Below are 69,531 nucleotides of genomic sequence, written 5' to 3' on the forward strand. Positions count from 1 at the left end.
CAATCCCTGGCACCCGATATGGTCCCCCAAGCACCGCCAGGAGTGGTTCCTGAGTGCAGAGGCAGAATAACCCCTGGGCATTGCTGGGTGTGGCCCAAACACCCCCGAGAAGAAAGAGGATGGGAGATGCAGGGAGCTCTGTCAGCTGGGTCCAGCCAGGGCCTTCGGGGGCAGCACTATCCCAGGGACAGGCCCAGCTCCAGGGCACAGGCCACAGGCTGCCAGCCCTAGCCAGGCCCACTGCCCGCGTTCACAGGGAGGAGCTAGACTTGACACTGACCTTCTCGGGCTGGCTCAGCTCAGGAGGGGGTTTGGGCCCGTCCAGGCACAGCCACAGGGGGGCTGCCGATGTCCATGCACATGTGGCCAGGGTCTGAGTGCTTGTGTCACCCGGGAGGGTGCGGTCATGTGGGCGCCTGGGTGGCTGTGACACAGGATGAGGGGCGGGCCGGGGTGGGGGAGCGGGGACCAGGATCACCGCCTACCCTAGACTGGCTCACATGGACGGAAGGCAGGAGCTTGGGTGCAGCCAACAACACGGCATCCCCCAACAAAGCTGACTCCTTCTGAGACCAGAGACCAGGGGTCCCCCGACCCAGGTCCTCTCAGCAGAGAGAGAAGACTAGTCTACCATCCCTCCTTCCCCACCCCCACCCCCAGCAGAGGGAGGGAGGGAACTGGAGGCAGCTGGGCCCAACTGCCCGCCCCGTGACTGAGGCCAGCCTGGAGGTCACCCCTGCACCCCAGTCCCCGACAGAAAGGGGCTCTGGGCAGTCGGCTCTCAAATCCCGCCAACCATCTCCCCTGAGATAGAAGCTGCTTCTCCCCCCCCCGCTCCAATCTCCGCTGAGACGCGCCCTCCCACCCCGCACCCGCACCCGGGGCTGGGAGCTAAGGGGCAGCCCATCCCCTCAACCAGGCGGGCCTGGGGAGGGAGCCCCCACCCCCAGAGCCCCTCAGAGGTCAGAGCTGAGCAGATGCTCAGGGCAGACTGGCCCGGAACGGGATGGAAAAGGCAGGCAGGAGGGGGAGGGAGGGGAAATTCCACAGAAAGTCCCAAAGCTGACCTCATCCTGACCCAGGACCAGGGCCCATTCCAGAAGTTCCTCTGAGTACGGAAGCTCTGCCTGAGTGGGGCGCCGTGGGGAGTCACGCGGCCCGCACCCCACCTCACCCACCCTGAGCCGCAGCACCCCCGGCACAGCAGGGGGCACAGGGCGGCCCCTCAGTTCCCCGCGGGGAGGCCACCGCAGCCAGCCAGGCAGCCATGTCTTGGGGCGGACAGAGCCTCAACACCCCCTTTCCGAGACCCGGGGCGAGGAACTCCCAGTGGGCACAGCCCCCGTCCCACCCTCCCACCCCTCAGCCCCCAGCCCTGTCCTCCGAGAGCAGGGTGAGCCTGAACGGGGTGACCAGCCAGGTCCCCCTCTGCACAACCCCAAGGCCCCCAGGCCAACTGTGCGCCCCCAGAATCTCAGACCCTGAGGCCCCCAGCTTCAGGAAAGCCCCCCGCCCTCCTCCAAGACCCGGAGGCTCAGCCACGCGGCGCCGACTTCACTGTAAAACGTTTATGGGGAAGAGAAACTCAAGCAGCAGCGGCCAGGAACAGCCATGACCTCCCAGGGGCCCGTCCCCCCTACCCCAGCCTGCCGCTGGACCAGGCCCTGGACTGGAGTGGGTCCCATCTGTGCATATCGGGGACCCCTTGTTCACCACGAGCCTTGTGCATGGCCTTTGTCTGAATCTGTGTGTGACCCCACCTGGGCTGGCCTCAGTGTCTGCCTAGGGGGACAGGAGGTGGCCTGGCGTGTGAGCGTGTGCTCGGGGGATGCTATGGCCCCCGGCCCTGCAGCCCTGTGGCTGACCCACAGCCCTGGTCCGGCCAGGAGCTCCTGGCTCCACCCTCCCCCGTACCGGGCCCCACCTGGCGGGGTGGGGGGCTTCCCCAGGGGCAGTGGGCCCCCTGCAGAGCCCTGCTCAGCCGGGGTCTGTGCGGCGTGGTCAGAGGTTGTCGTACATGCGCAGCGTCTTCTCCAGCTGCTGCCCCACACGCTGGAAGAAGAAGATCTGCTGGCGCAGGTAGTTCTGCATCATGTGCTTGAAGTCGAGCTCGCGGCGCTGGTGGAAGTGGTTCATCTCGGCCTGCAGGGCAAAGCCCACGACCCGGCAGCGCCTGCGGATGCCGTCGGCCTCGTCCTGCGCCATGCGGCCCTCGTCACTCATGCGCTGGCTCTCCTTCACCTTGGCAAAGGCGCCTGGCAGCGGCAGAGGGCGGAGGGACAAGGCGTTAGGGCTCAGCCTCCCTCCCCGGGGCCGGCCACACCCCCGGCAGCTCCTCCCAGGCCTCCCTCCTCTGGGGACTCCAGACCGGGACGCAGCCTCCCGGGTGCCCGCACCAAACTCTCACCTTCGGGACATCCCAAACCGGATGCGCCACTTCCCTCTGGAGCTGGGGCTCGGCCAGCAGCCCCACCCAGACCAGTCTCAGGCCGGCAAACACTATCGACTTCCAGGACTGGCACACCCTGACATCCCTCAGCCCCGGTGCTAATTCAGCAGACAGCAGCTCCTCCCGGAAGCTGCCCCATGGCTCCGGGTGCTCCCGCTGCTCCGGGCCTCCCTGCACCCACGCTCTCTCCAGCTGGAGGTCTCTCTGGCGGCCTCCTCCAGGGCTGGCACTGCAGCTCCTGGGAGACGTCTGCTAAGCGGATCTGGCCAACGTCTCATCCCCGCCACCCCACCCCCACCCCATCCCACTCCACCTGGTCACAGCCTCTGAGAGTGTCCTAAGGAGCAACTGGGTACCCCACGCTCCCTGCCGCTAGCAAATAAAGGTCTGCACCCTTCCCACTCTGACCCCCCACACACCCAGCTCGCTCCTAGCCTCGGGGCAATGCCCCAGGCAGGGTGCACAGCCCCATCAGGTGCCACTACTACCCAGGAGACACCCCAGCGTCCCCAGAACACTCCTATCTCTCCCCTCCAGGGTCTCCCACAGGTCAAACAGCAGCACCTCAAAGGCCACCCAGTTTCCCTGTGTGAGCCTCCCCCCCCACACACACAGGCCCTGCCCCCCCCGCCCCCAGCATCTGTTCCTCCCAGCACTGCCAGGAGAGAGCCCCTGAGCACAGAGGCAGGAGTATCTCCTGAGCACTGCCAAGTGTGGTCCCCAAAACCGCAAAGCAAACAGTGTCGGGTCGGGGTTAAGGTTCAGCAGTACCCAGCATGCCTTGCACAGGGTTCAGCTTTGATCCCTGCCATCCCATATGATCGATCTCCTGGGAACTTCGAAGAATGATCCCTGAGCAGAGAGCTCGGGGTGAGCCCCAAGCACCGTGGCGTGGCCCAAAAACCAAAACTGAAAGCAAACGCATTGGGCTGGAGAGATAGTCCAGTTAAGGCTCTTGCCCTGCACACGGCAGATCCACATTCAATGGTCCCCTGAGCACCTCCGACGGCCAGGGGTAAGTGCTGAGGACACCTGGGTGTGGCCCAAATATCACTCCCCACTCCCCCAAAAAAGGGGTCACCTGGACAGGGGCACTGATGGGGGGGAAACGGAACGAATCCACAAGCAGGTGATTTCAGTTCTGAACTCCTGGACGGTGCTGCGGGAGGCTGATGGACTGTGGCCCGCACATGCCCCCAGGGGGAGAGGGAAGAGCTAGGGGAGGGCGGCCTGCCCCTGCACAGGAAGAAGTGTCTGTCCGTAAGTGTCTGTCCGTCTCCCTCACTGTACAGTCTCTCTCGCCCTGTGGGGGCCTCCGTGAGCCTTGGAGAGGGACCCTGTTTTCTTTCTTGTTGCTTTCTGGGCCAGACCCAGTGGTGCTGAGAGCCTCCTCCTGGTTCTGTGCTTAGGGATCACTCCTGGTACATTTGAGGGCCACGCGGGGTACTGGGGTCAAACCCCGGTTGGAGCCTTAACCACTGTACTACTCTCTGGCCCTGGAAATGAACTTCTGGGGATAAAATACACCATTTTTATAACATAGTTACACTGTTTTTATAATGACCACACTCAGAGGGGTGTGTGTGTGTGTGTGTGTGTGTGTGTGTGTGTGTGTGTGTGTAAGAGAGAGAGACAGAGAGAGAGAGAGAGTGTGTGTGTGTGTGTGTGTGTTGTGAGCTCAGGGGACCTGGGCCACTCCAGGCCACACTCTGTCCAGCTGTGGGTGACATGGGTCTGGTGACAGTGCTGCATGTTTCTGTGGGGCTGTTGTCGTTGCTGTCTGAGAGAAGCTCCCAAGTAGTGCTCAGTGGCCCAAGGGCCACTCTTGGCTTTTTTTTTTTTTTTGCAGGGGGTTGTGACACCTGGCAATGCACAGGGGTTACTCCTGGCTCATGCACTCAGGACTTACTCCTGGTGGTGCTCGGGGGACCATACAGGATGCTGAGAATCAAACTCGGGTCGGCCGCACGCAAGAAGGCAAACGCGTACCCATTGTGCTGTCGCTCCAGCCCCACTCCTGGCTCTTCTTGGACAGATGCTTCCATGCAGCTGGGCTTAGGTCCCGAGGTGCTGGGGACCGCCAGGGCCATGTCAGCAGTGCCCAGCAGCTGTCAGGGCTGCCCCTGCAGTGTGAGGGGCTCATGGGGAACCCAGGATCGACTCGGGTCGGCATTCACCGCAGCCCCCACAGGCCTTTAGAAGCAGCCAGATCCGCTGGCGAGGACACGCCTAGCTGACTAACGGTGACACTCACGAGAGGGTCAGATGCGCTCAAGTCTGGAGACTCCAGGGCCTCCCACACGGCACCCAGAAAGAAAAACGCCCATCCCTCCCCCGCTTCAGCCCCAGCTGCCCCGTCCTCCTGCCACTCCTGCCCCCAACAACATTGGCTGGACAGCAGGGCGGCCACTGCTCCCAGGCCCAGGACAGAGGCCCAGCTGGAGAGTCAGAGCAGAAGTCCTGCAGGCCGGCTGGCCCAGCTCCACCACTTGCCCTCCTGGACACCAGACAGAGGAGCCCGAGGCCTGAGGGACAGGGCCCTGCCAAGGGGCCCCCGGTCTCCTGCCTGTCCCAAACGGGGCATCTGTGACGCCCAGACAAGGGCACAGGGATCTGAGAAGTTCCCAAGGGGTAGGAAGGTCCGAGATGTGCCTGAACAATACTACAGCAGGTAGGGTGCTTGCCTTGCATGCGGCAGACCAGGGTTCAATTCCTGGCACCCCATCTAGCCTTAATACCAAAACAAACAGGGTTCACAGAGAGGCAGAAAGCTGGGGCAGGACAGTACAGTAAGTAGGGTGCTTGCCGTCTAAGTGGCTGACCTGGGTTTGATCCCCAGTGTGTAAACACAAAAGGACGGCAGCGGTCTATCTCTCCCACCGCCCGCGTTCAGTAGTCCCAGGCCATTTCCCCACTCCAGGGAGGTCGATGGCGATGGGCAGGCGAAGGAAGGAAAGGAGGGCTGGCAGGGACCCACCTGTCATTGCTCCTCCCTGTGACTCAGCCTGGACAAGCGACACCTGGGAGGCCACGCTCAGGCCTGTCCAGTGACCCCCTACAGTGCACGTAGGACTTGGCCGAAGAGCCTGGAGGCTGGGGGCAGGGACAGGGAGAGAACTGGAAGGACTCCAGGAATCCCCGAAGTTCCCCTAAGAGCCAGGCCATGCCATCTATTTTTTAATTTTTCTCTTCACTTTAGTTTTGGGGGCCACTCAGGATTACTCCTGGTGGGGCTCAGGGGAACACGCGGGATGACAAAAGATTCAGCCCAAACTGTGGTCAGCTGCACCGAAGCAAGCATTTTCCCTGCCATGTCCTATCTCTCTGGCCCTAATCCATCTGTCCTACCTCTTGGGGGTGGCTCCACCCTCCCGGGCTAGAACAGGAAGTCTGAGTCCAGCCCCACCTGCATTACCTCCAGCAGGCCCCAGCTCTGATCAGGGACCCAGGGGACGCTGCTGTCAGATGGACAGGCCGGATAAGAGGCTGCTGGCAGCTCTAAGTGCTAAGTGCCCAGGATGTCAGCATCCCCACGTCTGAGAAAAGGGGCAATAACACAGCCCAAGTGGAGGGTCCCAGCAGGGGCTGAGCTGGACTTTCTGTCCACAGCAACTGACACAGTCTTTGAATACAAGAGGCTGAGTGCAGAGACACAGAGGCAGCTAGGCGGGCCAAGTGCACGCTTTTGCATCAGGGGATTCCCGATCCGATGCCCAGGATCCATGTGCTCCCCCCAAGCACCACTAAGACTGAGCACTGAGCCAGAAGTAGCCTCGAGTACCACAGGTTTGGTCCAAAGAGACTCTGTGAGTATAACACACAGTCTTTTGGTCACAATAAGCAGTGGCTGGTGGTAGCTCCAAAAGATTCTTTTTTTTCTCTTTTTGGGTCACACCCAGCGATGGGAGATGCTGCACAGGGGTTACTCCTGGCTCTGCACTCAGGAATTACTCCTGGCGGTGCTCAGGGTACCATAGGAGATGCTGGGAATCAAACCCGGGTCGGCCGCGTGCAAGGCAAACGCCCTACCTGCTGTGCTATCGATCCAGCCCAAAGGTTCTCTTTTATATCTGCTTGTTTGGGGTCACATCCTACAGTGCTGAGGACATACTCCTAGCTCTGTGCTCAGTGATCACTCCTGGTGGTGTTCGGGGGTCCGTAGAGACAGTCGGGGATCAAACCCGGGTCAGCATCGTGCACGGCAAGCGCCCTGCCCACTGCACCACTGCTCAAGCCCCAGATTCCCTGTTTATGGGAGACAAGGAGGGGACGTGGGAGGAGGGTTAGAGAGGGGGCTCTGTATCCCAGGGCAGCTCCTAGGGTCTGCAGCGGCCACCTGTGCTGCCATGGCTTCTTCATGCCTGCTGTGGTCCCAGGCCCGCCTCCTCCTGCAGGGTGCCAGCTGCGTGAGCACCCGAGCCTCCTCCCCCTCCGTCCCAGTGCATCTCCCGGCACCCGTCCCTGGGGAGTGTTGTCTCCATCTGTCCGGCACAATGGACACAGTCTGGACTGCACAGCCAGAAGCGCCTGCTGTGCTTCTCCACCCCTCCCTGAGCCTCATCTGTGAACAAGGGGCCCACGCCCGTCTCCGGGACTTGGGACGAGCCTTAGCACAGGGCCCCGCCCTGAAGTCCCACCGGGGCTACGACAAAGGCCCCCTTTCACCCCCACAACTGCCCTGTCTGGGGCAGGGGAGATGGCACAAAAGACTGGGGGCGCCTGCAAAGCATGCCGAGCCCTTAATTCCATCTGGGCACCATGTGATTCCACAAGGACCCCCCCCAGTTAGCACTGCCTGGGCGGCCCCAATAAGCAAACCAGTAAATAAACAAAACTGCCCTGTTTGCGCCGTTAATTATCTGGCTGAGACCCAGGGGCTGGACCAGTGGGCACACAGGCTGGGATCCTCTGGGTGCACCCCACACCCCGTCAGACTGACGTGGAGAGGAGCTGTCTCGCAGTGACCTCAGAGAGGACAAGCATGTGTCCTGACCCCACCTAGGCCTCCCCTCTCCTTCCTGCTGAGGCCTCTACCACACTTGCCGTCTTCCAGTCTCCGGACAAGGGCCCAATGGGCTCCTTCTTCTTTTTCTTTTCTTTCTTTCTTTTTTTTTTTGGCTTTTTGGGTCACACCCAGCGATGCTCAGGGCTTACTCCTGGCTCTGCACTCAGGAATTAACCCTGGTGGTACTTGGGGTGACCCTATGGGGTGCCAAGGATCAAACCCAGGTCGGCCGTATGCAAGCCAAATGCCCTCTGCCGTCCTATCCCTCCCGCCCCAAGCTCCTTCTTCTGCTCACCGGACCCTCATGGGACCCCCACCCCAAAACCTGCCCAATGGTGTCTCATCCAGATTCCAGATCCTTCTCTCACAAGAGGGTCCCAGGCCTAGGAGCGGCAGTGCACAGCCCTGAGCTGGACTGGGCCCAGGGGGGAGGGATCCTTCAGCATGGGAAGGGGCATGGCCTTGGCCTGAGATCCGTACACCCCTGCAGAGAGTGGGGCGCCCCACTCCTCTGTACCCTCTGGTGGAAACCCAGTGGGGGTCCCCGTCAGGCCCACCCCTGGGGAGCGTCTCTGACTGGGCCTGGCCGTGGGATCTCCTTCCCTCCTGGCCCTACACAGGGTGAGGGTCCCTGGGCACAGCACGGGGCGCTGTCTCAACACTGCGCCCGCTGCTCCTCCTCCTCCTCAACCCACACAGCAGCACGCGCCATCGGGGAGCTGGTCGAACCAGCTTTCCCAGGCCTGGGTGCAGAAGCGCAAGGCCCCATTTCCGCCCAGGGAGACACCTGCCCCAGTGGGCCTGCCTGCCTGGGCCGCTCCCTCCCCACTGCCCGAGCCAAACCAAAGGCGTTGCCACCCTCCTCCCATGGGACCCTCCGGGCGGGCGGGACTCCCTCCTCCTCTTGAGCCCTGAGAGCTGCCTGGATTTGACAGCGCCAGAAGCTCGGGCTCAGAGAGGGGAAGGCACTGCCCAGGGGCGCACAGTCAGCGAGGGGCAGCACCCGAGTGGAACTCAGCATCTCCTAAAGCTGCAAGAAATGGGAAAGAGGAGCGAAACCGTGGCGATGAGAGGGGAAAGGCAGAGAAAGTGAGGGGGCAGAGAGGCTGGGCGCCACAGTCTAGCACCTCCTGCTAAGCGGGCCGACTCCATGCGGGGTGCTACTTTAGGGATGGCGCCTGCCGTCCCCCAGGCCCCGCCAGAGGCCCGCTTCCGGGCCCCGCCCAGAGGAAAGGTCCCCACGCCAGGCCTGACCTCAGGGCCCGGGGGCCAGCGAGTCAGCCCCACACCCTGCCACATCCTGAGTTACCAAGCAGCCCCGGGGAGCACCACACCTCTCCCGACATCTGCTCTCCCTTCTGTCCCCAGCACTCAGCCACCTGCGGGGCCAGGCCCTGACTCACCACCCCGACGAGAGAGCCAGGCCCAGGAACGGGGAGCTGGGTGGGCTTTGTGGGCCATGCCACGGACCCCTGGTTCCTCCCAGCCCAGCCGGTGCCCCAGCATGACCCGGTGAGTCACTTCTCTGGCAGTTCCTTGACAGTTAACACGTAGGGGCCCATCCTGTTTCCCCCCCTGCCCGCCCCCCCCAAACCCCACCCGAGGAGGCGTGTGAGAAGTGAAAACACGGCTGGGGCTGGCAGGAGGCCGACAGGGCCATGTCCTCAGGGAGGCGCAGAAGGAAAGGACAGCCCGCCAGGACTCCAGGTTCTCTGTGCAAACCGCCCGGCTGTGGACATCAGCGCCTTCATCTGCAGAGCGCGGGCAGCCCACCCTCCCGCACGCAGATAAGCGGTTACAGATTAGGACGACGGGCTGTGGGAACAGGTCTGGGAGCTGCAAAGGGCCCGGGTGTGCCACAGAGCGAGATAGTGGGTACATGCAGTGCTCTCGGTATCTGGCTCTGGACCCCCCGCCCCCCCAGAAACCTGTGGGATCCTCACAGGCAGGGTCCAGCCCTGGTTGTCTGCAGGTTCCCAGAGCCCAGGTTCCCAGAGACCTCGTAGGGCAGAGCAAGCGCACTGTGGATAAACGAGTCTCTGAGACAGACATGGGGGCAGGAGCGATAGGATGGAGGGGAGGGTGCTTGCCTGGCACGCGGCCAACCCAGATTCAATCCCCCACATCTCACATGGTCCTCTGAGCACGGCCAGGAGTGATGCCTGAGCACAGAGCCAGGAGTAAGCCCTGAGCACTACTGGGTGCAGGTTAAAACCTAAACAAAAAATTTAAAAAGAAACAGAAAAGAAAAAGAATGAATGAATGAATGAATGAGCGAGTGAATCAACGAGCAGCAGTGTGAGAACAGGGGTCAGGCCCATCCCCACAACATCCTGGCACCTGGAACAGCCACTGGTCACACTGCAGGGCCCCCGGGACCTTTTCTGAATGAAGGCACGCGGCAGAGAGAGGGAGACTGGGCTGTGCTGGGCTGTCCTGGGCAGCCCCGGGCCCCAGAGCCCCGGTTACCTTTCTGCAGGTGGATGATGTCGGGGAAGTTGGAGAGCAGGCCCTGGTAGAGGGACAGCGTGTCGAGCATCTGGAAGAGGTCGTTCTTGGGCTGCTCGGCGAACATCTCCCCGACGGCCTCGTAGGTGCGGCCCGTGTGAGAGATGGCACTGTTGAGGGCCTCGGAGCTGAACGGGGGGTCCATCTGGAAGGCGTGGCTGATGGCCTGGAAGGCGCTGCCCAGCTTCTGGAACTCCTTGCGGAAGCCCCCCACGTGCTTACGCACCAGCTCCGACGCGATGGTGCTGAGCTGCAGGACGCTGTCGTCCATCTTCTTGCTGAAGGCCTTAAAGGTGTCCACCCGGTCCTCCACGTCCTGCAAGTCCTGGTGCTCCGTGGGGATCTGGAAGGTGAGCAGGAAGCTGGCGCCCACCATCTCGTCCTTCTCCGCCCGGCGCTTGCCCATCTTCCACTGCTTGTCGTCCAGGCAGCTGAGGAAGTGCTGGAAGCCCTCGTACTGCGACAGCACGGGGTGGCTGGTCATGTGGTCCATCCAGAGGATGAGCCGCCGCTTCCGCTTCTCGATGAAGTCCTCCTCGAAGCGGCCCGTGGCCTGCTTCTCGGGCAGGTGCGGCACGGAGATCACAGTGAACTTGTGCAGCAGGCGGTTGTAGAGCCAGTCGAAGTGCTTGTATCGCCGGTAGACGGGGGAGCCGGCGTGGGTGGGCGTGAGCTTGTAGGAGATGTAGCTTTTGATGCCCTTGAATTTGGTCTGCTTGGTGGGGTCCTCGACAGAGCAGGAAAAGGGGTGGGGGTTGGCCTTCCACTGGGGGCCCCGAGGGCCCATCTCAATGGAGTAGGTCTCGGCGATCTTGGCCATCATGGGCACGTCACCCAGGATGAAGGCCTCCACGCCCGAGCGCACGAAGCACGAGAAACGGTTGAGGTTGCGACCCACCACGCTGCCCCGCTTGGCGGACGCCAGGCTGTCCTGCCGCTCCAGGGGCGGCTTGGGCCGGAAGGCCATGTGCTGGCTGGGGTAGGCGCCGGGATAGGAGAGGTTGAGAGGGGGGTGCCCGTTGGCGCCCAGCCCGCCGGCCCGGGGCTCCTCCACCACCGTGCACCCATCGTCCCAGTCATCCCAGTCATCGTCATCCTCCTCCTCAAAGCTGCCCTGGTTGGAGAGGAAGCCACTGCCCACGCCACCCCTGGAGGGGCTGTCGTACCAGCTCACCTGGGCACCCAGAGACACAGCGGAGGTGGCGCTGCTGAAGTAGTCGGCGTGGTTGGCGCCGGGGCCCCCTCGGATGATCTCCACGTAGGAGGCGGGGAAGAGCCCCGTCTCGCCCCGGCTGTTCTGGCCCTGCAGCCAGCCGTCCAGCGAGGTCTCACTGAAGATGACCAGGTCCTCATTCTGCTGGATGCTGATCTCCTCTTGGTTCTCGCTGCGGAAGTCATACAGGGCTCGGCCCCTCAGTGCCATGGCTGGCTGGGTGGCAGAGAGACAGGCGGGGAAGGGGTCCTTCCCCCAACCCCCTCGAGTGTCCGTGAATGCAGCAGCAACGCAAACACAGTCACACAGCGGCTCAGCTCTGGGTCCTAAGGTTCTGGCAACCGCAGATGCTGTCCAGTCTCTGCGTCTTCAAGGCAACGTCTGGGGCCCAGAAACTGCCCGGTCAGGTCTGGCCTGGGAGCGGTGCCGGTGCATGTCCATAGTCCCTTGGCAGCCCCGGGGGGCTCCCGGCCTCCCTTCCTCTCGCTTCCAGAAAAATAAAAGTTAAGTGACTGGGAGGAACTGGCCCGAGGGGACAGAAGGTCCACTCTTTGCCCGGGAAGAAGGACGCTCAGAACTCGCAGAGAATTCTCGCGCAGCCCCGCTGGGCTCCAGACCCCGGCACAGACGCGCTGGCTCCCAGCTCCTTCTGGCTCCTAAGGCCTTGGGAGGCGCTCGCATTCCTCCGCAGATCTGCTCCTTCCTCCTTCCTCCTCCTCCTCCTGGGCCACTGGGTTTTCAAGCATCCAGAAAATCCAAGAGGGGCAAGAAGGAAAGCGGCGGCCTCCTGAATCCAGTCCAAGGGTGGACGCATCCGGCCTCACAAGGGGCCAGGCGCGGAAAACAAGGACCGCGGCTTCCACAACAGACCCCCGGAGCCGTCCACCCGGGGCCGGCCAGGTCCCCCGGGCTCCAGCTCCCTCTCCCTCGCTGCCCCCGCGACCCCCAAGGGGTCAGCCCCCCAGCCTAGCGACGGAGCGGGGCGCGACGAGGTGCCCGGGCAGTTTCTGGCCACTTCGCAGAGTGGCCTCTTCTTTTGTCTGCCTGATTCCTCGGCAGCTTCTGAGCCTGCAGCTGACCCTTCTCCGAGTCCAGAAGCCCCTCTCCCGAGGCTGCCCCCCGCGGGAGGCGCCCGGACCCCCGCCCCCACCCTTCGCGCGCGCGCACGCACAACTCCACGCGAGTTCGCAGGGCGAGCCGCGGCGAGCAGAGGGTGCGCGGGGCCGTCGGTCGGGGCGTCCGGTCGGTGGGCGCCCGGCTGCGCCCCCGGCCCGGCTCCTTCCCCGGCACTCGCAGTCCCGGAGCGCCGCCCGCGAGGAGCCAGCTTCAAAACAAAACCGAAAAAACGCGATTCCGGGAGGCGGCGTCCCGGAGAGGGAGGGAAGAGCGAGGGGGACGGGGCGGAGGGAGGAGGGAGAGGGACGCGGGCCGGGGAACTGGGCAAACTCCAGGGCCCTTCCGTGCGTCCGCGCTGGGCAGGACGGCCCGGCTCCGCCTCCCCGGGCCTGGGCGCCGCGCGCGGGGTGCGGGGGACGCGGGCGCTCGGGGGTCCCCAGGGGCTGGAGCTCGGCGCGGGGGACCTCCCCGCCGCCGCTGCCTCGCCTCCCGGGCTCCGGGCCCCGCCGGCCTTTTCCGGGACGCACCGGGACGCAAACTTTGCAAAGGAGGCGAGTTTGCAAAGTGCACGCGTGCGGGGAGCGCGCCAGGGCCGGAGCCGGGCCCGGGAGGAGGGTGGGTGCGTGGACCCGGTCGCCCCCGCGCCCCCGGCGGGATGAGGCGGTGCGCGGCAGCCCGCGATCGTCCCTCCTCGGCCTCCCTGCTCTGGGGCTGCCTCCCTCCCGGGAAGGAAACCCTGGTCCTGCGGTAGCCCAGGGAACAAGCACGGGCAGAGCCTGTTCTGAGTTGCTCGGAGCCGCGGCGGCTGGGACTGGAGATTCTGTGCCAGTCGCAGCAGCGCGGAGAGCGGGGTGGGCTGCAGAGAGGCGGGGGCCCTTGGTCAGCCCATCCGGAACAGTGTGGGCTCGGACTCGGTCGGGCACGGTGCTGGCTGGGCCCTGGGGATGGCAGCGCTTGGCTCCCGGCTCTGGAGGGGTCACTGTCCACCCCCTAGTCCTTAATCCATCCATTCTGTCTCCTTCGCCCCTGCGCGCGCGAGGAAACAGGAACTGAATCCCAAACTCAGCCCCCAGCCCCCTGGGCTACAAAGAGGGGTGACATTGTCCTTAGCTTACAGTCACAAGTCTGTCGGAGCCAGCCGGTAAATGCCCCCTCTGCAGAACCATCGAGGGTGGAGGCCTGGCAGGAAGATGGCACCTCTTCCAGCCAGGGGGTCATAAGAATCAAAGACTTCCTCGGGGAGGAGGTGCCTGGGATGAGGCACAGGCTTCAGGCCCCACCGCCCTTCTTGGCTTTGCCCTGGAGGGTTTTTTTTAGTCCCCTCTCACTAGCTCCTCCTTCCCCTTCACTCCACTCCCACGGCAGTGAACCTGGCAGATTCACCCACACAAGTGAAGGTCCTACCGCAAAAGGTGAGCCCTTGAGCGGTTCCTCAGGTTTCGTTTCAGTCTCTGGCTCTGTGACCCAGTTTCAGTGGTGTGATGAATGGGTCCAGCATCCTCTGCACAGCTGGCATTTGACCCGCATAAGGGGTCGCAGACAAACCCCAGATCCCTCTCTGTTACATAGATATCTGCATGCATGCTAATCAAAGTACTGATTTGCGTGCAGATCTGTAACTGTCCTGAAGTTTTGCATGAGTGGGTCAAAGCAGTTTCAGGTGCTCTTCAGATGCCAAGCTGATGGCAGGTTTTAGTCCAGTGAACCTTTACCCTAGTTGAGAAAGAGGTAATGGTATGGCATTGCCACTCAGCCAAGAAACCTTGAGAGCTTGTCCCTGGCCTTGACTTGAACAAGTCAGTTCAAACTAATATCTGCTTGACCAGACTCTGAATCTCGGAATGTTTCCCCAGTTTTCGCTTCTGTTTTTTGTTTTGTTTTGGTTGGTTGGTTGGTTTTTTTTTTCTGCTTTTTGGGTCACACCAGGCAATACACAATTCCTGACTTTGCACTCAGGAATTACTCCTGGTGGTGCTGGGAATTGAACCCGAGTTGGCGCATGCAAACCAAACGCCCTACCTGCTCTATTATCACTCCAGCCTTCTTCTTTTTTTTCTTTCTTTTTCCCATGCTGGGGATCACCCCCAGTTTTTTTCCTTTTTTTTTTTTTGGAGTGGGGAGCACACCTGGTGATGCACAGGGTTCACTCCTGCCTCTGCACTCAGGAATTACTCCTGGCAGGGTTTGAGAGACCATATGGAATGCCAAGGATCGAACCCGGGTCAGCCACATGCAAAGCAAGTGCCCTACCTGCTGAACTATTTCTCCAGGCCCCCAACCCTCAGCTCCTTTGGAATTCTGCTTTTCTGTGATTTCTCTTCTGTTCACATAGCCTCTCTCTAGCTGCTTTGACAATAGCCAACTACCTCCTGGTGTGTGCTGAGTGCTTAGTACTTGCTGGGTGCTAGTAACTGTTGTAAATATTTTACCTTCTTGGGCCAGAGAGAGTATAGAGGTATAGGCCCTTGTTTGCATTTACAAACCAGCCATCTTGGATTTGCTCCCCTATCTAGAGACGCTTCTGGTTCTCAGAGCTGATCCTTATTTTTAGGTTCTTCAGCTGCACAGAGATTCCCAGAGTCTGTCCCTTCCCGGACCTCCTCAGACCTAGTGGGAACAGACCCGGGTTGCTATCCTACGAGACGAGACGGCAGCACCCTCTGTGGTTCGCCTGCTACCTGCCACTTCCCTGGGGAAAGGCAGCCTTTCTTCAACGATTCCCACTGGACAGCGAGGATATTATTTTCCTAACTGGACTGTGTTCTCTTTGTTGCTCGAGCACTGACCCGTGCATAAGAGGAAAAATTCCCTCACCTCCACACCTTCAAGCAGGCATCCAACTTTCCTCCTTTAGGAAAGAAATCATGGGTCGGAGTAATAAGACAGTGGGAAGGGCATTTGCCTTGCACAGGGCCGATCCGGGTTAGATCCCCGCCATCCTATGTGGTCCTCTGAGCACCGCCAGGAATGATTCCTCAGTGCAGAGCCAGGAGTAACCCCTGAGCATCGCCGGGTGTGACCCAAAAAGCCCAACGAAAAGAAATCAGAGTGCTGGAGCAGTAGGACAGCAGGTAGGGCATTTGCCTCGTATAAGGCTGACTTGGTTTCGATCCCTGGTACTGCATATGGTCCCCCAATCCCTGCCAGGAAAGATCCCTGAATGCAGAGCCAGGTACAAGCCCTGAGCACAACTGGGCATGCCCCCCACACATACCAAAAAAAAAAAAAAGACAAAAGAAATCAGGGGCCAGAAAATTCAAAGGACTGATGCATGCTTTAGAGACTGGAGACTCAGTTTTGGAGCACTGCAAGGAGAGAGCCCTGAGCACCCAGAGGCGATGGCTCCCTAACACTGGGTGGTATGACCCCAATACAAGAAAAAAAATGTAGCTATTAAGGGAGAATAGAACTGGAACCTGTGGTTTGCAGGCTGACCCCTGATCGCGGAAGACAGCTTACGCTTATGGCAGTGATGGAAGACAAGATGACAAGGGACTGAGGCAGGCACTGGGGAGAACCCCGTCTGAGGGCTCAGGAAGGGAGACTGGAACAGCAGCATGATGTGGTACATTTGAGGAAGCACTCAGACCCGGTCTGGTTTGACCTCTTCCCCCTTCCCTTGCTGTGTCAGTGACTGGAGTTGCAGACAGTGCACATGTGCTCTAGGTAACAACACGCACCAGGATGGCACATCCAGTACTGCGCTTCTGCATTCTCAGTTGAGATCACACACCCCTGATTTCAGTGTACCTGACTGCCTGGATCCCTTGACCCCCGCAACCCACATCTTTAAAACAGGGGTCGGGGCTGGAGCGATAGCACAGCAAGTAGGGCGTTTGCCTTGCACGCGGCCGACCCGGGTTCGATCCCCGGCATCCCATATGGTCCCCTGAGCACCACCAGGAGTAATCCCTGAGTGCAGAGCCAGGAGTAACCCCTGTGCATAGCCGGGTGTGACCCAAAAGGCCAAAAAAATAAAAAATAAAATAAAATGAAACAGGGGTCAATGTGATAGCACAAAAGGTAGGGAGTTTTCCTTGAACATGGCCAACCTGGGTTCGATCCCCGGCATCCCTATGGGAGAATTAGAACTGAAACCTGTGGTTTGTGGGCTGACCCCTGATCGCGGAAGACAGCTTTCTCTTATGGCAGTGATGGGAGACAAGATGACAAGGGACCAAGGCAGGCACCATGTACTGCCGGGGGTGATTCCTGAGCGCAGAGCCGGGAGTCAGGCCTGAGCACCACCAGGTGTTTTGTGACTCAAAAAGAAAACTATTGATTCCATATCCCTTAAATGATGATCTAGGCTCTCTCCTGCCATAGGTTTTCCCATCTCTCTTCCTCCTCTTCTCTTTTTTTTTTTAAATTTTTTGGTTGCTAGGTGGTCATAGGTTAGTCCTGGCTGAATGATCAGGATCACTCTGGTGGTACTCCGGGGACCACACAGTACTAAAGATCAAACCTGGGTCTCCTGAGCACAAAACATCTGCTCCTAGGGCTGGAGGAAAAATACAGCGGGTAGGGCTTATTGCCTTGCGTGAAGCTGACCCTGGTTCAATCCCCAGCATCCCAGATGGTGCCTGACCACCGCCAGGAGTAATTCCTTAGTGCATGAGCCAGGAGTAACCCCTGAGCATCCCTGGGTGTGACCCAGGAAGCCAGACCATCTGCTTTGGCTCACTGAATGTCACCCTAACTCCCTTTCTCTCTTGTTTTGTTTCATTGTGTCTTGCTTTGTTTGGTTTGATCACACCCAGGGTACTCAGGGGCTACTCCCGGCTTGTTGCTCACGGGCCTCTCCTGGCAGTGCTCAGGGAAACTTTCATAAGTTTGGGGGTGCTGGGGGTGGAACCTGGCGTCCTGCACGCCAACCATGAGCTCCCATCACATTGAACTGTCTCACTTGCTTAAACCCCTCCCTAGGGGTTTAAGATCCCAGTCTTATTGCTCCTGTGAAACTATTCTTATCAGGTCTCCAAAGAACTAAAGTCACTGTCACTCCTCCCCTTACTCTGGCTCTCCAGAGACTTGGTCCCTTCTTTCCCTCAGATACAGCTTCTTTGGGCTGGAGCGATAGCACAGCGGGTAGGGCGTTCGCCTTACAAGCGGCCAACATGGCCGACCCGAGTTCGATTCCTCCGCCCCTCTCGGAGAGCCCGGCAAGCTACCGAGAGTATTCGATATGCCAGACACAGTAACAACAAAGTCTCCAATGGAGACGTTACTGGGCCCACTCGAGCAAATCGACGATCAACGGGAGGGCCTTTACCTTTTACCTTTACAGCTTCTTCACCTGCCTGGGGCCCCATAACTCATGGTTTTCTTCTACCTCCTCTTCTTCCCGATAATTCTTTTGACACTTTTTGTTTTTATGGTGGGACATGCTGGAGTTGATACCAGAGTGGTTGGATGGGCCGAGGGCTGAAACATGCTGGAGGTTCAACCCAGGGAAAGGAAATTTGAACCTAGCAGGCTAGTGACTGGGAGAGTGGCCTTCTACTTTTATCTACCAAGACTCATTCCTTTATTTTTATTTTTTTGCTTTTTGGGTCACACCCGGCGATGTACAGGGGTTACTCCTGGCTCATGCACTCTGGAATTACTCCAGAGGTAATTACTCCAAGTGGTGCTTGGAGGACCATGTGGGATGCTGGGAATCAGCCCAGGTCGGCTGCTTGCAAGGCAAATGCCCTACCCGCTGTGCTATCGCTCCAGCCCAAGACTCACTCCTTTAATCCTCTCTCCCAAGCTCAGGGCTTCATTTACTTACTAATAATTCCCTGTATTTGTTTTGGGTGGAGGGGGCTCCTGAAAGGTGCTCAGCCAGCCTGGGGGCATTCCTGGCCATGCAAGACCACTAAGTCAGACTGTTCAATGCTCAGGAATTTCGTTTGGTTGGTTTCAGAGTTTTAGGCCACACCCAGCTGTGCTCAGGGCTCTGTTCTCAGAGGTCACTGGCAGTGCTCAGGAGACCCTGTAGGTGCCGGGCGGGTCATGTGCAAGGCAAGTGCCCAACCGCTGTACTATCTCTCTGACCTGCCGGGTTGGTTTGTTTTTTTTTTAATCTCCAATCTAACCCTTTATTGCGAAAATTCCAGACCCACCAATCTTTCTCCATGACATTGACTTTTAGACATCCAATAGACATCTCAACCCAACATGTCCAAAATTGCATTCTAATCTTGCCTTTCAAATCTTGCCTGTCCTACTTGGCAGTCCTCCACATCTCGGGTGATGAGGACTTTCTGTCGCACAGGCTAAAACTTGAAGCCATTCTGAGTCTTCCGACCACCCTGGACTCCTTTCTCATCAGTACCACACTCCTGCTCCCTGATCTCAGCTACCATCTTTTTTACCTCCATCATTACAATAGCTCCCTGACAGTCTTTAAGTTTCCTGACTTAGAGTCCATTCCTAACCCATCCCTCAAGGGGATCCTCTTAAACATAAGCCGTAAGACAGCCCTCTGCTTAAAGACCCTGCAGAAGGGGCTGGAGAGATAGACTAGTGGTTAGGGCACTTGTCTTGCATGCAGCTGACCCGGGTTCTGTCGCTGACATCCCAAATGGTCCTCTGAGTTCACCAGGAGTGATTCCTGAGCCCAGAGCCAGGAGTAAATTCTGATCACCTCCGGGTGTAACCCAAAATCAAAAACAAAAACCTACCCAAAAGGGCCAAGGAGATGTTTAAAGGGCTGGAGCATCTGGCTTTGCATGCAGGAACTCCACTCCTCCCCTTGGAGGCTGCTGTATGCTCCAGCCAAGGTGGCTGTCACTTCAGATTCTGTATTTTTCTGTTTTGTTTTGTTTTTCGGCCATACCCAGCAAAGTTCAGGGGTGACTCCTGGAGTTGATGCACTGGCTCTGCATTGAGGAATCATCCTGGCAGTGCTTGGGGGACCATATGGGTTGCCAGGAATTGAACCCGGGTTGGCAGTCTGCAAGAAAAGCTCTTAACCAGCAGTGCTATCTTTCCAGCCTTAGATTGCCATGGCAATGTCTTAAGTTATTTGTTATCTGTGCCATCTACTCTTCCTGAAATACTCTTTCCTGTGCATCCACATGGCTAAACCCCTACAAAGTATCACCTTCTCAGTAAAACCTACCTTGACATGCCCCATTGGAATTACAACCCACCCTCTCCTATATCCTGTTCCGTTATGCTTCATAACACTTCTTGGGCTCTAACATACATAATTTATTTATTCTGCTGCTGTCCGGGGAGGAGGAAGTTAACAGAGTCCCACTGCGGACACACCAAGCAAGAGTTGAGGATGACAGGGCATATAGCTGAATGGCACAGAGTGCGAACCAGGAGAGGATATTTGTGCCAATTTAACTGGTCAAGGATTTTACAGCACATCTTTCTATAGGTTTGTGAAAAAATAAAATCTGAGCAGGAGAGAACAGGGTTTAAGGCATTTGAATTGTATGACGCAAATCGAGGTTCCATCCCTGGCCCCACTTACAGTCTGAGCAGCACCAAAAGTGACCCCAAGCACAGAGCCAGGAGAAGCCCTCGAGCACCACCAGAAGAAGGCCAAGCCACCTCGCTCTCCCTGCACCCTCTCCCCCAAAAAAAGCAAAGAATCTGGGGCTGGAGTGATAGTACAGCAGATAGAGCATTTGCCTGGCATGTAGCCAAGCTGGGTTAAATCCCCAGATTCCTATGTAGTCCCCCAAACACGTCCAGGAGTAATTCCCGAGCTCAGAGCCAGGAGTAACCCCTGAGCATTGCCAGGTAGGGTCCAAAAACAAACAGGCAAAGAATCTGTACTGGTGTGCTGGTTGGTTATTGAAACTGTAAGAAATGTCCACAAATAAATGACTTAAAATAATAGCTATTGATAGGACTGGAGACCAGAAACTCAAACAGGGCCTCCAGGACTTAAACCCAGGGGTCAGCAGAGATATATTCCTTTTGGAGGCTCTGGGCGAAAATTCTCTTCCTTGCCTCCTCCAGCTTCCTGGAGGCAGACTATATTTCTCTGCTTCCCCCGTCCTCCCATTTCATCTCCAAAGCCAGCAAGCCAATCAGACTGTTTCTATGAGGTATCATCTATCCTTCCTATTTCTCTCTTTATTTAATGTTCTTTAGTGCTTACCTGGGACCCACTTGAATACCCAGTATAATTTCCCCTTCTCAAGAGCCTTAATTCATTCACACCTGCTGGATCCCTTTGTGACGCATAAGGCAACATTTGCACAGGTTGTTGGTGGGTATCTTTGTGACACCTCTCTCACACACAGCACGAAACATGAAGCAGCATCTTGCAGAACAGAAACACAAAACATTTATTCAGTCTGGAAATAATATATATCTGTCCTTTTGTATATATGCTGTTTGTTTTAGGGCCTGCACACATTTGATGCTGAAGATAGAAATTGGGGAGGGACCATTTGGTGCTGAGGCTGGAGTCTAGGATTCCCGCATGCTTTGAGCTATCTCCCTGCTCCCTACTCCTGTTTTTGGCAGGTGCGGGTTTTGGGCTACATCTGGTGGTGTCTTGGGGGCTAGTCCTGACTCTGCTGAGGAATGACTCTCGGTAGGGCTCAGGGAGCCCTATGGGGTACCAAGGGTTGAACTGTGATTGGCCACGTGCCAGGCAAGCACCTTCATCCCCGTACCATCTCTCTAGCCCCCCTTTTGTTTTTTGAAACCCCATTTGTAAAAAAAAATAACATCTACTTGTCTATTCTGTCGCATTCCCTCCACACACATTGCCCCGCCCTGGATACCCTCAGCTCTGCTGGCAGACTCCAAGGGTTTGTTTTCATTGCTTTGTCCAGTCCATTTTTTTCTTACATACCAGCATTTATCCTTCTTCTGACTTTGCTGAACACGAAACCCTCCATTTCTATCTCAGTTGTAGCAAAAGGCACGAGGAAATGCAAATTTAAATCACAGTGAAGGGCAGGTAGTATACAGGGGCAAGACGCTTGCCTTGCAAACGAATGACCCCTGTTAGATCCTGGTGCAAATATGGTCTCCTGAGCACTGGGCGGGGCTATCACTGAGCACAGAGTATGCCTGAGTAGAGCTGGATATGGTCAAAAAACAAAGGGGGAAAAAAAAAAAAGAAAAGAAATACTCTCACTCACCAGAATGGCAGAACAGTTTTGGTTTTTAGAAAGGATTACTGGAGAGATAGCACAGCGGGTAGGGCGTTTGCCTTGCATGCGGCAGACCTGGGTTCGACTCCCAGCATCCCGTATGGTCCCCTGAGCGCCACCAGGGGTAATTCCTGAGTGCAGAGCCAGGAGTAACCCCTGAGCATCGCTGGGCGTGACCCAAAAGCAAAAAAAAGAAAGGATTATGCCAGTGGGCAGGAGCCATATTACAGCAGGTAGGGAGCTTGCCGGGCATGCAGCTGACTCACGTTTGATCCCTGGCACCCATATGGTCTATGGTCCCCCGGACCCCACAGGAATGATCCATGAGCCGTGCCCAGTGTGGGCAAAAAAATCAAATAAATCAAAAGGTCATTCCCCGTGGTGCTCAAAGGTAGCAAAAATATTCTATAAATAGCCAAGGAGGACGGGGAGACTGTTCAAGTGCTAGAGCACATACCTAGAATGTTCCAGGTCCAGGGAATTCCCTGGCACCAGTATGTCTCCCATCAGCAATGCAGTTGCTGGGTGTAGCCCTAGTGTTCCCCTCCGCCCTCCAGAACACTGGGTCACAACACCCAATGCTCTGGACCCTAGCTTTGGAAAGCACTTCATCTGGGGTGGGCCCTTCCTGCCACCTTGACCTGGTGTGACCCCTACAAAGACAAAAATAACTAATACTCAGTGCCAGGGATGCAGTGCTGCAGCGTAAGCTATGTGAGGCCCTGGTTTTGGTCCACAGAGTGTTAATAAAAATACCAACCAAAGGTGGGGCCAAATGTGGAGCAAAGGGAATTCTGGTGCAACTACCAGAGTTGTATGTACTGTACAACGTAGAGTACTGTTGGAAAACTTAGCAGTGTCTAGTAAGTCTGAACATGTGCATGCATGTACTATATGACTTAGCAATGTTTGTTTTGTTTTCTTTTGTCAGGGCTCAGTCCCTGCTGCCGGTAGGGAACCCCATCTGCTGGGGATTCGGTCTGAGCCTTCCGCATGCAAAGCAGACATTCAACCCTTTTTTTCCTTTTTGGGTCACTCCTGGCAATGTTTAGGGGTTATTCCTGGAACTGCACTCAGGAATTAACTCCTGGCGGTGCTCGGGGGTCCATATGGGATGCCAGGGATTGAACCTGGGTCGGCCACATGCAAAGCAAATGCCCTACCCACTGTACTATTGCTCCAGCCTATGTTCAACCCTCTGAGGACCTTAGCAATTTTACATTACATCAAGATGTATACAGAAGCAATTGCAAACGTGTAACAGGAAATAGACATGAAAGTTAATAGCGAGGCTGGGATGTAGCTCAGTATTAAAGCATTTGCTTTGCACATGTGAGGCCCTAAGTGCAACCCTGGCGCCTCACCAAAAAAGAGAGAAACAAAGAATGTTGATAATAGCACTGCTGATACTGGGATCTGTGGTGGTGGGATATGGGCACTGGTGGAGGGATGGGTACTTGATCATTGTATAATTGAAACCCAAGCACAAAAATTTGTAAGTCTGCAACTGTACCTCATGGTGTTTCTCTAATAAAAATTAAAAAATAATAATAGCACTGCCAAAAATTGTCTCTCAAAAATCCATCAGGAAAAAAAATCCTTCAGGAAGAGGCTGAAGAGAAAGTACAGAGGCAAGGGTGTTTGCCTTGCTTAAGGCTGTGGCTACAAATCTAGTTCAAGTACCTCACCACACACAAGGTACCCCAAGCACCACAAGACTGTGGTTGACCTCAATCTTGGCCACAAGATTGGCCAAGTACAGAGGCAGGAGTAGCCCCTGAGCAATGCTGATGTGTCTCCCATTAAAAAAAAATAATCAGGTAAATGAATTCATAAATTAGATAAGTTAAATAATGTAGTATTATAGCAGTAATACAAAAAAATCAAAGCTGTGTGACTCTGGTAGAGCCTTACCTGCTTCGAAAGGTAAGGCCCAGGGGACAGAGGGATGGTACAGCAGGTAGGGAGCTGGCATTGCATGTAGCCTACTCGAGGTCCATCCCCAGCATTCCATATGGTCCCCTGAGCCCACCAGGGTTGATCCCTGAGCTCAGAGTCAGGAGTAACCCCTGTGCATCGCTAGGTGTGGCCCCAAATAAACAAACTAAAGGTATGGACTTTCGAGTGACAGCAGTAGGTAGGGTGTTTGCCCTGTACACAGCCGATTGAACCCAGGTTCAATCCCCAGCATCCCATATGACCCACCTGTGCTCCGCCAGGAGTAAATCCTGAGTGCAGAGCCAGGATAACCCCTGAACATCACTGGGTATGACCCCCCCCCCAAAAAAAGTAAAAAAAACAGAAGGTATCACCTTCAGTTGGACACTTGTAGCACACACACACACACACACACCACCACCACCACCACCACCACCACCACCACCACCACCACCAAAACAGAGGAACTAGAGCTACAGTAAATAAAATCCATTTGGTATGACGTTCCTTAGGCAGCATTTTGCAAAGGTCAGTGAGTTTACAGTTGATCTCAATATTGTTCACTGAGGTTTGTGATTTTGTAAATCAGGAATGAAGCCTGAAATTCTGCATTCCCAACAAGCTTTCTGCTGGTTCATGGGCTAAAGTGTAAGTAAAAAGGTTCTCAGTGTGGTCAGGGATGCACGTGTAATGCCTTTGCAAGGTATACAAGGCAAGCGCCTTCCCACTGTACTATCGCTCTTGCAACACTATTTTTCATTTTAAAACAAAAGTTTAAAAAAGGGCAGGAGAGTGCAGCCTGGAACGTGCTTGCCTTGCATGTAGTTAAGACCTGGGTTCTATCTCTGGCACCACATATGGTCCCTCAAGCCTGCCAGTAGTGATCCCTGAGAGTCAGGAGTAACCTCTGTGTAGGGCAGGATGTGCCTCCCCGGGCAAAATAACAGAAAACATCAACACAAAATTCCTCACATGCACGAGTCACGCGCGCACACACACACACACACACTAGAAGCAACTTGATATACAGTACAGCGGGTGGGGTGCTTCCCTTGCACGGGTCCCACCTGGATTGGATCCCTGGCATCCCATGTGGTTCCCGAGCACGGTCAGGAGTAATTTCTGAGTGCAGAGTCGGGAGTAACTTGAGCATCGCCGCCAGATTCCATCTCTGGAACCAACCGGGAGAAGTGAGGCCCCCAAACAAAAACAATGAGAAAAGCAGGTAAATTATATGGGGCCGGAATCAGATCATTAAAGCACTTTAAATCGTCTTAGCAATTATTTTTTTATTTCTATTTTTTTTTAAACAGCAGTCGTCCTAACTGGAATCATGTGCTCCATCACGTATCTCCCTGGCCCCTTCATTTTTTCACTTTTTGGTGCTGTCAGGAGGGTGAAACCCACATCCACACTCGCGAACCTGCCGCCGACCGACATCCACGTCCCTGAAGACGTTTTCCTAAGCGGGTGGGTCTCCCCAAAGTGCTCGCTACAGAAAACACACGTGGCACATGTCCGTCTTCCACCCACCAAATCGTACATTCGAGAAGACAACGAAGAGCAGAGCGACCGGCGGAGAAGCCAGGTGGCGTCGCAGGGCGTCGTCGGGCAAAGAGGGGCGCCTCGCGGCCCGTCACGCGGGCACTCGCGGGCACTCGGCGCGGCGGGGCGGGGGGGTTCGGGCCGATCCCGCGACCCCCGGGCCCGGGCGGGACCCGCGCCCCCCGCCCACTCGGCCCCAGCCGCCTTAGGCTTCACGAATCGCCCGCCCGGCCAACCACGCAACCTCCAGGCCAGCTCCCCGCGGGCTCCGACTGCCCGCGCCCAGAAATCGGCCCCGGAATCAGCGTCTCCCGGGCTCGGTGCCGCCCAGACCCCGCGCGCGGAGCGGAAGCCGCTGGGCCCGGCCCGGTGGAGGTGCCGACGCCGGCCACGTGGGCGAGACTGCGGACGCCCCAGGAAGGTCCCTCCGGGGGCCAGACTCGAGCTCGACAATGAACCCGAGCAACCAGGCAGAGCCGGCAGCCCCCTCCCCGGAGTCGGACAGTCTCGCGCATCCCCGAAAAGCATCTACGCCGAGAAGCGGACGCGGTGACGCAACCAGCGGGGAAGCCGCGGGTCGGCCTTGCGGGCGGGCGGACGCGTTCCCCGCGCCTCCCACCGAGGACCCGGAAGAACCGCGAGGAGCGCTGCGGGGGCGTGGCCCCGCGGCGGCCAATAAGAGCGAGAGGCGGGGCCTGCCGCCCTTCTTTCGCGCCTCCCACCTAGGCCCCGGAAGAACCGCGAGAAGCGCTGCGGGGGCCAATAAGAGCGAGGGGCGGGGCCTGCCGCCCTGCTTTCGCGCCTCCCACCTAGGACCCGGAAGAACCGCGAGAAGCGCTGCGGGGGGCGTGGCCCCACGGCGGCCAATAAGAGCGAGGGGCGGGGCCTGCCGCCCTTCTTTCTGCCTCCCACCTAGGACCCGGAAGAACCGCGAGAAGCGCTGCGGGGGGCGTGGCCCCACGGCGGCCAATAAGAGCGAGGGGCGGGGCCTGCCGCCCTTCTTTCTGCCTCCCACCTAGGACCCGGAAGAACCGCGAGAAGCGCTGCGGGGGCGTGGTCCCGCGGCGGCCAATAAGAGCGAGGGGCGTGGCCTGCCGTCCTCCTTTCGCGCCTCCCACCTAGGCCCCGGAAGAACCGCGAGAAGCGCTGCGGGGGCGTGGCCCCGCGGCGGCCAATAAGAGCGAGGGGCGGGGCCTGCCGTCCTCCTTTCGCGCCTCCCACCTAGGACCCGGAAGAACCGCGAGAAGCGCTGCGGGGGCCAATAAGAGCGAGGGGCGGGGCCTGCCGCCCTTCTTTCGCGCCTCCCACCCAGGACCCGGAAGAACCGCGAGAAGCGCTGCGGGGGGCGTGGCCCCACGGCGGCCAATAAGAGCGAGGGGCGGGGCCTGCCGCCCTCCTTTCGCGCCTCCCACCTAGGACCCGGAAGAACCGCGAGAAGCGCTGCGGGGGCGTGGCCCCGCGGCGGCCAATAAGAGCGAGGGGCGGAGCCTGCCGTCCATCTTTCGCGCCTCCCACCTAGGACGCGGAAGAACCGCGAGAAGCGCTGCGGGGGCGTGGCCCCGCGGCGGCCAATAAGAGCGAGGGGCGGGGCCTGCCGTCCTTTCGCGCCTCCCACCTAGGCCCCGGAAGAACCGCGAGAAGCGCTGCGGGGGCGTGGCCCCGCGGCGGCCAATAAGAGCGAGGGGCGGGGCCTGCCGCCCTGCTTTCATTGGTCCGAATTTCAGCGGGGCCGGGCGTCCGCGCGCCGAGGCGGAAGTCGCGCTCTCCCTCCGCTCCCGCTGCCCGGCGGCCGCCACCATGGTGCGGAAGCTTAAGTTCCACGAGCAGAAGCTGCTGAAGCAGGTGGACTTCCTGAACTGGGAGGCCACCGACCACAACCTGCACGAGCTGCGCGTGCTGCGGCGCTACCGGCTGCAACGGCGCGAGGACTACACGCGCTACAACCAGCTGAGCCGCGCGGTGCGCGAGCTGGCGCGGCGCCTGCGCGACCTGCCCGAGCGCGACCCGTTTCGCGTGCGCGCCACGGCCGCCCTGCTGGACAAGCTCTACGCGCTGGGCCTGGTGCCCACGCGCGGCTCGCTGGAGCTCTGCGACTTCGTCACCGCCTCGTCCTTCTGTCGCCGCCGGCTGCCCACCGTGCTGCTCAAGCTGCGAATGGCGCAGCACCTGCAGGCCGCCGTGGCGTTCGTGGAGCAGGGCCACGTGCGCGTGGGCCCGGACGTGGTCACCGACCCCGCCTTCCTGGTCACTCGCAGCATGGAGGACTTCGTCACCTGGGTGGATTCGTCCAAGATCAAGCGGCACGTGCTGGAGTACAACGAGGAGCGCGACGATTTTGACCTGGACGCCTAGCGGGCGTCCCCGTGGCTCCCGCGTGCAGATGGGAGCCTTGGGGCCGGACGCTGGACTGTCCGGCGTCACCCGAGCGTGCGCCTGCCGGGCCTCGCGTCGCGAGAACTTTGCTCTTCCCCTGCGGGCCGGCTGCGTAGACCCCGGGCTGCTGCTGATTATTGTGGGACTGTCCAGAGGGAGCGTGGAAGCGGGTGGTGCTGCCTGGGGGACCCCGAGACACCCGTGTGCAAACACGGAATTCTGGCGCTCCCACGCCCACTCCAGCTGCTCATCTGTTGTTTTGTAACGGGACGGTGTGGTTGGCTCTGATCCTCTCTTGGCTCTTATTAAACTGTAGAGGTGATGTGAGATGTCAGTGTTGTGTCCCCTCCCTCCTCCAAGGGAACTGCTCCCTAATGCCAATAAACAGCCCAAGTGCTCCGTAAGGTGCAAGTTTACTTCCGTCTGGTTTTCTCACCCTAGGGCCACTCGTGTGGATCTTCTTGGCTCAGGAACTGGGGAAGAGGAACGAGGCGAGGCCGGCAGCCAGGGCCTTCGTGTAAGATAACAGGATGAACAAGGCTGGGCATATTTGTCAGTTTACCGATCCTTTCCTCGGAATGAGTGTTTTGGCAGAACTTTTCCCCACGGGACTCTTGTTGGATTTCCAGCCCCAGGAAATACCATATTAGAGGGCTAAGTGTTTGCTTGCCTAAGGAAATCATCACCCTGTAGTTCGGCCATCTAGTGGTTAGAAGTGGCCCAGGAAGTTCCTGAAAACAGTCAGGGTCCCCCAGTTTTTGTTTTTTTAATTGAGAGGTGGAAGGGCTCCATGTACAAGGCAATCATTTCCAACTTTTTGAGCCTTCTACTAGCTTAGATGTTCTTTTATCATTGATTTACATGGGAGGTTTGGGCCACACCTGGCAGTATCTGCAGTTGGGACACTCCTAGGGTTCTGCAAACCATATAGGGTTGAACATGGTTCAACCATGTGCAGGACAAACACTCTACCCACTGTACTATATCTCTGGCCCAACTATGATGTTTTTAAGAGTGTTAGCTTAAGGATCAGGAGGGAAAGAAGGGAGACTATTCTCTTTTCCCTGAGATTAATAACAGAAGAATAAATAGGATGCCAAGACCAGTGGTTTGTCTTTTTGTTGTTGTTTGTTTGTTTTTAGGTCACACTCAGGGCTCACTTCGGCTCTGTGCTCAGGAATCACTCCTTGTCTTGCTTGGGGGTCCATATGGGATGTCAGGGATTGAACCCAGGTCAGCTGCATGCAAGACAAACACCCTCCACACTGTATTACCTCTTGGCCCCTGGATTGGCTTTTAATTGCTTTTTCTCTGCCCCCTGGCATAAGCAGCAGTTGATTATGATGAAACAGGGCGGGAGAGATAGTACAATGGGTAAGTCGCTTACTTCGCATGCAGCAGATCCAGATTCAGTTTCCTGCATCCCATCTAGTCCCCCAAGATCTGCCAGGAGTGATACCTGAGCAGAGGGTCAGAAGTAAGCCCTGATCACAGCTGGGAATGGCACAAAAAAAATTTTTTTTAAATAAGGGACCAAAAAGTACAATGAGTAGTGTACTTTCCTTGCATGAGACTGACCTGAATTCAATCCTTGGCACCATGTATGGTCTCTCAAGACTTACTTGGAGTAATTCCTGAGCACAGAGCCAGGAGTAAGCCACTGGCAGGTATGGCCTAAATTGCCTCCCTGTAACCCCTCCCCCATCAGCACTCCAAAAACAGGGGGGCGGACAAGGAGAAAACCTAAAGGTTTGATCAAATTATCAGGTTTAATCCTCAGCATTACACGGTCCCCTGGGCATTCTTGGTATGGTTCTTAACCATCAGATGGGGTTCAAAGCACACACACAAACATACATGAATAAGGAAGATGACTGCTGGGAATGAAAAGATCAATTGCTACTGTATGTCAGATGTGGTTTTATGCATCACTTATATTAATCCTTCCAACAATGTGAAGTAAAGGTAAAGGTAAAGGCCCTCCCGTTGATCATCGATTTGCTCGAGCGGGCCCAGTAACGTCTCCATTGGAGACTTTGTTGTTACTGTGTCTGGCATATCGAATACTCTCGGTAGCTTGCCGGGCTCTCCGAGAGGGGCGGAGGAATCGAACTTGGGTCGGCCATGTTGGCTGTGTGCAAGGCAAACGCCCTACCCGCTGTGCTAACAATGTGAAGTGAGGAATCCAATTCTCCACTTTTCAGGGGAGGGAACTGAGGCAAATTGTTCAAAATATGGGCCTGAGTGATAATGCGGTGGATATGGGCTCTTGCCTTGCACACGGCCAACAGGGTTCAATCCCCAGCACCCTGTAGGGTCCCCTGAGTGCTGCCAGGAGCGAACCTTGAATGCAGAGCCAGGAGTAAGCCCTGAGCATCATTGGGTGTGGGCCCAAAACTAAACCAAAAAAATCACATCCTCAGTAAATGGTAGGACTGACATCTTGTTCTCCTTAGGGAGCTCTGTGTTAGCACAGCCAGGTCTGGCTTTAGAGAGCCCTGTCAAGGTTTAGAGAGCCCTTGAATCTGAGTTTTCAACCAGCAGAGAAGCAGCAGTCCCTCAGAAAGCTGGAGGATAGAGGATTGAACAGGAAGTAGGCAGTGAGCTGCCAAGCAAGCCCTGATGCCCGAAGCTCCAACTGTGCGGGCGGGACTGTTTCCCAAAGGGTCAGTAGGTGGCGCTATTCACACCTTTCCAACTTGGGGAAACTAACCTGGAATAAGAATTTGCAAAATCCCCTGTTCCAGTTCAGGCTCTTGTGAATCTCCCGCCGTTTTCCCTTCGGAAGGGCGAGGGATTCGGGTTGGAGAGACGCTCGGCGACTGGAGCAAATACTTTTAGGAGGCGAGATCTTTCTGGCAGCACTAACCTGTGGTGGAGGTCTTTTGCAGAAAGTTGGCTTCTTGACCTTGGATATTAAAAAAAACTACAAAGATTTGGGCTGGAGCAATAGTACTGTGGATGGTGTGTTTGCCTTGCATGTGGCAGACCTGGGTTCGATCCTCGGGCACTCCATATGGTCCCCCAAGCTCACTAGCTCACTAGGAGTGATCCCTGAACAGAGAGCAAGGAGGAAGCTCTGAATACTGGCCAGTGTGGAAAAAAAAAAAACCACCAAATAAACACAAAACAAAATAAACCCCCAAAACCCCAAATATTTCATGAGAAAAGCATCTCTTTCCATTTTGGGGAAGGCTTACAGGAACACATAACCAGAAACTTTGGACGTAAAAAGATACACAGATTCAGGAGAAAATTCTGGGTCTGGAATGCCAGGTCAGCATCAGGGTCTATCCAGGCTTGCACAGTGGTGCAGGAGTGGTCAGTTTCCTTGGCCAGTCTCTGCTTCCCTTTCTATCAGAATAACTATGTGGTAATGTGGACTGGGGTAAAGAAATGGGAACTTGCTCCTTTTGGAGGAAGAGTCTCTGGCGTGTCGAAAACATTTTGGAAATAATGGCAGTTTCCAACATTTTGAGTGTTCCAGTAGGAACGGGCCCAAGAGATAGAAAACTCGATGGGTTGGGCACATGCTTACCACGCAGGAGGCCCAGGCTTGATCTCTGCCACCACGTGGTCTTCTGAGCACCACCAGGAGTGAGCACCAAGCATGGAGCTCAGAGAAACCCTTGAGCACTGTCAGGTGTGCCCCTCTCACCAGTAAAAAAAAGGTATTAGTAGGGGACCAATAGACTGAGCATGAGTTTTGCATGCAGGAGGCCTGGGTTCTGTCCTCAGCGCCATTGTTTCCCTAGCTCCACCGAGTTCCCCAGGGACCCCTGGGGGTGAACTCAGGAGAAACTCCTGAGCACTGTGGCTCAAGAATAGAAAATCACTAAAACTGCCGATAGTACTGGAGCACATACTCTGCATGCCGGAGTCTCAAGTTTATTCCCTGGCACTGTGTGGTCTTACCGGTGTAGTCCCTTCCTCAAAAAACAGAACTAATAGTCCCCCACTTTTCTGTGGACAATGGAGGCAAAGAGAAAATAATAGACATAATACTGTTTCACTGGGTGGCAGAAGGACCAGCAATTTAAATATTTTCCTTTGTTCTTTTCAGTACTTCACAACTTTTCTATGAAGACTGTACATTATCATGAGATAATAAATCATATAATTTTATGTGATCTCAAATTTCCTAAAGTTTGTACATGTGATAAGTTTTGGGGAAAAATAGTTAGCTTTAAACAACACTGTGCTTAATCAAAGAGCAATTGAAAAGTCTCTGTAAAGGAGAAGAGGATCGACATTAAACTGTCTTCTTTCAGAAAGAGGCTTGAACAAAGGGCTCAGTGAACTGAGAATCATTCCTTCCCCAAATTAAGTGGGTCAAAGAAAGGCTGGTTGTCGTGGGCCCCTGAAAGCCCGCATTCCATCCCAACAGCAAACTTCCTAGAAGAGTTCAATGTAGATAGTAACTAAAGGGTTTTTCAGCTGTGATGCCCTTATAGTATTTTCTATTCTTTGTATTTTTTTTTATACTGCTGGGCTGAACACTAAATTAACTCTATGATGCATTAACAGTTTGTACTTACAACTACAGTTTGAAAGTTGAGGACTAAAAAGTGCCCTTTGAACACTTTAGACGTTCCCAAATTAAATGGTCATTTCAATTTGCAATATTTTAAAAAAATTTTTATTAGTGAGACACCATGAGGTACAGTTGTAGACTCACAAATTTTTGTGCTTGGGTTTCGATTATACAATGATCAAATACCCATCCCTCCACCAGTGCCCATTTCCCACCACCACGGATCCCAGTATCCCTCCCACCCTCCATCCCCCCACCCCACCCTGCCTCTGTGGCAGGCATTCCCTTTTGTTCTCTCTCTCCTATTGGGTGTTGTGGTAATTTGCAATCTTTTTAAATGGTTATTTCTGGTGATCATTTTGAACTGTATACAAATGAAATATATACAAATAATTAAATTATGCAGTAGACCTGAAACTAATGCTACCCACTAATTACACCATAATATGTGTAGCCATTACCCCCTACCCACCCAGCCACAATCAATTTGTTGGAGCACAGAACTCAGTATAATAGTTTACTTATTGGTTCACCAGTTTATCGTAGTAAGACAATAACTCAGGAACATCCAGAAGTTAGAGACACACAGAATAAGGTTTGAGAGACAGGGCATGATGCTTCCAAGTCTACTCCACAAGTACCTCTTTCTCTGAGGAATCTCTTCAAATCCCACAGGTGAGAATTTTGGGCCATGGAGGGGTTTGGGCCACACCTCAGTACTATGGGCTTATCCTGGTTCTATTGAGGACTAAAAAGTGCCCTTTGAACACTTTAGACTTTCCCAAATTAAATGGTCATTTCAATTTGCAATATTTTAAAAAAATTTTATTAGTGAGACACCATGAGGTACAGTTGTAGACTTACAAATTTTTGTGCTTGGGTTTCAATTATACAATGATCAAATACCCATCCCTCCACCAGTGCCCATTTCCCACCACCACGGATCCCAGTATCCCTCCCACCCCCCATCCCCCCACCCCACCTAAGGAGGACCATAGGTAGTGCTAGATATCAAATTGGAGTCATCAACTTCATGCACGGCAAGCACCTGAACTCTATACTATCTCTCCAGTCCCTACGTGAGGAATTTAGGCATGATTTTTTGTTTGTTTTTGTTTGGGAGCCAAATCCAGCAGTGCTCAGGGCTTACTCCTGGCACTGCGCTCAGGGTTCATCTTGGTGGGCCTCAGGATGCCAGAGATTAAACCATAGTCAGAAATATGCAAAGCAAGCACCCTATCCACTATGCTCTATCTTTCCAACTCCATAAGTCGGTATGATTGATAACTTTTTTGGCCAAGGGTGCTAAACTCAACTTCCAACCCCTCTCCCCTCTCAGATGGGCTAAGTAGGACTGAAAGCTCCAAATTTCCTGTTGTAGTTGAATCACCAATGATCAGACTCTCCTAAGAGGATTTCTTTTTGCTGGAGCGATAGCCCAGTGGGTAGGGCGTTTGCCTTGTACGTGGCCGACCCGGGTTTGATTCCTCTGTCCCTCTCTGAGAGCCTGGCAAGCTCCCCGTGGCGTATTTGATATGCCAAACACAGTAACAAGTCTCACAATGGAGACATTACTGGTGCTCACTCGAGCAAATCGATGAACAATGGGATGATAGTGATAGTGACAGTTTTTATTTAAAAATTTTAAATTTTAGGGGCTGGAGCGATAGCACAGCGGGTAGGGCGTTTGCCTTGCACGCGGCCGACCTGAGTTCGATTCCCAGCATCCCATATGGTCCCCTGAGCACTGCCAGGAGTAATTCCCGAGTGTATGAGCCAGGAGTAACCCCTGTGCATTGCCGGGTGTGACCCAAAAAGCAAAAACTAAATAAAATAAAATAAAATTTAAAAAAAATTTAAAGTTTATTTTAATAAAGTTATTCACAATGTTGGCTGCGTGCAAGGCAGACGCCCTGCCAGCTGTGCTATATTCACGGCAGAGCCTGGCAAGCTCCCCGTGATGTATTCAATATGCCAAACACAGTAACAACAAGTCTCACGATGGAGACGTTACTGGGCCCGCTCGAGCAAATCGATGAACAATGGGAGGACCTTGACCGTGACCTATTCACAATAACTGATTACATTCAATATTTCAACACCAATCCCACCACCATTATACCTTCCCATCACCATTATTATTTTGTATTGCTTGTTTTGCATAGTATGAGATGTCTGTAAAGAGTCTATCTCATAGTGATCCAAGAAAAAAGCGAAAAATTAAAAAAATAGTATGTGATGTTGCACAGCAGCTTTTGTAGCTGCGCTCCTGTAATTCTAAAATTTTAAATAATTGGGGTCTGGAGACCTCGCTACAGCAAGCTGCTCTGTTCTGAGATTCATTTGTTAGTTTGAGGATTTCTTTAAATTAACATATTCGAGTGGAGTTCATGCACAATTCAATCAGTCAATCAGTGGCTGAATAAATAGCAGTACTCCTACATTACAAAAAATTTTTAAAAATAATTAACATATTCATTTTTTATTTTGGTTTTGGGGCCACACCCAAGTGGTGACTAGGGTCTATTCCTGGTTCAGTGCTCAGAGTTTCCTCCCACTGACGCTCAGGGGACGACGGGTGCTGGGGATCAAACCTGAGCTCCTGCAAGCAACGGATACTCTACGACCCCTCTTAACAGGATTTTTAAAAGTTTTTTCTTAGCAGATATGGATATGCCAGACACAGTAACAACAAAGTCTCCAATGGAGACGTTACTGGGCCCGCTCGAGCAAATCGACGATCAACGGGAGGGCCTTTACCTTACCTTTACCTTTCTTAGCAGAAGCTCAGGTTTAGTAGAAAGGGCTTATTCAAAAAATAGCAAAAGAAAGGCTGGAAATTGACTGGAGAGCTACCACAACAGGTAAGACACTAGCCTTGTACATAGTCGATCCAAGGTTGATACCCAGCACCACCACGGGTGATCCCTGAGTGCAGAGTCAGAGGAAGCCCTGAGCACTGCGGGGTGTGGCCTCAAGTCAAAACAGCTAAACAATCAAGGCAAAACATTGGTGAGAATGTTGACAGTGTTGTGAAGGTTGGGTCTGGAGGGCTACGCTTAAGGAATTGGCCCCAGATGAAGCCCTTGGGCTGGATGTCATTTCTTTCTTTCTTTTTGGGGGGCCACACCCAGCGATGCACAGGGGTTTCTCCTGGCTTTGCACTCAGGAATTACTCCTGGTAGTGCTCAGGGGACCATATGGGACGCTGGGAATCGAACCCAGGTCAGCCACGTGCCAGGCAAGTGCCCTACCCACTAGCTATCGCTCCAGCCCCTGAATGTCATTTCTTTAGTGTTTTTAGTGAAATCACTCAACTGAGAATGAATGAGGGATCGGAGCTTTTTCGCTGGACCTCAGTACATGAATTTTGGAACTTCTGTCATTATCGCAGCTCATTCTCTCCCCCACCTTGCTTCTGTGTACCTCTGACCATTAGATATGACCTCTGCGATCACATGGAAAATGGTGATTTCTATTACAGGAAATACCTCCCTGTTGTCAGAGTTCCCTAGTGAAGTCCAGGCCTCTGCTTTTCTTTATCTGTCTCACGAATCAGACAAATAGAACCTTTTATGTGAGGATGCACCAGAAATTGGCCTTCCAGGTCCTCATGTACACTTTACCCTCGCGTCAGTATGATTTCTTTCATTAGTCCAAATAGTGTCTTTCATTAGTCCAAATTAGTGTCGGATACAGAAACCAGAACAAGTCCATACCTTGGCATACCCTGTAGTCATACCAACTTTGAAGATTTTGTTTCTGCAGCCCAATAATATCCAATTTACTTTTCTAGAAATCATTCAGAAAATTTAAATACTGACTCAAAAACCTTGTGACTTTGGCCGCGTAACATCTTTGAGCTTCTCTTTGTTCACTTTGTGTTGTCTGAAGCGTAAGTGAAATAATGCACGTGAAGCAGCGTCTGGCTCTATGTAAGCATTTAATAAGAAGCTATTAATTTTCTGGGGATACATTTATTTATTTATTTTTGCTTTTTTGGGTCACACCCAGTGATGCACAGGGGTTACTCCTGGTTCATGCACTCAGGAATTACTCCTGGCGGTGCTTGGGGGACCATGTGGGATGCTGGGAATCGAACCCGGGTCAGCTGCGTGCAAGGCAAACGCCCTACCCGCTGTGCTATCACTCCAGCCCCACATTTAGTTTATTTTAATTTTTTTCCCTATGCACTTGATTTACAAAGGTGATTTTTTTCCTTTAAATTTTAAATTTGGGGGGAGAGTTGGGCCACATTCAGTGGTGCTCAGGGCTTACTTCTGGCTCTGTGCTCAGGAATTTTTTTTTATTTTCATTCATTCATTCATCATCCTGTTATTCTTCGATTGCCTTGAGCAGGCCCTAGTAACGTCTCTTTCATCCTAGCCCTGAGATTATATTCAAGGCTCTTTAGGAGAATGAGACCCATCATTGTTACTGGTATTTGGCATATTTGGTACGCCAAGGGGAGTTTGCCAGACTCTGCCCTGTGGGCAGGCTACATTCGATAGCCTGCCAGTTTGTCCAAAGTAGGAATGAGATAATAAGATGTCATAAAAAGATGCCCTGATAAGATGTCCTGGCTGCGTGGTTCCAGGACCTGGATTTTTTTTTATAAAATATTTTATTTTTAATTGAATTATTTTAATTGAATTACTCTGAGATAGACCCTTACAAAGCTGTTCATGACTAGGTTTCAGTGAGTGTTCCAACACGCATCTCTCCACCAGTGCACATGTCCCGGCACCAGTGTCCCAATTCCCCTCCCATCACCCCTACCCCACGGCCTGCCTCTTTAGCAGATGCTTTTTCCCCTCTCTCTTCTCCCACTACCCTTTTGGGTATTGTGGTTTACCATCCGGCTACTGAAAGGCTACCAGGAATATCCCTTTACTCACTTTTAACACTCAGGAATCACTCTTGACAGGCTCAGGGGACCCATACGGGGTGCAGGGAGTCGGACCTAGCAGCAGGTTCCAGCTGCAAACCCACCCTCGGTGGCTGGAGACCTCGCCAGAGGGAAGGGGCGTGGGGCTGCACGCTCCCAGGGCGGACTGCACCCTTGGGGTCGAGTGACCCCAAGGAAGAGCAGGAAAGGCGCTGGCCGACTTGCACGTGGCTGACCCCTACCCTGCCCGAGCCCCACCGCCCACCGCGTCAGCGACTCGCTGATTTTGACTTTGCGTGCGTCCCACCCGGTTGGGGGGGCATTCTAGTTCCTATGGGCCCCTACACCCCAGCTGCTCCCCTCCGCCCTTCTCCAATCCAATCCCTCCTTCCCCCAGGGCCGAGCACGCGAAGAGGCGCCCAAAGGCGGCACCCGGCGCTGTATTCGAGGTGCTCCCGGGGTTCATCTCCTTAGGCGGGCCCGGGGCCACGTGCGCGGGTGCCGGGTGGGCCGCCCGGGCAGCCGCTCCCACCCACTCCCCGGGGCTGCAGGGGCGCGCGGGCAAGATCGAATTCTGGGGGCTGTGAGCCGCCACGGGAAGCCGGTCACTGAATCCTAGAAAAAGTCGTCGGGGGGGGAAAAAAAAAAAGGCGGAAAGGCGGGGCGGAGCCGGGAAGGCGCCCGACCCCGGCCCGCGGCACCCGGACGCCGAACGCCAAGGTCGGGGCTGCTCGACTGAGCCCACGGGCCCCACGGCTGAGCCCTGACACCCGCTAAGCCGCTTCGCCCGAGGGGCCGGGCCGGGGTACGGCGACCCCCGCGGGAGGCCGCGCGCCGGGCGGACGCCGAGAGGGCGGAAGTGCCCCGCGGCCCGCCCCCGAGGGCGGAAGGACTCGGAGCTCCCGGGGCGGGAGAAGCCGGAAACTCCGGGCGCGTGGCCCCCGCGGAGCGGCGGCCGAGGGCGGGGCCAGTTCTTCAGCGGCCGGTGATTGGTCGGCTCTGAGCCATCGCGGCCGGGGAGGCGGGGTTGGTCTCTTTGCGGCCGGTGATTGGCCGACTCTCAGCCGTGGCGGCCGGGGAGGCGGGGTTGGTCTCTTTGCGGCCGGTGATTGGCCGATTCTCAGCCGTGGCGGCCGGGGAGGCGGGGTTGGTCTCTTTGCGGCCGGTGATTGGTCGATTCTCGCCGGGGAGGCGGGGCCGGTCTTTCCGCGGCCGGTGATTGGTCGGTCCTGAGCCGGGCGGCCGCTACGCGTGGGACTGTCTTCAGACCCGGTGAGTCCCGGGTTCGGGTGTGATTCCCGCGGGCTCCCCGTCTGCCTCCGTTCGCCCGACCCGCATCCTCCCCGTCCGGCCACGCAGTCCCGGATTCCCGAGGCGTCTCCCGGCTGGGCCGGACCGGGCCCGCGCCTCCTGCGGGGCGAGAGTCCGCCTCTCCGGGCCGCGCGCTCGGCCCGCCCGGCCCGTCGTGCCACTCGGTGGGGGAGGGTCCGTCCCGAGGGTCCGAGTGCGGCCCAGTGGACCGGGCAGAGCCCCCGGGGCTGGAGTTCGCGGGGGCCGGGAGGGAGGGGCTGCGGGGAGGCCCTGGACATCAGGCAGGGGTGGGGTGGGGGTCGGCGGGAGCGTCCGGCGGGTCTGCAAAGCTGCGGGGTCGGCAATCCGGGAGGGGGCCGCGGGCTGTGAGCTCTGACAGTCTCCTCCTGCTTGTGGGGGGCTTGAGGGATCAGGACTCTCCGCCCCCTGCCCCACCTCGCACCCCAACCCCCCCCTCCTGTGCTGGAAGGGCCAGGGAACCCTCCCCGTTTTGAGGATCTGGACGCAGAGCTGCAGCCTGCGACCAGATAAAGCCTGTGAAGGCCGGTAAATGTGTTCGGGGTTTGGCTGTTGCTGTGGTGAACTTTATTTTTCGGGGGAAGAGGGGATGTCCATGATGGGCCACACTCGGCAGTGCTCAGGGCTTACTCCTCACTCCGCGCTCAGGGATCACTCCTGGCCGGGTTGCAGGTTGGGGGACCATTTGGGGTGCCTCGGATTGAACCCACTCGGCTGTATGCAAGACGAGCATCCTCCCCGACGTGCTATCACTCCAGCCCTTGAACTTTTTTTCCCCCTTCAAATTATGGAAGTACAGAAAAATACAGATTATGTCACACCGTGATGGGTCCTGAGGACCCAGCCTCAAGCACCACTGGCCTCAGCATCCAGTGACCTCCCCTGCCAGTTACACTACACATTTCTCAACTTGGCTTCAAGTGTACACTGACAATATATTTAGTCTTTTTTTCTTTTTTTAAAGAAAGAAGAGTCATGTTTAATCGAGACGAGGTTCAATTTTGCAAGATTTAGGAGCATTCTGAACATTGGTCTCACAGAAGTATGAATGTCGTGAATGCTACTGAACTGTGCACTTAAAAATGAGTAAGACTGGGGCTGGAGCAATAGCACAGCGGGTAGGGTTTGCCTTGCACACGCGGCTGACCCGGGTTCGATTCCCAGCATTCCATATGGTTCCCTGAGCACTGCCAGGGGTAATTCCTGAGCGCAGAGCCAGGAGTAACCCCTGTGTACTGCCGGGTGTGACCCAAAAAGCAAAAAAAAAAAAAAAAATAGAGTAAGATGGTCTGAGAGAGGGCAGCAGATAAGGAGTTTGTCTTGCTGTGAACCCAGGTTCAGCCCCGTGCACTGCATATGGTGCCCCCCAAGCACTGCCAGGAGTGATCCCTGAGCATTGCAGTCTGTGTCCCAAAAAACAAAAGCAAAAAATAAAAAGAAGGCTAAGATGATAAGTATGACTCGACTTTCTAGCCACAAATCTTTTCAAAATGGATCTCATACTATAAGGGGGATGACATCAAGGTGGTCATCCATCTTTTGGTGTAAAGTAACTGCTAAGGAGTGTAACAAAGAGGGCATATAATGTTTTTGTTTGGGGGCTGCACCTGGGAGTGTTCAGGAATTATTCTTGGCTCTATACTCAGAGGGTCAGGGCTTCCGGCATGGCTTGGGGACACTTGGCAATATGGATTAAAATTTGGTCAGCCAGATGTAAGGCAGTCATCATATATATATATTTTTTTAATTTATTTTTTACCTTTTGGTTTTGGGGGCTGCACCCATCCGTGCTTAGGGCTTACTTCTGGTTGTCTCAGGGGTCTACTCCTGGCGGTGCTCAAAGGACCATAGGTGGAGTGGGGGTGGAAGCTGGGTTTCATGTGAGCAAGCATCTTAACCCCTGTACTATCTCCCCAGCTCCATCACTTTATGTTTTCATAGCTCATAAGATTCTGAAACCAAGCCCATTAGTTTTGGTGCTCAGAGCACTGAGAGCCAACCTGGGATGGAGTTTATTTTGTTTTTGGTTTGTTCATTTGGGGGCCATACCTGACGATGCCCAGGGGTTACTCCTAGTGGCTCTGCATTTAGGAATCACTCCTGTTGGTGCTCAGGGAACCATATGAGATGCCAGGAATTGAACCCGGGTCAGCCCCATGCAAGGCAGATGCCTTACCTGCTGTACTATCGCTCCGGCCCCTGGGGACCTTCTGTGCCACTGGTGTTGCCTTCTGATCTGCACTAGAACCAAAGACTTGGGAATCAGATTTCTCCTTATCTTCCTCTTTCCTAACAGACAGAGGCTTTCCCTTTAATCTTTGGCTACTGTCCTGTGCCACTTCTTACATGCAGCTGGTGAGTGAAGTATGAATTCCCACACCCATTATTTGGGGTCCTCTGGGTAGTCTCCCAGATGGCCCCCTGTGTCGGTCCTTCTCCCTCCCAGACAGCTGGTGTTTTACTCTTAGGCTGCCTCCCACATATCAGCTCTTGCCCCAAATTTGTTTCACAAAAGCATTTATCTGAAAGGACGTATGCACACCAGTGTTCTTTGCAGCGCCTAGTACAATAGCCAAGATACCGAAACAACCCAGCTGCCCAGCTGCGAATGAATGGATCAAGAAGTTGTCGCATACATACTCAATGGAATACTCTGCGGTTGTAAGAAAAGGCACAATCGTGCATTTTGCTATGACAGGGTGGAACTAGAAGACATCGTGTTGAGTGAAGTCAGTCAGAGGGAAAGGGAAAGATCCACGTTGATCTCGCCCATGTGGAGTTTAGGGACACACAGTGAGGGAGAAGTATGACCAGAGGCAACCGAGGTGGATTGTTGCTGCACAGAACAACAATCTGGAGGCAAAGGGTGGGGAACAGAAACCAGAGGGACATTTGGGAACTTGGTAGAGGGCAGTGGGCATCCTGGTAGTGGGTGTGATGTTGAAATGATGTAGGCACGAAACTGCCATTAACTGTTCTGTAAATCATCGTATCTCAGTAGGAGCTGCAGCGATAGGGCATCGGGTAGGGCACTGGCCTTGCACATACCAACCTGGATTCAGTCCCCGGCACCCCATGTGGTCCCCTGAGCCCCAGCAGAAGTAATTCTTGAGGCGCGGAGTTGGGAATAATCCCTGAACAATACCAGGTGTGGTTGCAAAACAAATGAAACCCAAAAAACAGCACCTCTAGAAAGATTATAAAGAAAAACGGGTCAGTGCACGCAAGGTACATGCTTAACCCTTGTACTATCCAGCTTCTGGAGCTGAATTTCCCTTTTTCTTTTTTTATGTTTTGTTTTGGGGACCACACCCTGTGATGCTTGGGTTGTTCCTGACTGCTCAGGAGTGACCTCTGGCAGTGCTTTGAGGACCGTTTGTGGTGCTAGGAAGTTTTATTTCAGGGCCACACCCAGTGGTGTTGAGAACTTACGCCTGGCTCTGTGCTCAGGGATCACTACTGGCGGACTGTTATGTGCTGGAAATGGAACCCGGGTTGACTGCATGCCAGAAAAATGTCTTTCCCTCGTCCTATCTCTCCGGCCCAAACTCATTTACCCTTTAACTTCTTGGAAACAGTTGAGCCCTTAGGTAAATGAGTTTTAGGAATGCAACCCTCATGTTACATCATAACCGCCTTTACACGGGAAATCATTTTCTTATGTTTTCCTTTGCAGGGAAAATGGAAGAGTTGAGTCAAGCACTGGCTGGTAGTTTTTCTGTGTCTCAGGATCTAAACAGCACAGCGGCTCCGCACCCCCGCCTGTCCCAGTACAAGTCCAAGTACAGTTCTCTGGAGCAGAGTGAGCGGCGGCGCAAATTACTGGAACTGCAGAAATCGTAAGGGATTTTTTTAACTCTTTGGCTACTGTCTCCCAGGTTTGGAAATTGGGGATCATTCAGAAGATTGAGCCTTGTCAGCATAGAACCTCCTTCCACATAAACCCTTTTTAGGTGGATATTCTTTTGTTTGTTGGTTTGTTTTCGGTCACACCCGGGGAGGCACAGGAGTTAGTTACTCCTTGCTCTGAACTCAGGAATTACTCCTGGCAGTGCTCGGGGGACCATATGGGATGCTGGGAATCAAAGCCAGATCGAGTGCAAGGCAAACGCCCTACCCGCTGTGCTATTGCTCCAGCCCCCTGAGGTGTATATTCTGGCCTGTTCTGTTGGGAGAGAGAAATCCTTCCTGAGGTGGCCATTTTTTATGCCTTCAGCAGAGGAAGAGAGGAGGGAGGGAGAAACTGAATGAAGTCTTAAAGGAAAAGTCCAATTCCTGGGTTGCGTGTTCCTTGCTTTCCTTGCAGTGCTGAACGTTGCAGTCAGGGCCTTGTGCGAGCCACGCCCTGCCTTCGCTGTGTGGCTTCTGCACGCTGAAGCCTGGCCTTGGGGTGGTCTTCCTGTCTGCCTGCAGTCCAAATGTTCTCTAAGCCCTCGGGAGTTCAAGACAAATAACTCCACAGGAGTCTGAGGAAATGTCTTCCATGCACTTCTTCCCAAATGCCAAATGAGCAAACGGGGAAAGAGAGGGGGAACAACTCGAGGCTGAGCTGCGAGTCGGCGAGGCCTGTGCCTCTGTCCTCTGTGTACCACAAGCCTCTCCTGGGTATTCCTGGAATCAGGAATCGGGAGGAACTTAACAGCTGCAAGTTTTCATATCATCGCATTTTGCTGTGCTCCATGGCTGGTTGTGTTCAGTGGAGTGCCCCAAGCTTACAGAGTCTTTCTAAGATCCTTCCTCTCCAACCCCCTCATACCTCAGTGTCCCTCTTGCTAATGTCTATATGTATATATTTTGTTTGTTTGTGGGGCCACACTCGGAAGTGCTTAGGGCTTACTCCTGGCTCTGCACTTGGTCACTCCTGGCAGAGTTGGCAGACCATAGGGGATACTGGAGATCAAATCCAGGCTGTTGGTGTGCAAGGCCAATACTCTACCCTCTACTATCTCTCTGGGCACCCCCACCTTTTTTTTTTTTTTTCAAGAAAAAGTAGAATTTATTGGTGGGTGTGACTTCGGAGGGGGCAGCTCAGATCTTAGATTCTCAGGGTGCAGAGATCGTGCTGAGGGAGTATTGCAACCCCACCACCACCTACCATGAGCTCCTTCACCACTGTGTCTTCAGCCTCATCGGCATGAATTGGATAATGTCCACTTCTTAGAAATGCAGAGATGCAGATCTCTGGTGGTCATGCCGATATCTGGCGGTCAGACCATCTCTGGTGGTCAGGTGGTCAGTTTGCCCTATACGGGACCCCAGTCACATGCTTCTTGCTCAGCGGCTTGGTGCAGATGGGCTTGGTGGCCAAGGAAGGGCCCTGGCAACTGTGTCCCAGGGCTTTCCCAAAGCCAGTTTGGAGATGAAGATTGACAGCAGAGTGAGTGCAGATCTGAATGTCTGCTGGAAAGAGCTGTGCCTCAAGACCACAGCTGCAGGCACTGCCCAGGACCTGCTGTTTGCAGTGTTTGCACACTGGACCTCAGAGCTCAGTCGGCTGCTGACCATCCCTGGATTTCTTTTTTTTTTTAATTTTATTTTAGGCACCATGGTTCAATGATAGGGTTTCATGGATAACACAATCCAGCACAGTTCTCTCCCCTAGAGTGACCTCTTTCCTGCACCCGTGTGACCATTTCCCCTTAGTAAGGTTCCTACTAAGAACCGTTCTCAGTGTCTGTTACCTTTGGGCATTTGCCATTATTCCCTGTTCAGTTTCTTTGTACGCCACACACGAGATCGTTCAGTGTCAGTCCCTCTCCTTTTGGCTGACTTCACTCAGCGTGACACTTTCCAGACCCATCCACATAGCAGCAAATTACATGACTTCATCTGTTCTTACAGTCAAGTAGTATATCACTGCGTAACACGTACCAAAGGTTTTTTATCTACTCATCTGTTCTCAGACACTTGGGTTGCTTCCAGATTCTGGCTATTGTGAATGGGACTTTTGGATCTTTGGGGTATATTCTGAGAAATGGAATTGCTAGGTCATATGCATGCTCAGTTCCTAGTTTTTTATTTATTACTTAATTTGTTTTTTGGTCACACCTAGCAGTGCTCAGGGCTTACTCCTGGCTCTGTGCTCAGGGATCAGTCCTGGTGGACTCGGGATGCGGGGGATCCAACCCAGGTCAACTTCGTGCAAGGAAGCCCTGTACTGTTGCCCCAGCCCACCCATTCCTGGTCTTCTCAGACACACAGCGGTACTCAGAAGCTGTTCCCAGCTTGGTGCTGGAAGACCAACATGATGCTGGGGAGGGGATTCGGCCTTCTTTTAAGTTCAGCCTTCCGGCCTGTTGAGCTCTCTCTCTGGTCCCACCTCTGGATCATCTTTACATTGCTGTAAGTAGTTATTTTGGAGTAGGTGAGGTTCTTATGGTTTAAAATTTAAAATATAACCCAAAAAATTAGCTTTTGGGGGGTATTTTTTCACTCTGGAAAAACCTGTGTTCTCTTTCTCTCTCTCTCTCTCTCTCTCTCTCTCTCTCTCTCACACACACATACACTCTCTTTTCTAAGCTAATTTCTTTATTTTTTTTTCTTTTTCCTTTTTTTATGATTTTATTTATTGAATCAACGTGAGAGCAGTTACAAAGCTTTCTGGTTTAAGTCTCGGTCATACAATGAAACACCCGTACCTTCACCAGTGCCCATTCTCCACCACCAAAAACACCAGTATACCCCCATCCCCCACCCTCCCCCTACCTGTGGAGCAGATGATTTCCAAATTACTCTCTATACTTTGATTACATTCAAAATTTCGACACCACATCCACCATTATTATTTGGGATTTTACGGCCGACCCGAGTTCGATTCCTCCGCCCCTCTCGGAGAGCCCGGCAAGCTACCGAGAGTATTCGATATGCCAGACACAGTAACAACAAAGTCTCCAATGGAGACGTTACTGGGCCCGCTCGAGCAAATCGACGATCAACGGGAGGGCCTTTACCTTACCTTACCTTACCTTACCCCAACACTCATATCTGCCGAAAAGACGACAGTAGACAATTTGTTTTCTATTGCTGGTTATGAATAACATGATGTCATGTGGCTGCAGTAGTGGTAATGTCATTTTGAAATTCCGAAATTTTAACACAAATCTGGAGGGATTTCTTACCAAAACCTGCTGGGTTCCGAGATTTGTTCCTGAGTCTCTGGGATCATGGCCATTAAGCAGCTTGATCAGGAGCCAGAGAGGCCGTTCGTGGGCGGCGATTCTTAGTCTCGTTGGGGTAGGGAGGAAAGGGCTGGCTCCACCGTCATCCCGCGAGGCCCCACGTGTCTGTCACAACAGACAGGCCCAAACCTGACTGTCCAATGGCCTCTGGAAGATGGCGGCCACCAAGCTGCCAATGGGGAGCAGGCGGAGGGACAGCACCCTTTTCCCCCCGGGGTAGCCCAGTGATAGTAACGTACTGCGTGGTGGATGCATTTCTGCCAAAAGCTGCTGGGTTTTGAGATTTGTTTCTGAGTCTCTGGGATCATGTCCATTAAGCAGCTTGAGGAAGAGCCGGAGAGGCCATTTGTGGGCAGCGACTTGGGGTCTCATTGGGATGGGAAGGAAAGGGCCGGCTCCACCACCATCCCGTGAGGCCCCAGGTGTCTCGTCAAGGAGGGCCCAATCCTGACTGTCCAGTGGCCTCTGGAGGATGGCGGCCAGCGGGCCGCCAGGGGGAACAGGCCAAGGCATGAAACCTATTCCCACCTGGGGTGGCCCAGTGCCAGTAACTTACTGCAGGGAGCGGACGCATTTCTGCCAAAAGCCGTTGGGTTTCAAGATTTGTTTCTGACTCTCTGGGATCATGGCCGTTCATTAGTTCAATCAGGAACCAGAGAGGCCACGCCTCCAATTATATAGCTGAGCCGGAGGTGGTTTGTGGGTGTGTCTCCCACATACCTAACTTTTGGCTGTTTACTTTCTTGGTAAACTTTGCCCCACGTTTTTGGGGTCTGGCCAAAGGCACAGCAGCAATTTTGGGGTATCTGGAAGTCTGAAGGCGCCATCAGGCTGCTGATGCACTCGCCTCACAGGTACAGATTGACCTGCTGGCGGCACCATACCACCACTAAGCTAATTTTTAATTTTTTTTTATTTGTTTTTGCTTTTTGGGTCACACCCGGCGATGTACAGGGTTTACTCCTGGCTTTGCACTCAGGAATTACCTCTAGCTGTGCTCAGGGGACCAAATGGGATGCTGGGAATCGAACCCAGGTTGGCCGCATGCAAGGCAAACACCCTACCCGCTGTGCTATTGCTCCAGCCCCAAAGCTAATTTTTATAAATGGAAATTATTTTGTGTCACTAAACAAACCAAAGTTTTTTGGGGGGAGGAGTGGGAGCTCAGGTCCTGTGCTCAGGACTGCTCTTGACTCTGTGCTTGAGGCTTGAATCAGAACCGGCCACATTCAGGGCCAGCGTCTTGACCCCTGTACTATCTCTTTAGCTGTCTTTCAGAGTTAGACACTGCTCATAAGAGTGAATGTGTGACTGCATGCAGAGACATTGTTTTTCCTGTTACAAGTATCAGTGCACTGTATGCCATTGTGCTTTTTTTTTTTAATGTGAAGATCAAGCCCAGTAAGCCAGAACCCACACCCATGTACATGTACTGCACGTGCTCTGTCATGGAGTTACTTATCCACTTGTGCACATTTGTTCCCTCCTCACCTCCATTTCCATTCCCTGTTGTTGTTTCGTTGGCTTGGGGTTGCATACTGGCTTGTGGGCCTTACCAGGATGGCCCCTTTCAGTTGTGTTCAAGTACATTGTAGCTGGCATGTTGTGCTCCTTTTTTTGTCAGGTTTGGAGCCATCCCCAATGATGCTCAGGGCTTACCCTTGACTCTTGTTCAGGGACCACTCCTGAAGGATTCTGGGGACCATATGTGGTGCCAGGGATAAAATCCAGGTTGCCCGTGTGTGTGTGTGTGTGTGTGTGTGTGTGTGTGTGAGAGAGAGAGAGAGAGAGAGAGAGAGAGAGACAGAGACAGAGAGACAGACAGAGACAGAGAGACAGACAGACAGACTGGCTAGGATCAAATTTAGTGTTTGACACATGAAAAGCAAGTGTTCTACCACTGGGCTTCATTCCCAACTCTCATTTAGTGCTTTTTTTGAGGGAATAGAGGATCACTCAATGGGCTAAGCATGAGTTTTACATTCTCAAGATTTGAGTTTGGTCCCTGGCAGTATATGGTCCTCTGAGCACCACCAGAACTAGGAGTAATACAGCAGCAGGCCCCAAAACAAAAGGAGTATTTTATTGGAAAGATCCCTAATAATTCTTCCTCTTTCCTTTTTTTATGTTACTAGGTATTCTATTGTTGTTGTGTGGGGTATTTTTGTTTGTTTGTTTGATTTTGGCCTTTTGGGTCATACCTGGCCATGCTCAAGGGTTACTCCTGACTCTGCACTCAGGAATCACTCCTGGTGGTACCCGGGGGACCATATAGGATGATGGGGATCGAACCCAGGTTGGCTGCCTGCAAGGCAAATGCCCTCCCCACTGCACTATTGCTCCAGCTCTGTTGTGTGTTGTTAACCTTTGTGCTATATGTTAGGTCTGGTATTGCGTTGAAGGTGTAGTTTATAATACAACCTTACTAATGCCCTGCTGACGGGTTCTAGCAGATGGTCATCCTTTGTGCTTTCAAACACTGCCCCAGGAAGAACCAGAGATGTCTGTCCTTTCGTACATGTCTTCTTTTTTTTTGGGGGGGGGAGAAGTTTGGGCCACACCTGGCAGTGCCTGAAAGCTACTCCCAGCCCAGCATTCAGGTTTCTTCTGGGTGTTGCGCAGAGGGACCCTTAGCATACCAGGTACCACCCTGGTACAGGGTGTACAGAAGTACGGCTTCTCTCTTGTTCCATAAATCAAGGCCGCTGGCCTTGCACATGTTGCCCAGCGTGTGTGACAGCTGTCTGTTTCAGACGTTCCACAGTGACCGCCTGCCTTCGCCTTAAGGATGCTGCTAGCAGGCATTCATGTGCAGTCTACCACTCATTTGTCAGAGTCCAAGAGGTTTCCTTCTCAGGTGCCCAGATTCTCTAGAGTGTGTAGAGGATAGCACTATAGGAAAACAAGGAGTAAGCTGTATTAAATAATAAATTAAGGAACTGTTCTGGCAAGTGAGAAACCGGAGAAGGTTTGGCCAATCCTCAGAAAGCTCCATCAAGTGGAAAGTTCCAGAAGCTGCCTTTCTTTCAGCCCTTTTACTGTGCTGCAGAGCTTCCTTGCCTCAGTCCCCTGGGCCCGGCTCTTCTCCATGCAGGGAGGTGTCGCCTCTCTCCGGATGGGAAGTGAGAGTCTGGGTAAGAGTGGCGTCAGCCTTTCTAGCTGGGAGGCCTTGCACATTCTTTTAAATGTTTCACTTTACCCATTCTCAGGAAATTCCGAGGAAAGCTGCTATTTTCAGAGGCGATTTCTCTCTGGGGCCCTGGAAGAAAGCAGACACTAGATCAACCATACAAAGGAACTGTCATCCCCAAGTCCTCCCCAGAACGCCCATGTTCCTCCTCAGTTATGTTGGGTAAATCTGTCGCTGGGTCTGGGGACAGTTCAGAGGGCTGGAGCACATGCTTTGCACATGAGACCTGGGGTTGATCCCCGGCATGTTACGGCCCCCCTGCACACCGCCAGGAGACACCTGAGTGTGAGCTGGGAGTAGCTTTTACGAACTGCCAGGTATGGCCCAAACATCTCCACACCCCCACAAAAAAGGGAAAAAACTCACTTTTTGGGTACGTTTTTGGGGTTTGAAGGCCACACCTGGTAGACTCAGGGTCTATTCCTGGCTCTGTGCTCAGGACTGATCCCTAGCGGTGCTTGGGGAACTATTTATGGTTCTAGGAATTTTAACCAGTGGTGGCAGGAGGCAGACGAGCATCTTCACCCCTGTGTTATCTCCTCAGCCCCCCTCTTTTAGGTTTTTTCTTTTGTTTTTGTTTTTGGGTCGCCCTTGGCAGAGCTCAAGGCTTTCTCCTGGCTCTGTGCTCAGGGATCACTCCCAGTGGTGCTTGGGGTGCCAGGGATCAGAGTTGGGTTGACCATGCAAGGCCAGTGCCCAGCCTGCTGTACTATTGCTCCGAACCCATGTTTTTTAGTTTTTGGGAGAGGCCGTATCTGGTGGCACTGAAGTTGCTCCTAGCCCTGTACTTGGGCATCCCTCCCAGGGATGCTTGGGAGATCGTGCAGTTCTCCAGATGGAACCTGGGCCCCCTCCGTCCCCTGCATGCAAGCATGTGCTCAGCCCTCCGCACTGTCTCTCTGGCCTGAAGGGTATCGTCTACTGAGTCCTCGCCACTTGTTTTTCCAGCAAGCGGCTGGATTATGTGAACCATGCCAGAAGGCTGGCTGAAGATGACTGGGCAGGGATGGACAGTGAGGAGGAAGATAAGAAAGACGATGAAGAAATGGACATTGATGCGGGCAAGAAGTTGCCAAAGCGTTATGCCAATCAGGTGAGTAGTCCCGAGAAGATGTAGTGGCTCTTGTATCACGACCATTATTGTACAACGCAGAGTCAAAATTATTGTTTGGGGGGCTGGGGAGGTCAGGGCCACACCTGCTGGTGCTCAGGGCTTCCTTCTGAGTCCACGCTCAGGGATCGGGGGAACCATGTGGGGTGCCAGGCATCAGTCTCAAGGCAGTCTTGCCTGATGTCCTGTCTCTCAGCACCTGAATCATACGTGTTTTGTCCGTCTGTGTTTGATTTCCTTACCTTGGAAGGAAGGTTTTCGTATTTCGTTAATGTAGATGTGTTAGAATGTCAGTCTTGTTTTTTTAATACATGCCAAATGTTATTTTATTACTTTATTTTGTTTGGATTTTGAGCCACACCAGGCATTGCTTGGGGCTAATTCCTGGTCCTGTGCTCAGAGATCACTCCTGAAGGGACTCTGGGTGCCATCCGCTGGGCCAGGACTGAACTTGGGTAGGCCTGTCCAAGGCACTGTAATAGCACTGTCCTCCCTTCGTTCATCGATTTGCTCGAGCGGGCCCAGTAACGTCTCCATTGTGGGACTTGTTACTGTGTTTGACGTAGCCAATATGTCGCGGGTAGCTTGCCAGGCTTTGCCATGCGGGCGAGATACTCTCGGTAGCTTGCCGGGCTCTCCGAGGCAATCACCGTAAACCTCCAGCCCTCAGTTACAAGTTCTTAAGTGAACATAGTGTTTTCATTTCTCTTGATCGGTCATTATGGTATCAATGTCTTTAGCCCATTAAGGATTTACAGGCTATACTGGAGTTCCAGGGTGACCCTGCCGTTGCAGCTTCTCTACTCGTTGTCAGTGCTTGTTACTCTCCGGCCATCGCCTCGTACTGAATCTGAGGCGGTGTGTCATTGTTTTAATTTGCATTTCCCTACTGGTTAATGATATAGAGCAGGAATTTGAACCTGTGATTTCGTACATCCACGGCAGTGCTCCAAGCCCCTGTGCTGTCCTTCTGGGGGTGGCATCTTTTTTTTTAGGGGGGGGGTCCACCTGGCAATGCTCAGGAGTTATTCCTGACTCTGCTCTCAGGAATTACCTCTGGCAATGCTCAGGGGACCATATGGGACGCTGGGGATCAAACCTGGGTAGGCCTAGTGCAAGGCAAATGCCCTACCCACTGGACTATCACTCCAGCCCGTCTGGGGGTGGCATCTTTAGCAGCACAAAGTTCAACATTTTGTTATAGGGGTCAGAGAGCTAGCTTTAGTAGGCTTGAATTTTTAGTTCACAGCTGAATACCTTAAGCAGCTGGCTTCAATCTACTCTTCCCGCCTTGATTAGAGTCACAGCAGGGAAGGCACTGGCCTTGTACGTGGCTGACCCAGGTTTGATCCCCAGTTCATCGTATGGCCTCCCAGGTCAGCCCGGAGTGATCCCTAAGCGCAGAGCCAGGAATAAGTCCTGAGCACAGTTGGTGTGACCCCAAAACAAAAAAAAAATTTAGTAAGAGAGTGGAGATGCCGTTTCTGAGGCTACAGACTGCAGAAGAGGGAGCACGGGGCTTCCTCCGTCCCTCTCGGAGAGCCCGGCAAGCTACCGAGAGTATCTCACCCTCACAGCAAAGCCTGGCAAGCTACCCATGACATATTCATATGCCAAACACAGTAACAAGTCTCACAATGATACTGGGCCCACTCGAGCAAATCGATGAACAACGGGAGGACAGTGACAGTGACAGTGACAGGCAATGCATGAGCTCTGCTTCGGATATGCTGAGTTTGGGATACAGAGAGAGGAGGTGCACAGTGAACAGCGGGGACTACATGTCTGGGGGGAAGGAAAGAAGTCGGAAGATGGCAGAGGAGAACTGGGAGGCATCGTCTTGGCTGTGAAAGTGACACTAGTGGAAGTGAACGAGACCAATCCTCCAGCGAGACCCGCAACAGCCCTGAGGTTCATTGCATGGCTTTGGAGGCGGATCTGCAGGCCCAGACAGAATGGCTCTGACCCGGGCCTCAGCGAGTGGGCGTCAGGGAAGACGTGGTACTGGGCAGTGTGACCAGAGGGAGTGGGGAGGGCGAGGGGAGGTGAGGGAAGGACACTGCCCGGGGAAGGTCACGGATGACCTTTAACAGGACTGTGGGCCAGGAAATCTGGTCCGAGGGTGTTCGTTTCAGCGTGGGTGGGGAGCAGCATCTTGAATGGGAAGCTGTTTTTAGGGCAGCTTAGCAGAGATGCAGAGTGATGAAACAGTTTTGTTTTTCAGGAGATTAAAGTTTGAGCTCTGTTTTCTTGTTGTCATTGTTCTGGGGCCACGCTGAGAAGTGGCTCGGAGGACCGTAACCTGGGGATCGAACCCAGGTCAGACACGTGCAAGGCAAATGCCTTAGGCCCTGTTGTTAGTGCTCTGCCCATGTTCTGCTTTAATGAGGACCTCACTGTTAGGGGGCAAGGGCCGGTGGTATGGTGGGGACGGGGCTGGATTTGGGGGTCTCACATGTTGAGCACTTGAACTATGACCCCAGCTGCGGGGGATTGAGTGTTTATTGGGGAGAGGGGAAAGAGATGGAAGATTAAGTTGGAGGGCTGGGGAGAGTCCAGGCCCAGGGCACTTGCCTGGCATGCGGCAGGGGCAGGTTCAGTCCCTGAGCACCGCTGGGAGTGATCCCTGAGCACAGAGCAAGGAATAAACCCAGAGGACAGAGCCAGGAGTCAGCTTTGAAACACATTGGGGTGGGGCTCAGAAGCCAGGGAGGAACACTGGAAGAGTTAGTGGGGAGGATGAGTGGATAGGCCGAAGTGTTTGTATCCATGGCAGGCTACGAGTGTTGAGGGTTAACATCGGTTATTCAGTTTCTCTTTCATGCATGTTTCCAAACATCCCTTCATGCAGTATTTGAGTTACTGGAATGGGAAATGGTCAGTTCTAAGAGAGTCTCAGGGTCAGGGCCTAATTCATCTCTGAGGTAGCCCCTGGAACAGAGGTGGGCAGACAGAAAGGAGGAGAGTCCCATTGGCCAGGTTTGGGGCGGGGCGGGGGCATGCATTAAGAATGGGTGTGACTGTAGGTAGTGGAGGCCCTGGTGAGTGGCCTCCCTCCTGGCGGTCAGAAGGGCGAGTGGGAGAAGGACCCCCTCCAGCCTTCCTTTCCTCATTCTTTGTGTAAGCCCAGTACTTACTCCTGGCTCCGTGCACAGGGATCACACCCAATGGTGCTGGGGAACCATACGTGTTACAATGGAGTTTTCTACGGTCAATTGCCTGTGAGGCAAGACCTCAGCCCCCAGCAGCCGTCGTTCTCCCTCACTGACTTCCATGCTACACTTGGGGGGGTATATTGCTGACAGTGCCCTGGAAGGTTTAAATCCTCTTTCTTTCTTTCTTTCTTTGCTATACCTGGCGGTGCTCGGGGGACCTTATGGGATGCTGGGGATTGAACCCAGGTTGGCCGTGTGCAAGGCGAGCACCCTGCCCGCTGTCCATCGCCCCGGTCCTGGTAACCCCCATATCTTGTGTTCTAGCTGATGCTGTCCGAGTGGCTGATCGACGTGCCCTCCGACCTGGGGCAGGAGTGGATTGTGGTTGTGTGCCCGGTTGGTAAAAGATCCCTGATTGTGGCCTCCAGGGTGAGTAAGTGGCCTGGCCTGGCAGGGGACGCCTCGGGCCCCAGCCCCAGCAGCGGTGCCTGGCAGGGGACCAGACTTTCCCTTGGGAGGGCTTCACCAAGCACCCTCCTGGGCTGAGGACACCCCAAGTCCTCCCTCCGGATGTGGAAGCGAGAGGGCAAGGAGTGGCCTGCGGAGAACAGGGGTCGCCGTCTTCCCATGCAGGGGTCCACCAGTGCCTACACCAAGAGCGGCTACTGCGTCAACAGGTTTCCTTCCCTCCTGCCCGGAGGCAACAGGAGAAACGCCACCACGGCCAAAGGTACTTTCCGGAAGTCACCCAGACCCTGCCACCCTGGTTCCCGGGTTAGGGCTCCTACACCTTCCCCAGGCTCTGTGGCAGGCTGGGAAACATCCCAGAGAGGAAGGGCGCAGTGAGCCCTGCCAGATTCTCTTCTGGGTAGTCATTGTCCCGACGAGAGACGCCTTCTCCCACCGGGCCCAGCCACAGAGCGGAGCGCAAGGTCGCGGAGGCTGAGTAACTTGCCCACAGGAGGCAGTTGGAGGATTCTGTGCCCGAGGGGGCCTGGCCCCGCTCTCCTCCCGCCTCCCGGGCCCCCGCCGTGGCCCTGTGTCCTCCGTCTGCACTCCGTTGGCCTTTAGCCTGCTTCCCATGGGCCCTGGCCCCAGCCGCACGTCCCCCCGCCCCCCCCCCGTCCCCACACAGCCCTGCACTGGCCTCTGTACCACTGGCCACCATCCCCCTGGCCGGAGTGCTCGCTCCCTCTCCAGCTGGGCCTTGGCGCCCGCGGCCCTCCTGCTCCAGCCCGGAACCCCCTGCCCTCTCCCCACCGCCCTGGAGTTTGGATGCTCTGATCCCAGATGATTCTATTTTTAGCCCCTCTCGCCGGCAAAGCATTTCCTGCTGCTCCGTCTCCTTTTTCTGAAACTCTGCTGCTTTTTCAATTTGTGTTTACACAGTACGAGTCATTCAGCTTTTCGTTCCCTCCGCTGTGGCCCGCTTCCCTCCTGCCTCGGGTGAAAACTTCCTTAAAGACAGTGGCTGCTTGCAGTTCCTGTCCCCCACAGAGCAGGCCCTCCAGATTGTGCTTTGTTTTTTTTTTTTGTTGTTGTTGTTTTTGTTTTTTTTTTTTAGTTTCAGGGCTTACTCCTGGCAGTGCTCAGGGGAGCATATGGGGTGCCGGGGATTGAGCCCTGGTCGGCCATGTACAAAGCAAACATCTTACTCTGTCTCTCCAGCCTCTGTTTTTGTTTTTTTTTCTTTCCTTTCTCTCTCTCTCTCTCTCTCTCTCTCTCTCTCTCTCTCTCTCAATCGAATCACCACTAATTACAAAGTTACAAAGAAATTTATGATCGATTTTCAGGCGTATGTTGTCCCAACAGTCCCTTCATCAGTGTTCACTTCCCTCCCACCCCTCAGTTGGCCTCACAACAGGCACCGTCTCCTCCCCCGTTTTCTGGCCTTTCCTTTCCTAACCTATCCCCCTCGCCCCTGCCCTGGTGCCTCTGCAGGCTTTCCACGGAAGACCAGTTCTCCTGCTCTTGTTTCTGTTGCCACTGGGCGTTTCCATGGGCGGTTTCTTCATCTCCCGCATCTGAGAGGGACCATTCTGGTCTGGTCCTCTCCCTCTGGCCAATCTCACTCAAAATGATGCTCTCCAGATCCATCTGTGTTGCAGCTTGAGTGATACGTTTTCTTCAGTGTCGTTTTGTTCTGTTGTTGCTTTCTGTTCTGGGGGCCTCACCAGGCAGTGTTGGGGGCTACTCCCGGCGTGATGCATGCGGGAGGGCTCCCTGGCTGTGCGCAGGGAACCGGGTCCTGCCTCCGCCTGCAGAGCAAGTGTCCCAACCCTCCGAGCCCACTCCCAGGCCCCATCAGTGTCTTTTTGTTATAACATTGTTGGGAATGAAACATTCACAGTTGACATTAAACTAAGCAGATTATTGAAGGACCTGTTTCCCCTTTATGTCACTGTCCAGATGTAAGTAAGTAAGTAAAGGCCCTCCCGTTGATCGTCGATTTGCTCAAGCGGGCCCAGTAACGTCTCCATTGGAGACTTTGTTGTTACTGTGTCTGGCATATCGAATACTCTCGGTAGCTTGCCGGGCTCTCCGAGAGGGGCGGAGGAATCGAACTCGGGTCGGCCAGGTTGGCCGCTTGTAAGGCGAACGCCCTACCCGCTGTGCTATCGCTCCAGAGCCCAGATGATGGTGGGTTTTTTTTTGGGGGGGGGTGTTGTTTGCTTTTGGTTTAGGGGCCATAACCGGCAGTGCTTAGGGGGTTTTCCTGCCTCTGTGCTCAGGAATCATTCCTGGAAAGCTTGGGGGACCATATGAGATGCCGGGGATCGAACCCGGGTTGGCCATGTACAAGGCAGGCGCCCTCCTTCACTCCAGTCCCCGTGACGGTGTTGAGTGAGGATTTAGAGCAATGATCAGCTAAACCGGGAGATGATTCACTTTCAGCCGTGAGCTCCTGTCAGGCCTGTGTGAAAGCTGAGAGCCCCCCACTTGGCTCGGGTGTTGCTTTCACCCCTTTTGTGCCATTTTTCATCCGGGCGCCTGGCACCAGGATTCCGGGAAGGGCTGTGAGGAAGCATCTCTGGGACCAGCATGGGTCCCTTGGTGCTGGCGCCGAGGCTGCTGGGACTGGGTTCTGTTCCCAGGCCCCTGAGCTGCGACCCTTCTCAGCCCCCCACCCCCAAATGTGGCGGAGGCCCCCTGGCTTGGAAGGGCGGCCCCTACTGACTTTGTCCGTGTGTCTCAGACTACACCATCCTGGACTGCATCTACAGCGAGGTCAGCCAGACCTACTATGTCCTGGACGTGATGTGCTGGCGGGGACACCCCTTCTATGACTGCCAGGTGAGGGGGCGCCCCTCCTCCCGGGAAAGTGGCTCAGCCTGTGGGTTTGGTACGTGACCAGCTTCTTCGTACGCACAGGATGTGGTGCGTCAAGAGCGTTATCTCGTGCTCCTCGTCTCCGCGCGTGTTTGAATTAGCTTCATTTGAAAGGCGGAGGAGATGGGACGAGAGGAAGGACAGCGGTTCTGGGGCCCGGGGGTGGGGAGCCGCAGAGCGGTGAGCTGGGGCTGTTGGCCGGGTGTAGCACCGGGGCTGGCGGGAGGAGCGGGTGGGATGCGCGGCACCTCCAGGGACACTCCTGCCACTTCCGCTCCTTCCCCAAGTGGCTCCAGACCCGGAGAGCAGCGGGTGCTGCTGGGCTGTGAGCCTGCAGCCTGCGGACTCTGAGCGGTTGGCGCTGGAAGGAGTTTCCAGTGGAGACGGGAAACACCCCACACGCCCACTCCCCTGCCCCATTGCCACCGTCTTTTGTGGCGGTATCACCAATGACAGAAGCCATCAGTATTTTAGAGAACTAAAATAGTTCTCTAATGGCGATAGTACAGCAGAGAGGGCCTGAAAAAACAAAACTGTAAAAACAAACAAACAAACGAAAAACCAAAACAGTTATTCGAGGGCTCATACTGGCAATTTAGAGGACAAAATGGTTTACAAGTTAACAACTGGGACTGGAGTGATAGTACAGTGGGTAGGGCATTTGCCTTGCACGCGGCCGACCCAGGTTCAATCCCCGGCATCCCATATCGTCCCCTAAGCACCGCCAGGAGTAATTCCTGCGTGCAGAGCCAGGAGTAACCGTGAGCATCACTGGGTGTGACCCAAAAAGAAAAAAAGTTAACAACTATATGATTGTTTCTGATCCTCAAAATGAGCATGAAACAAGCTTAACTTAGGGTGACATGTGCTGTGGAGTGGTACTGTCCTCTGCCCCCAGTCTGTTCTGGGAGCACCTGGGCAGTATCATGATCTCTGAGCTATAGAACCCCTGGGCTGATGTGTATCTTCACCTGAGGGGCGTGGATTTAACCCCTGGCACTGCATGGTCCCCCAAGCGCCAATAGGAATCGGATTGGCCCCTGGGTAGGTCCAAATAATAAAATAAATAGGGTCCAGAGCCATAGTACAGTGGGTAAGGTATTAGCCCTGCACACGGCTGACCGAGTTTCGCTCCCCGGCATGCCGCCAGAAGTGAGCCCTGAGTGCAGAGCCAGGAATAGCCCTCCTGAGCATCACCAGGTGTGGCCTCAAAATAATTAAATAAGATGGAGATAGTATCAGCTCACAGAGAGTGCTTGAGGGTTAGTAGGTGTGTAAAATTCTTACTTTGGAGCTTGACACATAATAGGTTCGGTGATAGGCTTTTTCTGCTGTTCAGAATCCCGTTGGGACGGGAAGATGGCTCAGAGGTTGGAGCACTGTATGATTTGATCCCTGGTATCATGTGGTCCCCTCAGCACTGCAGCCCCCAAGCTCTGAGCCCGGATGCACCTCTGACCCTCATGCACTGCCGGGTGTGGTCCAGAAAACAAACAGTATTTCTGTCAGAGATTTTAAAAATCTACTGGCGTTTAAGGAAAGACCTTCAAAGATTTTATAATACCCTCTTGACCTTGCGTTGCTCTAAGGGAACGATCAGTGTTGCAAGAAGGGCAGGCGGCTATTTGAGACGGGCTGTGTGTGGACAGCACAGTTCGAGATGAGCTGTGTTTGCTGTTTCTCTTCTCTCCGGCAGACTGATTTCCGGTTCTACTGGATGCATTCAAAGTTACCAGAAGAAGAAGAACTGGGACAAAAAACCAAACTCAACCCTGTAAGGCATGGTGTTAGAGTTCTTTATTACTGGGATTAGTTTGGATTAGTTGGTCATCTAAAAATAATAATTATATGGGCCTGGAAAGATGGCTTAAAGGACTGGAGTGCATGCTTCGAATGCTGTGGCCCAGGGTTTGATCCCTAGCATTCCTAGTCCTTCCAAGCCCTGCCAGGTGTCGTTCCAAGAAAGTTATCGAGGGGCTGGAGTGATAGTACAGAGTGTAAGATGCTTGCCTCGCACACGGCCACCCTGGGTTCAATTTCCAGCACCTCTTATAGTTCCCCGAGCACCTCCAGCAGTGACCCCTGAGCACAGTGCCAGGGGTAAGTCCTGAGCACCACCGGGTGTGCCCACCCCCCAAAAAATAAATAAATAAAAATATATACAAATCTAAAATTCAGGGATTTACTTCACTGGCCCTTTGCCAGGGCAGCAGTCACAGGACTGAGGGTGACCTGTAACCCCTAAGCCCAGCCCAGGAGGGTGGTGGTTGGCCTCGACTGCATGTTCCAATCAACTGGATAATATCAGTTAAACGCCTAGCCCCATTCCAAACCAGTTCAGCCAGAATCTGGGGATGGGACCTGGGCATCAGCAGTTTTTCAGGAGTTCTTCAGGTGATCCTCATCTACAAAGCAAGGCCGGGAACCCCTGGTCCAACCCTTCCGAAGAGGCTTGGGAAGGATGACACTGAGATCTCCTCTCCTCTGCGACAGCTTTTCAGTTCCTGCACACTCCGTTACTCTTCTTCCGTTCTTCTGTCTTTCAGTTTAAATTTGTGGGGCTCCAGAACTTCCCTTGTACCCCTGAGAGCCTGTGTACGGTGCTGGCCATGGATTTCCCTTTTGAGGTAACGAGACCACCATTGTGGTTGTTGCACGGTGGCTGTGGGACACGGGGCGGGGGGGGGGGGTCTCGGTCACTCAGGCGTGAGTGTAGTGTCCAGGTCACAGCCTGGAGGAGCCTGTGTTTCCGCCCTGCAGCCCCCTGGCCCACCTGCCATGTCACTCAGAGCTCGCCTCACATCCCAGTTTCCCAGATGGAGAAACTGAGGCCCAGAAAAGGTCCAGGCTCCCATTCCTCAGTCCATTTGGCCTTCCTCTTGCTGCTGCCAGCCCAAGCAGGCAGGCCCAGGGTGACTTCCAGAGGGGCCCCCGCTGACCAGTGGACCACAGGGCTGTGCTTCCCTAGCCCGCCTTCCCCTGCGGAGGGATGTGCAGGGCTCCTTAAGCGCCACTTTGAGGCAGAGCGATTGATCCCAGTTTCGCGTGGGGCGTCTCACGTCGCCAGCAGCTCCCCGGTTTGGGCAGTCTTGGCCATCCTCAGAACCCGCCACTTCCCTGCCCCCAGCGCCGCGTGCCAGCTTAACGTTGCCATCATTCGCCCTCAGAATTCTGCCTCGTCACGGGCAAGTATTTGCTTGCGCCGAACATAATCTGACTAAAAGGATCACAGCTTTCCCGAATGAGGAAATGAGGAAATGAGTTGCCTTCAGTTCTGGGAGTCAATTAAGAAGGTGGCAAGAACTCCCGTCTTATTTATAACCTTCATACCCCAGTGACAATTAATGCTTTCTTAGAGATGAGTCACCAAGTCAGAAAAGAGAATGCGGGGCTGTGGGAGGTCTTCCCGTCGAGAAAAACGGAGTTTCCCAGAACAGAGCTTGAGGACAATTTAGGGGCGGTTTCGAGAGCTGGCAGCGGCCCAGCGAGCTGGCCTGTCCACGGCCTGTTTTCCTGTGCCCCCTCTGCCTGGACGGGGCCTGCCCACTCCTCCCGCATCTCCCTCGCTCCAGGAGCCCCATCGCCGGGGGCGGGAAAGTGCTTGGGACTGAGGGATGCAGAGGCGGGGTCCGAGATCGCGTCCACTCTTTGGACTCGCTTTGTCTTCCGGGCACCTTCCCCCAAAGTCCCCGAGTCTGAGTCGCTCCCGGCTCTTAGCCAGCCTCAGGCAGGGTCTGGGAACCAGAAGGTGCCGTTCGCGTCTCGATTCTGGAAATGGCAGTTTCCCGGGCTGTGTCTTCATGGGAGAATGGAGGAGGTTCCCCCACCCCCCAAGCCTCACCCCTGCCCTCGGCAGGGAAGCAGAGAAAGGCGTCAGCCCCCCGCCCCGCCCCTGAGCAGACTCCTGGCCCCCGTCTCCCCTTGCAGGTGGACGGCCTGCTCTTCTACCACAGGCAGACCCACTACAGCCCCGGCAGTACCCCTCTGGTGGGCTGGCTGCGCCCCTACATGGTGTCGGACGTCCTCGGTGTGGCCGTGCCGGCCGGCCCCCTGACCACCAAGCCCGACTATGCCAGCCACCAGCTCCAGCAGATCATCAAGCACAAGAGGAGCCAGAGGGAGGGCGCCACGGAGAAGGTCGCACCGAAGGCCCCCGAGAATGGCCACTACGAACTAGAACACCTGTCCACCCCGCAGCTGCCCCACACAAGTTTGCCCCAGAGCCCGGCCCACGCAGGCAGCCTCATGGAGGGCTAGGCAGGGCAGCCACCGTGGGCCCCAGGAGGAGGGTGCCTGGCTGAGAAGGACCGGCGGCAGGACGGTGATAAGAGCAAGGGACTTCATTCCAGAGTGGACGTCCCAGCACTGCTGGAGCTGACATCAGCTTATCTCCTCTCTGCAGGCTGGCTCAGACAACTGGGGGAGGGTCCGACCGGGTGGGATTTGGAGTTGGGTAGCAGCGACATGTAACCCAGATCAAAGATGTAAATAGATGTAATTATCCACAAGAGTTGTTTGTGATTTTTATTTTTATCTTTCGATTTGGGGGCCACATCTGGCAGTGCTCAGGGGCTTCTCCTGGCTTGGAACTCAGGAATCACTCCTGGTAGTGCTCGGGGGACTGTGTTGGGGTGCCAGGTATCGAACCCGGGTCAGCTGTGTGCAAGGAAAGCGTTTGACCTCCTAGACTGTTGCTCCGCCCCGTTTGCAATTTCAAATGTTAGAGAAACGTGCATTGTCCCCACACCCCCCACCTCTTAAACCGAGGCTGCTCGAGTCTTGGCCCATTTCACTGTTTTTTCAGCACTTAAGCATTCTGCTGAGTTTCCAGTCGCTGCCGCTGTTGGTAACGTCATTTTCTGAAAGGTCTTACCAGGAACCGCAGTTCTTGGTATTTGAATATGTTCCCTCTTCTGAGAAGACAAGTGTGATTTACTTTGGTGCAGACACAGCCCGAGATAAAATGCAAACGGCGTTCGTTCAGCCCTCGGGTCAGCCTGTAAGCGAGGGCAGCCGGGCTGGCTCCCCACCTGTGGGAAGGAAAGAAACCCACCTGCAGGCAGAGCTCACGTGGGGAGATGCTTGCTTTCCTGCACAGTGCTCTGGGGCCAGGGGAGAGGCAGGGAGGTTTCGCCCAGGCCAGAGCCGGGCAAAAACTCTTGAGGCTGGAGAGGCAGAAGTGGGCCCCTGCGACAGGGCAGGAACGGGTGACGGGGTGGGGGAGCAGTTTCTCAGCGACTTGAAGGCTCTGCCAACTGTACCCTGCAGAAGGAAGGCAGAACTTGCTCTGGGAGCTGGACTCGATTCAGCAGGGTGTGAGCAGAGCGGTTGGGAGAGTCGTAGAGAGGAAGCTGGAGAGAAGAGCTTGTGCGTTCAGCAGTGGCTTTAGACTTTTAAGCTGCGAGGCCAGAGACCCCAGTGATGGGCTGGGCATTAGCAGACAAGCTCAGCATCAGGAACTGAGGCTCGCAGGCCGTGAAGGAGGTGGACAGTGCTGTCTAAAACTGCCCGGCCAGTTTCCGCTCTGTTGGGGAAATGTATCCCATTTCTATTTTTGTTTTTTGTTGGGGGGGGCCACACCCAGCGATGCTCAGGGGTTACTTCTGGCTTCGCACTCAGGAATTTACTCCTAGTGGTGCTTGGGGAATCATGGAATGCCAGGAATCGAATCCAGGTCGACCGTATGCAAGGCAAACACTCTACCCGCTATATTATCGCTCTGGTCCCAATGTGTTCTATTTATTGTGGCCCAAATCTGCTCCCCACACTTCTTCCCTCATTTCTAAGTCCTCTCATTGGACCAAAGGACTTGACTCACGTTCTAGCACTTAGTATCACATGGTCAACTATTGCTGAGGGATCGGGTCAGATCTCCTCTGACAGGCATTTATTTCTGTCCATTGATAAGTTCTGGAAACAGATCTGGATAGAAACTGGTCATGTGGATCCCGATTCAGCACTAATGGGACTGGCCCTTCGGCGAGCTTGTCACTGCTCAGGTTGAGAAGGAAGAAGCTTCCCTTGTTCCTTCTAACCAGTGATGACCCAGCAGCCTACAGACTTTAGTGGCACAGAAACTTTCTGGAATTTGGGTCAATTCTGCAGTAAGAACATACGCAGAAAAGAAGGAGTGAAGGCAGATGAGGAAAACCATCCCCAGGGGATACTCCTGGCTCTGTACTCAGGGATCGCTCCTGCTGGTACTCGGGACCATCTGTGGTACAGGGGATCCAACCAGGGGCAGCCACATGCAAGGCAAGTGCCTTAACTCTGTACTGTCTCTCCAGCCCAGAACAGCATTTTGTTGCCAAGGAGTGTGTTATAGGCTGTGTAGACAGTTCAGTTAGAGTTTTTGTGCTCTTCTGAGTGTTGGAGTCAGCAGCCAACAACATTGTTTCTGGAGCTGTATATGCATGCTAGTATCGGCGAGACTTGGCTGGGCTCTACTCAGAAATAATTAGGTCTGAACAGAACCATTCTTGAAAGGATACTAAGGGATAGACACATGACTAAAACCTTTTACCAGCCAAGCTGACCCTCATGCACAGTTTGATACTGTTGAATGTTGATTTTCAGCAAGTTCCAACTTCGTAACTCGAAGGAAGTACTGGATAAGTGTGTTTCCGGAGTCTGGGATGTGACTTGGCAGTAGCAGGGCATGTTATCTCTCACATGTAAGATCCTGGTTTGATCCCTGGGACCTCAGAAAATTAAAAATCTGGGAGCTGGAGTGACAGCACAGCAGGTAAGGCGTTTGCCTTGCACGTGGCCAACAGGGGTTCGATTCCCAGCATCCCATATGCTCCCCCGAGCACCGCCAGGAGTAATTTCTGAGTACATGAACAAGGAGTAACCCCTGTGCAGTGCTGGGTAGGTGTGACCCAAAAAGCAAAAAAAGAAAAGAAAATTAAAAAATCTAGTCTCCATGTCATATTTCGGAGTGAATTATCAAATTACCTTTTGCTACTGGTGTTAAAGTTGTTTGTGTTAAAAGTGTGATCAGGAAACCAGAGTGATTGTACAGCATGTAGGGTACTTGCTTTGCACGCGGGTTTGATCCCCATCTTCCTATACGGTTCCCCAAACCCCACCAGGAGTGATTCCTGAGTGCAGTCAGAAGTAACCGCCGAACACAGCCAGGTGTGGTTTGTTTTTTTTTTTTAAGTTCTGAATTGAGGAGAGAAGGGGAGAAGCTTAAGGGACTGAATATATGCTTTTCATGTAGGAGCCCCAGGTTTGACGCCTGGCCCCAGATGGCCTACACACTGCTGGGGAGCAGCCTCCAAGCAACAAGCCAGGCTCTGAAAAGCAAACAAAGAATAAAGATGTGCCGATAAGGGAGTTTGCGGCTCCAGCAATAAAGCATGTGCAACGCCCTGGATGCGGTCCCTGGCACTGCAAAACTCTTACCAGCACCCCTGAGTGTGATCATTGGGGGGCCCGAGGCACTGCTAGGGGGTGTTTCCATAACAGTAAAAAAGGGAGGAGAGAGCTCAGTAGCCTGAGCATGTATGCTTTGAATGTGGGGGATACATCATCTCATCTGATACGAGCACAGAGCCAGGAGTAACCTGTGGGCACTGAAAAGTGTGACCGGGGAAATTGGAAAATTAAAAGGAGGCATGGAGGGGCCGGAGCAGTAGCACAGCGGGTAGAGCATTTGCCTTGCACGCGGCAAACCCGGGTTCGATCCCCAGCATCTCATATGGTCCCCCAAGCACCGCCAGGAGTAATTCCTGAGTGCAAAGTCAGGAGTAACCCCTGTGCATCGCCGGTGTCACCCAAAAAGCAAAAAAAAAAAAAAAGAGGCATGGGGAGCAGCTTGGTATAGAGAGCCTGCCTTCTATCTCTGGTGTCCCCCACAAGCAGTTCTCGCAGAGACCCCCGGTACCACAATCAAATGGACAGTCTGGAGTACTGCAGCCAGGTATATACCTGTGTCTCAGCAGAGGTCTGTGAAGCTCAGCACCAGGTGTGGCTCTTGGCCAGGGCCTCTCCCCTGTCACCGCAGAAGCGACAGCAAAGGGCAAGGGGCAAAGGATGGGCCCGTCTATGTTCCTTCACCAGGAATTCTGTGTCTTGGATGGAGGAACCAAGGGAGAAATCCCTTGGGATTCAGTGATTTTGCCTGTGGGAGGGTGGAAGTCTTCTGCTGGGTGGGAGGGAGGGCACAGCGGGTCAGGTGCTTGCTCAGTAGGCAGCCAGCCTGGCGTCAATCCCCAGCGCCATATCTGACCCCCCAAGCACTGCCAGGGTACTTTTGCTATGAACATGAGCATCCATGCCTTGAGCATCTATGCCATGAGCATCCAGTAAATTCTAACTTGCTTTCAGTAGCCAGAACTGATTTCTATATTGCTACCAAGGAAATGTCTCTGATAACATTGCCCGGTGTTCACCACCCGGCCTGTCTTCACTGGGGGCCCAGTGTGCAAGAGCCGGCCAAGGACCGCTGTTTGAGATCCCCTGGCCCAGGGCCATGGTGACCCAGGCATTTAGAGGAGCCCAGACTTTCCAGCCTATTCATGCAAAAGTCAGTGGGTGTGGTAATTTAGTTTTTTCCCTTTTTGTCAGTACTGGGGATCTAACCCAGGCCTCTACCACCGGGCCACATATCTGGTCCCTTCTCTTAGATATTAGTATAGAAAAGCCATACTGATGGGCCAGAGATAGTACAGCGGGTAGAGCACTTGCCTTGCATGCTGCTGGCCTGGGTTCGATCCCTGGCATCCCATGTGTCTGCTGAGCCTTGCCAGGAGTGATCCCTGAGCACAGCCAGGTGCCCTCCTAAAATTAACAAACGAAAAGGCCACCCCGAGGTCTGTTGCCTGTGTGGAAGTGTTGGTGTCAGATGAATTCTCATGTATTTGGCCCTTTTTGTGTGTTCGTTTGGCCATACTCAGTTGTCTTCAAGGGCTGTAGCTTGACAGTGTTAGAAATTCACTCCTGGTGATTCCTGAGGGACTCTGCAATGCCAGGGATTGAGCCCACTCCTCCTGCATGCACAGCACCAACTCTAACCCTTTGACCCATTTCCCCAGCCCCCACACTCAGTCTTTGCCCACTCATTCACTTCTCAGAGCTCAGCTTCCTGAAACTTGACTTCTAATCCAATTCAAGTCATTCACCCAGGGCCAAATCCGGAGGTTTTCTCTTACCTGATTTTACTTTCTGTGTATGCGCTGTCTCTGAATTGATTTCAGTGTTTTGTTTGTTTGTTTTGCCTTTTGAGTGCACAGGGGTTTCACCTGGCTCTGCACTTAGGAATCACTCCTGGTGGTACTGGGAGACCATATGGGATGCTGGGAATTGAACCCCGGTTGGCCACAAGCAAGGCAAACGTCCTACCCACTGTACTATTGCTCCAGCCCTGTTGTTTCAGTTCTGAGTGCCACCTGGTGTGTGTGTGTGTGTGTGTGTGTGTGTGTGTGTGTGTGTGTGTGTGTGTGTGTGTGTCTTTTTGATGTGGGGACCCAGCAGTGCTCAGAGGTCACTCTTGGCACTATGTTCAGGGGCCATACTTGGAGGTACTCAGGAGATCATATGGATGCAATGCTGGGATTTGGACCATTGTCACGACTGCAGCTGCAAGCACAGCAAGTTCTTTAATCTCTCTGTCTCTGTCTCTGTCTCTTTCCTCAACTTCTGTCTTTACCCTCAATTCTTTATCCTTGTCCTGTTAATAGCCTTTGTTACCCCAACTAGGATCCTACAGATCATTCTAATTGTTCCCCGTCCTTCCTTCCTTCCTTCCTTCCTTCCTTCCTTCCTTCCTTCCTTCCACCCTTTTTCTCTTTTGGGTTTTGAGGTCACATCCAGTGGTGCTCCGGGCTTCCCCTTGCCTCTGTGCTCAGGGATCACTCTTGGTGGTGTCCAGGGGACAACATCAGGTTGAGATGCATTCGAGGGAAGCACCTTTTCTCTTCTCTCTCCATCCCCAGCCCCATTCTTTTACCAATAGATGTTAATTGAATGGATAAAGATGTGAATTGGGTGGATGGACTCCATGGCTCAGGATGAGAATCCAGTTTGGAGGCACCATCCTCTGCTCACTGCTGCCTGGGGGAGCGCCTCTGAAGAGCAGGCAGAAGGGAAGTGTGTGACTGACCACCAACAGGGGTTTGGAGAGATTGCAGACTTCGAAGAATAAGAACTGCATTTTAGTTCTGTGAATGTGATTAAGGAGACAGCTTCGAGACTTACTACTCCAACACTGTAAAAAGAAATAGCAAAGATCTTACTGGCTACAGACTTCCTCTCTGATAAGGAAAAGAGTACAAGTCCTGCGATATATATTCTAAAGCAAATGTGGCCATACATTTTATGCCTGTAAATATGTAGGACAGGAACAGTAGAAAAATGTGTTGAGATTTTTTTTTCTTAGCAAAGTAAAATAAAGTAAAATAGATTTTTATTGAACAAAACTTGCTTAGAGGGCTGGAGTGATAGCACAGCGGGTAGGGCGTTTGCCTTGCACGCAGCCGTCCCGGCTACGATTCCCAGCATCCCATATGGTCCCCCAAGTACCGCCAGGAGTAATTCCCGAGTGCATGAGCCAGGAATAACCCCTGCGCATCGCCAGGTGTGACCCAAAAAGAAAAAAAAAAACAAAACTTAGAAAGATGTGGGATGATCCAGGTGTGGCCCCAAACCCCACCCCCACAAAAAATTGGGGAGGGCTGGAGCGATAATACAGCAGGTGGGACATTTGCCTTGCACACAGCCCAGTTGGGTTCGATTCCCATATGATCCCCCGAGCACTGCCAGGAGTAATTCCTGAGTGCAGAGCCAGGAGTAACCCCTGTGCATCACCAGGTGAGACCCAAAAGACCAAAAAAAAAAAAAAGTGAGAGGAGGAAAAGAGAGGAAATAGTGTGTTTAAGAGAGAACACAGGCTTCTTCAAAGTGGAAATAATCAAGCAAAGAAACATAGAGACAACAAAGTGAGATACTTGTTCAAGGGAGAACAGGGGCTTGAGATTTCTACCTGGGTGCGATTGCTTGCTTGGCCAAAATGAGCTGCAATTTGCGTTTTGTCTTGTTTTAGAGTTCAGTGATTATATCCATCCAAGACGAAGAAAATGAATGCACTTTTCTTGATTGACTGTCCAGTTCTGTCATGATTTGGCATTGCTCAGAGGCTGCCGGGGACACTGGAGCTGTTCCTGGCACTGCCCGGGGGTTATGCAGTGGTGGGGGTAGAACCCAGGTCCTGAATTTCTTTCTTGTACCCCTGATGTTCAAATTTTGATTCTTCACCCGGTGCTGAGAGTTTTAGTTTGGGGCCGTGACTCGCTCTTCTGTGCCCCCAGAAGATTCACCAGCCATGGCCAATATCAGAGCGGAGTGCTTCTGAGAGGCCAGCAGTAGAGACGGGATATTCCGAGTGAGCTCTGGACTGGAGAGTGCAGGGCTTGCTGTTTGCGTCCCCCAGAACAGCCAGGAGTGACCCCTGAGCACAGAGCCAGGGGGAACCTCTGAGTTCTGCAGGTGTGGCCCAAACCCCCTTCCCCAAACACTAATGTCCAGGGACTGAAGAGGGACCTCAGTGCGCTGAGAGTACTCTGGCTCTGAGTGGTCCCCTGAGCACTGCAGGGTTCGTCCATCCCAAATAATAGGGATTGTTGGGAAAAGCTGATTTAAAACTCTTCTGGTTGTTTTGTTTAACCCCAGCGGTGCCTGGAGGTTACTCCCAATGCCCTGACAAGGGCTAACTTTGTTTTGTGTGTGTGTGTGTGTGTGTGTGTGTGTGTGTGTGTTTGTTTGTTTTGCTTTTTGGGTTACACCCGATGATGCACAGGGGTTCCTCCTGTCTCTTCACTCAGGAATTACTCCTGGTGGTGCTCGGGGGACCATATGGGATGCTGGGGATCGAACCTGGGTTGACCATATGCAAGGCAAAAGCCCTACCTGCTGTGCTATCACTCCAGCCCCCCAGGGCTAACTTTGGGGTAAAGCTTTGGGGGTCATGAGGTGCTGGGATTGAACACTGGGCTCCTGTATGCAAAGTGGCCCTTTGAACTAGCTCCCTGGCCTTGAAGGATTTGGGGGGTTTAGTTGCCTCTTTTTTTTTTTTTTTAATTCTTCTTCCTGTTTTGAAGATGCAGAAGTGGCCAAAGTCATTCTGGAAAATTGGGAGGTGGGCCTCACTACCGCACCTAGCCAAGAGGCATTTTCTTGCTGGACTGTGCAACGGGAAGCGGCCACGTCTAAACTCCAGGGAGCTCTTCTGGCTCGCACTTCACACAGACTATTAGCGTCTGCAGCAACTTCTTCCTGCCTCCCTCCCTGTGGGCTGGCAGTCCTTCAAGCTGCCTCTCCTCCTGCCTCTGCCCTTGGGGCTTCCTCTGCTGTCGGACTCAGGAAACCGAAGAGGGAACCCGAATCTGTCGGAACTGCTCCTCTTTGGCACCCATCACAAAAGCATTGGTCAGGAAGAACGTGCACCGTCCTCCACAAGCTGTCTTTGAACTTGCTTCAGCCACACTGCTCTCCCCACTATCCACTGTCCTCCCATTGTTCATTGATTTGCTCGAGCAGGCACCAGTAACATCTCCATTGTGAGACTGTTGTTACTGTTTTTGGCATATTGAATATGCCATGGGGAGCTTGCCATGCTCTGCCGTGTGGGCGAGATACTCTCGGTAGCTTACCGGGCTCTTCGAGAGGGGTGGAGGAATTGAACCCGGGTCGGCTGCATGCAAGGCAAACGCCCTACCCGCTGTGCTATCGCTCCAGCCTCTAGTCTCCCCACTCACAGGCAAATCAGTGAGGGCACTGCACTTCAGGTGAGAACTCTGCCTCAGACACAGGCCTTCTGTCCTCACAAGTAGCTAAGCAGCTCAGGTAACCAGATCTCACTGATACTCTTTCTTTTTTGGGGGGTGGGGGTGGGGGCGGGGCACACCTGGCAGTGCTCAGGGGTTACTCCTGGCTCTGTCCTGAGGAATTACTGCTGGTGGGATAGATGGACCTTATGGAATGCCGAGGATCAAACCCAGGTCAGCTGCATGCAAGGCAAGCACTCTACCCACTGTACTATCTCTCTGGCCCCCTGTCTGGTATTCATTGGCGAGAATTAAACCCTGTCGGCTGGCAATGCTCAGCTGTGTTCATTCAGTAAACACTAAAGAGCAGTGTGTGTGTGTGTGTGTGTGTGTGTGTGTGTGTGTGTGTGTGTATGTGTTAGCTTCTGAAGAATGAGCCATGTACAAGAAAGGGTTCCTGCCTGAAGGTGCTCAGTATAGCCAGAAAGATGGATAAGGAAGCAAATACTTGTGATTCAGTGTTCAGTAAACTTGGAGTTTACTTGGAGTTTACGAGAGGTATCAATATAGAAATGTCAGGAGCTGGAGTGATCAAACAGCAGAGGGGCATGTGGTCAACCCGGGCTCAACCCCGGGCACCCCATATGGTCTCCCAAGTTTGTAAGGAGTAATTCCTGAGCACCAAGCTAGGACTAACCTCTGAGCATCGCTGGGTGTGACCCAAAATATATAAACTAGTAATTGAACCCAGACTGGTGAATAGAGGTGTTAGTAGAGAAAATTCTA

At 54.0% G+C, this 69,531-nt stretch overlaps 3 protein-coding genes across 3 annotated transcripts; 2 read left to right on the forward strand and 1 right to left on the reverse strand.

Annotated features, from left to right (window-relative positions):
* Window positions 1-1,948: 1,948 nt before the first annotated feature.
* Window positions 1,949-12,135, reverse strand: SNX33 (sorting nexin 33). The gene is made up of 2 exons (XM_056128718.1): window positions 9,924-12,135; window positions 1,949-2,255 (listed from the first exon to the last, which is right to left on the reverse strand). Exons 1-2 carry the CDS (start codon window positions 11,383-11,385, stop codon window positions 2,002-2,004), a joined length of 1,716 nt encoding a protein of 571 aa, XP_055984693.1. The 5' UTR covers window positions 11,386-12,135; the 3' UTR covers window positions 1,949-2,001.
* Window positions 12,136-26,622: 14,487 nt separating this feature from the next.
* IMP3 (IMP U3 small nucleolar ribonucleoprotein 3) lies at window positions 26,623-27,676 on the forward strand. The gene has a single exon (XM_056128759.1). It carries the CDS (start codon window positions 26,688-26,690, stop codon window positions 27,240-27,242), a length of 555 nt encoding a protein of 184 aa, XP_055984734.1. The 5' UTR covers window positions 26,623-26,687; the 3' UTR covers window positions 27,243-27,676.
* A 14,019-nt stretch (window positions 27,677-41,695) lies between these two features.
* Window positions 41,696-60,488, forward strand: SNUPN (snurportin 1). Its single transcript, XM_056128765.1, has 8 exons — window positions 41,696-41,853; window positions 49,331-49,475; window positions 52,973-53,077; window positions 53,282-53,378; window positions 55,845-55,942; window positions 57,675-57,752; window positions 58,525-58,605; window positions 59,906-60,488. Exons 1-8 carry the CDS (start codon window positions 41,696-41,698, stop codon window positions 60,233-60,235), a joined length of 1,092 nt encoding a protein of 363 aa, XP_055984740.1. The 3' UTR covers window positions 60,236-60,488.
* The last annotated feature ends 9,043 nt before the right edge of the window (window positions 60,489-69,531 follow it).

Source organism: Sorex fumeus, unplaced genomic scaffold (genome assembly GCF_029834395.1).
Source record: "Sorex fumeus unplaced genomic scaffold, SorFum_2.1 ptg000067l, whole genome shotgun sequence".
In the NCBI taxonomy this organism is placed as follows: domain Eukaryota; kingdom Metazoa; phylum Chordata; class Mammalia; order Eulipotyphla; family Soricidae; genus Sorex; species Sorex fumeus.

Excerpts from the sequence above, each read along its gene's own strand:
- IMP3 (XM_056128759.1), top strand. The coding sequence starts at position 26,688 with ATGGTGCGGAAGCTTAAGTTCCACGAGCAGAAGCTGCTGAAGCAGGTG.
- SNX33 (XM_056128718.1), bottom strand. The coding sequence starts at position 11,385 with ATGGCACTGAGGGGCCGAGCCCTGTATGACTTCCGCAGCGAGAACCAA. Across the intron at positions 2,256-9,923 it reads CATCATCCACCTGCAGAAAG|GCGCCTTTGCCAAGGTGAAG; the intron begins GTAACCGGGGCT and ends TGCCGCTGCCAG.
- SNUPN (XM_056128765.1), top strand. The coding sequence starts at position 41,696 with ATGGAAGAGTTGAGTCAAGCACTGGCTGGTAGTTTTTCTGTGTCTCAG. Across the intron at positions 53,379-55,844 it reads AAACGCCACCACGGCCAAAG|ACTACACCATCCTGGACTGC; the intron begins GTACTTTCCGGA and ends CGTGTGTCTCAG. Across the intron at positions 55,943-57,674 it reads ACCCCTTCTATGACTGCCAG|ACTGATTTCCGGTTCTACTG; the intron begins GTGAGGGGGCGC and ends TCTCTCCGGCAG.